At 37.6% G+C, this 70148-nt stretch overlaps 5 protein-coding genes, 1 long non-coding RNA gene, 1 other non-coding gene and 3 pseudogenes across 12 annotated transcripts; 7 read left to right on the top strand and 3 right to left on the bottom strand.

Moving 5' to 3' along the window:
• Positions 1-10485: 10485 nt before the first annotated feature.
• On the bottom strand, positions 10486-12095 carry LOC109128078 (uncharacterized). The gene is made up of 2 exons (XR_015575424.1): positions 11933-12095; positions 10486-10681 (listed from the first exon to the last, which is right to left on the bottom strand). It is a non-coding gene; the product is annotated as an uncharacterized LOC109128078 (long non-coding RNA).
• A 6508-nt stretch (positions 12096-18603) lies between these two features.
• Positions 18604-21551, top strand: LOC147930691 (uncharacterized; annotated as a pseudogene).
• Positions 21552-21670: 119 nt separating this feature from the next.
• On the top strand, positions 21671-25291 carry LOC147930690 (uncharacterized; annotated as a pseudogene).
• Positions 25292-28914: 3623 nt separating this feature from the next.
• Positions 28915-31679, top strand: LOC104732117 (cytochrome P450 708A2-like). Of its 5 annotated transcripts, XM_087477956.1 has the most exons (9): positions 29186-29202; positions 29315-29415; positions 29535-29630; positions 29743-29892; positions 29999-30337; positions 30453-30635; positions 30707-30834; positions 30956-31091; positions 31305-31679. In XM_087477956.1, exons 2-8 carry the CDS (start codon positions 29407-29409, stop codon positions 31074-31076), a joined length of 1026 nt encoding a protein of 341 aa, XP_087334082.1. In that variant the 5' UTR covers positions 29186-29202; positions 29315-29406; the 3' UTR covers positions 31077-31091; positions 31305-31679. The 5 variants fall into 5 exon arrangements, 3 of the variants coding, with proteins under 3 accessions (XP_019089408.2, XP_087334081.1, XP_087334082.1); XR_015574167.1 differs by having other exon boundaries at positions 28915-29202; positions 29315-29630; positions 30714-30834; XM_019233863.2 differs by having other exon boundaries at positions 28915-29202; positions 29315-29630.
• A 1605-nt stretch (positions 31680-33284) lies between these two features.
• LOC147930689 (small nucleolar RNA R71) lies at positions 33285-33391 on the bottom strand. The gene has a single exon (XR_015576894.1). It is a non-coding gene; the product is annotated as a small nucleolar RNA R71 (small nucleolar RNA).
• A 5626-nt stretch (positions 33392-39017) lies between these two features.
• LOC104733631 (cytochrome P450 705A5-like) lies at positions 39018-40792 on the top strand. Its single transcript, XM_010453201.3, has 2 exons — positions 39018-39988; positions 40072-40792. Exons 1-2 carry the CDS (start codon positions 39065-39067, stop codon positions 40699-40701), a joined length of 1554 nt encoding a protein of 517 aa, XP_010451503.2. The 5' UTR covers positions 39018-39064; the 3' UTR covers positions 40702-40792.
• A 4848-nt stretch (positions 40793-45640) lies between these two features.
• LOC147930688 (uncharacterized) lies at positions 45641-46345 on the top strand. Its single transcript, XM_087476986.1, has one exon. It carries the CDS (start codon positions 45641-45643, stop codon positions 46343-46345), a length of 705 nt encoding a protein of 234 aa, XP_087333112.1.
• Positions 46346-50770: 4425 nt separating this feature from the next.
• LOC104733630 (uncharacterized) lies at positions 50771-52067 on the top strand (annotated as a pseudogene). The gene is made up of 4 exons (XR_015573858.1): positions 50771-50948; positions 51042-51163; positions 51269-51372; positions 51458-52067. The product of XR_015573858.1 is annotated as an uncharacterized LOC104733630 (transcript).
• Positions 52068-53491: 1424 nt separating this feature from the next.
• LOC104732116 (cytochrome P450 705A22-like) lies at positions 53492-55383 on the top strand. Its single transcript, XM_010451646.2, has 2 exons — positions 53492-54439; positions 54523-55383. Exons 1-2 carry the CDS (start codon positions 53522-53524, stop codon positions 55156-55158), a joined length of 1554 nt encoding a protein of 517 aa, XP_010449948.2. The 5' UTR covers positions 53492-53521; the 3' UTR covers positions 55159-55383.
• Positions 55384-57735: 2352 nt separating this feature from the next.
• On the bottom strand, positions 57736-58590 carry LOC147930687 (uncharacterized). The gene is made up of 2 exons (XM_087476985.1): positions 58279-58590; positions 57736-58119 (listed from the first exon to the last, which is right to left on the bottom strand). The coding sequence occupies exons 1-2, from the start codon at positions 58588-58590 to the stop codon at positions 57736-57738; spliced, it is 696 nt and encodes a 231-aa protein (XP_087333111.1).
• Positions 58591-70148: the final 11558 nt, after the last annotated feature.

Raw genomic sequence — 70148 nt, 5'->3', positions numbered from 1 at the left:
ATGCCGAGCAGCGATTTCCCTCGATCAGAAACTCCGAATCTCGCCTCCAAGCTTCTCCAATCCGCTCCTTGCACTCCCAGAAGCCAAACCCAGCCCAGACAGCAACGAAATAACATAGAGAACTCAAAGAAACAACCACATAAGCACCAAATCACATAGAATCTAGAGATCTTAGCTTAGATAAGCCATGGTCATGCACTCACCTCTTCCAAGAAGATTCTGACCAACAAGAACGAATTCCCTCACTCCTAGCAAGCTTCTAACACCTCCCCAGCCTTAGATCTCCCAAGAACAGCAAGGAATCTCTCAATCTCTTCCCAAAAGCTCAAGAACACTCTCTCTTTGTTTTTCTCTCAAAAACGGCGACTAACTCCAAATAACACGACCCTAGGTCGTTTTCTACCTCTAAAAACTCGATTTAGGGATTCCCTAAACCAACCACGCAAACCGGACAATTAAAATTGAACCGACCAAACCGGCCACAACTGGTGTCGATCGACACTCCCCCTGTGGTGTCGATCGACACCCTTACCAAAATACCAAAAATTGGTTTGCGGGTGTTACAATTCTCCCCCACGAATCTAGATTCGTTCTCAAATCTCGAACAACCATCAGCCAAGGACTCCCGTGCAACCGTCTCCACGGCCCGCACTCCTCCGACCGATCTACATAAGGTCACCTCTAGGCGATAGACTCACGCTCCAGGCGTCATTTGCTCTTGACTTTTTGGACTTCCCTTTACTCATAGGCCTAAACCTTGAGTTTTTATTGGCTCCTCATCAGACCTAAGTCTGCATGCCAAACGATATAAGGAAAAATCCAAACTCGTCTCTCGGGTTGCCACCCTACAGCGCGCCCTCGGATCGTCATCCGGAGTCGATATACCAACCATACTCCCGAGCCACAAAGTCTCTGAAAATGGCAGTACTAGGAGATCCTAAGTCCCCCAAGAGTCGCGAGCAAACAATTCTGAGCACGTCTGAGTCCTATCCCTATCCAGGTTCCCTTCCCGTGGCTCGCGTAAAACATCTCAATGTCTTACCAACCACATATTCCCACACCGGGATACCCCATGACCGCACAAGGATCATATATACGCCACAAGGGCCGCCACAAAGGCCAACAAAATTGTCCTCACGAAGACCGCCACCAAGGCCAAACAAAATGTCCTAAAAAGGACCGCCACCAAGGCCACTCGTCTCCAAAGTACCGTCACAAAGACCGTCTGTCCCAAAGAACCGTCACAAAGACCATCTGTCCCGAAGGACCGTCACAAAGACCATCTGTCCCGAAGGACCGTCACAAAGACCATCTGTCCCGAAGGACCGTCACAAAGATCATATGTCCCGAAGGACCGTCACAAAGACACTCTGGCTAAACAGCCCGCCAAAAAGGCCAACAAATGGCTAAAAGCCCGCCACAAAGGCCACACAATTGGCTAAAAGCCCGCCACAAAGGTCATACAATGTCTAACAATACCGCCACACACAGGCACTCTGACTCAAAAGTCCGCCACAAAGGCACAAAAGCCCCTCCCAAGGCTTCCCACCGCTAATATGGACAAAATTCTGACTCCCGCAAAACTTTCAATATTTAACACTTTCCATTTTTGGAAACTCCTCTTCACAACCCTGCCTCACGGAAACTTTGTACCCCAAACACCACCTCATCTTGTTACTGAGTCGCACAACCAACCACCCCAAGCGACCGAGTAACAAGAGAGATGGCCTGGAATACTCCATTCCCGCTCCAGCCACGGATTACAGATGGGACCAGACTAAACAAGCTCAAGTCGCGGCTTGCTTCTCATACCACTTCTTGAACCTTGCCTTCATCTTTGCCTCAGGCTCCCAAGTCTGTTCCTCAACCCCATCACAGTCCCACAGGACTCTCATCAAAGGAATCTTCTTCTTCCGAAGTTCCTTGATCCTCCTCTCGAGAACCCTCACTGGTCTCGCCTCCAAAGTCATGTTAGGCTGAAGATCCTCAGGAATCTTAGCCAACACCTCCTCTCCCTCACGGAGACACTTCCGCAACATAGACACATGGAAAACCTTATGGAAAGCACGCATCACCTCAGGTAACTCCAATCTATATGCCACTGGTCCAACCCGCTCAATCACCCTGAATGGACCCATATACCTCGGACTCAACTTAGTCTCTGACAATGACCTGTTCGGACCCCGCAACATGGCCATCTTGAGGTATACTCTGTCTCCCACCTGAAACTCAAGATCTCTCCTCCTCCTATCTGCATAACTCCTCTGCCTATCCTGAGCCTCCTTCATGTTCAGCTTGAGAACCCGAATCTTCTCCGAGGTCTCCTGAACAAAACTAGCACCAAACATGTTCCTCTCCCCCACCTGAGTCCAGCATAATGGTGTACGACATGGCCTCCCATACAAAGCCTCATAAGGAGCCATCTTAATACTCGCCTGATAGCTGTTGTTGTAAGCAAACTCTACCAGGTTCAGGTGATCTGCCCAATGGCCACCCCAATCCAACACACACATCCTCAGCAAATCCTCCAGCGTCTGGATTGTCCTCTCTGACTGTCCATCAGTCTGGGGATGATAAGCTGTACTCATATGCACCTTAGTGCCCATCTCTGCCTGAAACGCCTTCCAGAACACCGAAGTGAACTTGGAATCCCTATCAGACACAATGCTCGCTGGCACCCCATGCAACCTGACTATCTCCCTCACATACTTCTTAGCCAAGACCGCTGCTCCATCAGTCTTCTTAATGGCCAGAAAATGTGCTGACTTGGTCAACCGGTCCACAATGACCCAAATAGCATCAAAGGTCCGTGGCACTGGCAATCCCACCACAAAATCCATAGTGATCATATCCCACTTCCACTCAGGAATGGGTAAACTCTTCAGTAACCCGCCAGGAACCTGATGCTCAGCCTTCACTAGCTGACACACATCACACCTCGAAACCCAACTAGCTACATCCTTCTTCATCCCGACCCAATGATAGTACCTCTTGAGATCACGGTACATCTTAGTCGCTCCTGGATGAATGGACAACTTGCTCGCATGAGCCTCTCTCAGAATCTCCTGTCTCAACTCCTCATCCTTGGGCACACAAACCCGACCGTGCACCAAGATAGTACCATTATCTGAGACCTGATACTCTGAATCCACATCCTTAGAGGCATTCACCAGCCCCAAATCCTTCTCCTGAGCCAACCGCACTCTACTCAGAAGATCTACTCTATCTACTGCTTCCAAACCCAACGGTTCCTGTGAAACAGCACATAAGCTCAACGCACTGATCTCCCCTACCAGAGACTCCATCTCCTGCTCCTGAGCCGAAGCTACCCTCTTCCGACTCAGAGCATCTGCAACAGTGTTAGCCTTTCCAGGATGATAGGCTATCTCCAAATCATAATCTGCCACAAGCTCCATCCACCGCCTCTGTCTCAAATTCAGCTCAGGCTGAGTGAATATATACTTCAGGCTCTTATGATCTGTAAACACCTGTACCTTTGCACCATAAAGATAAGACCTCCAAATCTTTAGGGCAAAAACTACCGCACTCATCTCCAAATCATGAGTAGGATAGTTGCCTTCATGCACCCGCAACTGCCGCGAAGCATAAGCAATCACCTTCCCATGCTGCATCAGAACACAACCCAACCCAACTCTAGATGCATCTGTATAAACCACATAGGGTTCTCCCTGCTCAGGCAAAGCCAACACTAGCGCAGTAGTCAACATCTCCTTCAGGCTTGCAAAGCCTTCCTCACACTCTTCTGACCAGACAAAAGGAACATCCTTCCCTGTCAACTTAGTCATAGGACGTGCTCTGCTTGCAAACCCCTGCACAAATCTCCTGTAGTACCCTGCCAATCCAAGGAAACTCCTGATCTCTGTGGCATTCTGCGGTCTAGGCCAATCTCTGATAGCCTGAATCTTCTCTGGATCTACAGAAACCCCCTCTGCAGAAACAATGTGACCCAGAAAGCCCATCTCACGCTGCCAAAAACTACACTTGCTCAACTTGGCAAACAACTTCTGCTCCCGCAGCTTCTCCATAACTGCCCTCAAATGCACTGCATGCTCCTCAGGACTCTTAGAATAGACCAGGATATCGTCGATGAAAATGATGACAGATACATCTAGAAACTCCTGAAACACACTGTTAATCAATCTCATAAACGCTGCTGGCGCGTTAGTCAATCCGAAGGGCATCACCACAAACTCATAGTGCCCATATCTCGTCCTGAAAGCAGTCTTCCTCACATCTGCCTCATCTATCGGTATCTGATGATAACCCGACGCCAGATCTACCTTGGAGAACCAAGTAGCACCCCTCAACTGATCCAACAACTCATCGATCCTAGGAAGAGGATACTTGTTCTTCACAGTGACCCGGTTCAAACCCCGATAATCAATACACAACCTGAAACTCCCATCCTTCTTCTTCACAAACAACACCGGCGCTCCCCACGGTGATACACTAGGACGGATGAATCCCTTACTCAACAAATCTTCTAGCTGCTTCTTCAGCTCTGCCATCTCTGCTGGAGCCATTCTGTAAGGAGCCTTGGATAACGGTGTCGTCCCCGGTTCCAGTTCAATGGTAAAGGGATCCGACCGAGATGGTGGTAATCCCTGCAAAGACTGAAACACATCCTCAAACTCTTCCACTACTGGAATACCGCTAACCGTAGACTTCCCCACTGACTCTGGCATAGATATAGTAACCAGATAAGCCTCACGGCCCTTCTCGATCATCTTCCCAGCCTGAATGGCTGAGATCACGAGACTCCCCGAAGTCGGTCTAATACCCTGAAAAACCAACTTCCCTCCTGAACGCTCAAACTCCACTCTACCCTGATGGCAATCCAAATGCACCCTATGCCGATGCAACCAATCCATCCCGAGAATAACATCATACAGCTCCACTGGACTGATAAGCAAATCTGCTGGCCACGACTCTCCTGCGATCTGAATATCAATTTCTCTAGCTCGTCCAATCACTCTCAGGAACTCGCCTCCCGCAACTCTGACAACTCCTGCACGCTCTCCAGGATCCCCGCTGATCCCCGCACACTCTGCACACTCTGGAGTAATGAAGCTATGCGAAGCTCCAGAATCAAACATAACATGGGACTTAAACCCGCCCACCAACAAGGTCCCTACACAAACCTCATGTGTTGAGAACCTAACACTTTATCACAGGAAATATATACAATCTGAACCTACAAAAATTCACAAAGTTTAAGTACCAGAGAATATACCTGTGATTGCCCCGGCACTGGTTCCACCAGTCTCAGCTGTCGTGTAAACCCGAGGCCCCTGCTCAATCCGTGCCACCTGCTGACCACCAGGCTGTACCTGCTGACCACCAGGCTGCACCTGCTGCAACGCTGCCACGGCTGCCGGCTGCAACTTGGGACAAAAAGGCCTGCTGTGCCCTGTCTCCCTACAGTGATAACATACCCGAGGTCCTGTCGACGGAACACTCCTCTTGGGACAACTAGCAACCCTGTGATCTCTGCTCCCACAACTGAAGCAACCTGCACCACTCGGCTTCTGCGTAGCCTCCCACTTCCTCTTGGTTCCCTGAGCATGCCTACCGCCCCTGCTAGAACCACCCTGCTGCTGAGCCTTACTAGGCTGAACTGCTGGAGTAACCGACACTGACTGTGCCCGGATATCCTCCTCAATCTCTGCTGCAGTCTCAACCAGCTCTGCACGCGTAGCATAGTACCTCCCTCTACAATGAACTCTCAAATCATCCCGTAGAGCTCTCATGAACCTCCTGACCTGAGCCTCCTCAGACTCCATGGCCCGACCCCCATAACATAGAAGTCGACTGAACTCCAAGTCCAGCTCCCGCACTGACCGCGTCCCCTGAGATATCTGAAGGAACTGCACCTCCAACCGGTCCAATGCCTCCCTAGGAAAATACTTGCGGTTGAACTCCAAGACGAAGTCAGCCCAAGTCATCTCCCTCTGCACCCTCCTAGCAACCACGGATCTCCACCACAACTCAGCATCACCACCCAAAAAGTAGACCCCTATGTCCACCCAAAACTCCACAGGACATCTCAGAGTATGGAAGTTACGTTCCACACTCATCCTCCAAGCATCCGCAGCTGTAGGATCTGTACCACCCAAAAACCTCTCAGTGAACAGACCCTTCATCTCCTTGAGCATAGCCAAATAACGTCCATGCTCTCCCACATCCGCAACCACTTGCTGCCGCTCCTCCGCCACCACTGGTGGCACTACCTGAGCCCGAGCCGGTACCACTGGTGGTAACCGCTCTAACACATGTGCTAGCAAAGCCGCAATGTCAACACCAGGGACTCCACCCACTGGGACCCCCACACCCGGGACCCTAGCATCACCGGCCACTGGAGCATCAATACCGCCCCCTCCTGCCACACTCACGGAATCCCCCGGAACATCCTGCGACTCGCCAACACCCTCAGCTGTCACACTCTGGTCCTCGGTCTCACTAACCACTGGGACTCTACCCCTACCACGACCGCGTCCGCGACCACGTCCGCGTCCACGACCTCGACCAGTCACAGCATCCTCTCTAACCATCTGCACTACCATGAACAGAAGGCTAAGCAAACAATTTCTATTATAACACAGAAACATAAACTCACCGTGGAATCACACACTCGGCTCGAAGAGGATGTTCTAGGACTTCATGCCACACACAATTGACTAACTCACATAATCAATCAAGACATGCATTCCCAAACATCTACAACAGAAACCTAATGAACCCAAACCTAGAACCGTAAGGGCTCTGATACCAAAATGAAATGACCGACCCTTTTTTTTTTTTAATAAATAAATAATAAATAATAATAAAATTAAATAACTACAACTAGTGGTCCCATACCCACTAGCCACCTAACCACATTCACAATCCAACAGCGGAACCACATACCAATAAATATCCAATAAAACAATAACCAATAACCAAATAAGTAATATCCAGCATTAATCCCAAACAGCAAAAATCAAACAACCCGCAATCCTAACAATGCTCTAAGACTCAATTCTAGCAACCTAACAATGCCAGATAACCATACAATCAAGTCCCTAGAACGTCCTCCTCTTCATTGCCTTTGATTCCACGATCACACTTTGCCTTTACCTGCACCACAAACACAAATTGAGATGCATGAGTATTTGATAAACACTCAGTGAGGCAATCCTCCCATCTACTGGGCTATACACACAAACAATAAGATCTCTACATGCCACAAACAACAATCAATAAAACAAACCAGGCAATATACATAGCATGCAACGTCCATCGTAACTGAACAAGGGGTGTCGACCGACACCAGATGGTGTCGATCGACACTGACTATCTGGTGTCGACCGACACCAAACTGGTGTCGACCGACACCCTGCCCAACACTCCCGAAAACCCTAGTTTGCGTCGACCGACACCTCCACATGGCATCGTTCGACACTCGCTAAAGTCCCGAGCCGTCCTCGCGTTGGTGTCGACCGACACCCCAACTGGTGTCGACCGACACCGATGCCGAGCAGCGATTTCCCTCGATCAGAAACTCCGAATCTCGCCTCCAAGCTTCTCCAATCCGCTCCTTGCACTCCCAGAAGCCAAACCCAGCCCAGACAGCAACGAAATAACATAGAGAACTCAAAGAAACAACCACATAAGCACCAAATCACATAGAATCTAGAGATCTTAGCTTAGATAAGCCATGGTCATGCACTCACCTCTTCCAAGAAGATTCTGACCAACAAGAACGAATTCCCTCACTCCTAGCAAGCTTCTAACACCTCCCCAGCCTTAGATCTCCCAAGAACAGCAAGGAATCTCTCAATCTCTTCCCAAAAGCTCAAGAACACTCTCTCTTTGTTTTTCTCTCAAAAACGGCGACTAACTCCAAATAACACGACCCTAGGTCGTTTTCTACCTCTAAAAACTCGATTTAGGGATTCCCTAAACCAACCACGCAAACCGGACAATTAAAATTGAACCGACCAAACCGGCCACAACTGGTGTCGATCGACACTCCCCCTGTGGTGTCGATCGACACCCTTACCAAAATACCAAAAATTGGTTTGCGGGTGTTACACTTCTTGTGAACTCTGTGAGGTTCCTTGCTTGTTTTTGAGAGATCTGTGCTGGGGGCTGGAGATCTAAGGCTAAGGACGTGGAAGGAGCTTGTTGTGGTGTTTTTCTGGTCGTGGGTTGGTCGATTTTCTCTATTTGGCAAAGGTGAGTGCATGACAATGGCTTATCTAAACAAAGATTTCTATTTCTATGACTTGTGTATTGTGTGATTGTTTCCTTTGAGTTCCTTGTGAGTTTTCGTGGCTCTTATGGCTGGTTTATGCTTCTGAGGATGCGTGGATAGAATGGGAGAAGTTTGGAGGCAAGATTCGGAATTTCTGTTTGAAGGGCTGGTGTCGGTCGACACCAACGCGAGGACGGCTCGAGGACTTTGGCGAGTGTCGGTCGACACTGCTAGGGTTTCATGGGTGTCGAGCAGGGTGGCGGTCGACACCAGTTGTGGTGTCGGTCGACACCTTTCTGCAGCAGCGGTTTATGTCATGATGCTTTGTGTATTGTCTGGTTTGTTTAATTGTTTGTTGATTGCGGCATGAGATATTTTATTGCTTGTGTGTATAGCCCAATAAATGGAAGGATTGCCTCACTAAGTATATCTGGTAATACTTACGCCTCTCTTTTGTGTTGTGCCGAAGGTAAATGCAAAGTGTGATCGTGGAATCAAGGTTATGAGAGGAGGATGTTCTAGAGGCTTAGTTGTTTGCTCTGTCTCTTTGATAGGATGCTAGAGCGGAACTTAGTGGTCTAGAATGGTTGTTAGGATTAGGATTACTGGTTTTATGACTTGTTCTGTTTTGGATTATTGCTGGAATTGGTTTCATGTTATTCATTATTCGTTATTAGTTTATTGGATTGGTTCATGTGTTATCTGCTGTTGTTAATGATTGGGGGATTAGGTTGTTAGTGAGTATGAGATTATTAGATATTAGGATATATAAATAAAAAAACGGGTTGGGTTGTTTCAATTATTATTATTATTATTATTATTATTTTTTGACAACAAAAATCAGCTCATATTATTATTATTATTATTATTATTATTATTATTATTATTATTATTACTATTATTATTATTATTAGTATTATTATTATTAGTTCAAAATTTCTTCAAATAAATGCAAGTCAATACCGCAATCTCAAAAGTCATCCGCAGTTTAATTCTCAGACATGTATAAAAGGTTTTTTTTTATTTTTGCATAAAACTCTTTGAAAAATACCAGATGCGAAAATATGATAATTTTCAAATGTGTCTCAAATTGAGATTCATTTAAGTCATGTGACCCATGTCAATAACAGCTTAGGGATCTGAATCTTGCCCGGGGTGCCTTTTGATTGAGGAAATACCTCCGCCGGCATCGACAAACATTGGTGAAATGGGAGCTTTGCAGGTGATGTATAATCTTTAATCTTGTGATAATCTAACGAAATAGATGGTTTCTTTGTTCATGATTCTTCTCAGTTTGTTTGTTGATTCAAAATCGAAAACCAACTCGAATACTTCTTTGCCGAACACTTTTTCCATACTTCTTGTTTTTTTTTTTTTTTTGCTTCATATTGAATTAGTTTTTGGTTTCAGGTCTCTATTTGTAATTCCAAAAACTAGTGATTTTAAATTTTTAATCCGTTAGTTTTGTATCCTTTAATGTTTGAATATCAACCTAAATGAATAGATTATTTAAAAGCCCCAAGACAATCTATTTTAACACAAATGAATTTGTCTTTCACTATCAAATGGTTTATGGGTCCACCTGTACGGTCTTTCTCATTCGAACTCGGTTTAAAAAAATCGTGACACTCGCCTAGTAGATATTGATTTATAGATTAGACTTATCGATATCAACGTCCCACATTGTTTATGTAACGCCCAAGAACCAAAACTGTGAAGTTTTGGTATGGGTCGACCACATTGGTTGATTTGGTGATTAATTCCTTGCTTTGTTTTCTGTTTTTCTTGATCCTTGTGGCCTTGTATGGTTGTTGTGGGAGACATGGTGGAGTTGGTGGCCTTGGGAGCCGAGATCTTTCGAGGAGAGTCGACTAGAATCAATGATAGGGCATTGGTGATAGTTTGCGAGTTGTCGAACGAGAGTGTCGGTCGACACCAGGTAGATATTGGTTAACATTAGTGGTGTCCGTTGACACTGGTGGTGTCGGGTGCGAGTATCGGTCGACACCAGTTCTCATGCGGTTGATGTGTTATTTTGGTTGCCTGATTTGCTTGTATTGTTTGTGTTTGTCTTTGGCTTGTGTGTATAGCTCAGTAGATAGGAGGATCGTCTCACTGAGTATTTGTGATAATACTCACGCATCTTAATTGTTTTTTGTGGTGCAGGTAAAGACAATGTGTGATTGACCCGGACAAGGCTGGAACTAAACGAAACCACACAACTTAAATAAAAAAAATAACTTTTAACTATATTTACTTCGTAAAATAAGTTCATAAAACATTAATACGAAAATGGCGCTAGACACCTAAGGCCAAAATACAACAATTTATATTTTACAAAAACGAATTGCAAAGGCAATGCAACTCTACACCGGCTGGCCTAACGTCCTGCGCTCCCCCTAAGGCTTTCCCCACTAAGGTTACCTGCAACACAAATATGGAGTCTTGAGTGCTAACACTCAGTGAGTTCGGAAACAAGAAACCAAACCCAACCCAACCCCAGCCCCAACCCCAGCAAGCAACACACATCATGAAAGCAAAGCAAATATGAAAGCCTAAGCTAACAACATGCAATGCTAAGCTATCAACATGCAAGATAAAGCTATCAACATGCAAGCCTAAGCACAACAACTACATGCAGCACTCAAATGCAACATGCAAGTCAAATGCAAGAAAAACAAGCAAGATAATATGCGAGTTAGTCAAGCAATCTCCTAGTATACTATCAAAGTATACGCATGCGGAAGCTGAAAACTTCTTCTTCATCTTCAAGGGCCCTTCACTTCTTCACTTCGTTACTTCCCCCATGCCCGTGAACACCTATACTCACAGCCACAAAGGCACGCGAGCATAGAACATCACATGCGATGCCCTCTCAACAGGCTCTCTCGCCTACACCATCGTGTAGTACTCGGCCATAGGCTGCAATCCCGTCTCTCTGAGTCTTCGTAATCCGCACCGATTACGGCCTTGGGGAAGTCTTCTCCTGCACAACCTCAACACACAACCAAACAAACCTTCAAAGCACACAAGCTACATGCAAGCTACAAACAACAACATACAATGCACACAAGCAATCATGTACAACACACAAGCAACAAAGAAACTAGAATGAAAATCTAGAGACTAAGTGTTAAAATCTAACATGCAATGCACACAAGCAAACATGCAAAAAACTACCACTAACATGCAACATGCGACATCAAAGAATCTAGAAAAATATCTAGAGACTACTTGAGTTCTGATGGTTTTGCTCATGCAAACCGTGCACTAGATGGATGTCTTTAATTCCCCATCTAGTCCGGTAAAAGAGAATGAACTCACACAACAACACTAACATGCGACACCAACCAACAACATGCAAGTCTAACAATATAGAGAAATATCTAGAGACTAAGAGCTAAACATGCAATGCAATCAAGCAACATGCACAAACAAACAAGCAACGAAGAAACTAGAATGAAAATCTAGAGACTAAGTGCTAGACACAACCTCACACCCACATGCAAGGATGGAAAGAAAACGAGACTTAACTTCCTAGAAATTAATCTAGAAGAAAAGAAACGAATCTACCCCAAAACCCAACAATAATGCAAAGATTTAAACCATAAATCCTAAACAAAAACCAACAAAACCCCACCTAACATGTGCTATATCAAATGCATCGAAACTCACCTGGACTTGGCTTGAAAGAATCGATCTAACAGCTTCTAGTCCTAGCTTGAGACGCGGAAGAGAAAAGCTTCAAAGGAAGAGCACCTTCTCCCTAGCTCTCTCTAACTCTCTAACTCTCTCTAACTTCTTATTTTCTTAAGGAGAGAGAGACAAAAACGAAAATGGCTTCACAAGGGTTCTAAGGGGGTCTATTTATAGTGGAATGGTGTGAGCTTTGGGCGGAAAATCCAGCCAATGCATGGCAAACACTTCTCTTCTCTTCTCCACTCCTTTAGGCACACACTTGGGTCATTTGTGAGCCACAAATATTGCATGATCCACACTTGTCCAATGGAATTTTCTTTGTCTCCCACCAACTCTTGCATGAATCCTTATTGGCCACTTTTTAGAAAGTAGAAATGATTATGCATCCCACTTCTAGCTTTTGTAGAGATGCCATAGAATATTCCACTTATATTTTCCCACTAACTTGCATGCTTCCTCATTGGTCAATTTTGATAAAACAAAATTTCCTTAATTTCTGGAATTTTGTCGGATCGGCTGGTCGTCGGTCATCTCTCGGTGACACTCGATCCGTCTCGGCACTCTCGACAACTCTCTCGGACATTCTTGGCAACTCTCGGACATCCTCGGCAACTCTCGGACATCCTCGGCAATTCTCGGCAACTATCGGACATCCTTGGCAATCCTCGGCAACTCTCGGACATCCTCGGCAATCCTCGGCAATCCTCGGCAATTATCGGACTACTCTCGGACGCCTTGGTCGGCTCTCGGATAACTCTCTCGATCCTCTCCGGACTTCTCCCGATCCTCTCGGACATTACCCAGACGCCTCGGTACGTCTCCTCGAACACTACCGGTCACTTTGGTCTGCTCTTGGGCACTGCTCGGACGTCTCGGACCGTACTCTTCGGACACCTCCGTCCCTTCCGGTACTCTCGGTACTTCCTGCGTTCGCATTTTTCCGCGTAACCTGACGACTCCCGATCAGTCTTACGGTCTTCGCCGTACATCCGGTCACTCCATCTTGGCTCGGCCATCTTCCGGTTTACGAATTTTTCCTTGGACTTTCCTTCAGTAATCTTTCTGCTCTCCTTGCTGGCTTCCTTTCTTAGTCCTTTGGCCTTGAGTTTTTATTTTGAAATTTACCTCATGGTGAGGGTCATTACATGGACTCCTCTCACGTACAGACATAAACTCTAATGGATTGGATGGACGAAGGAACTCTCGGACGGACTGTCGGTTTTATAGATTGGACGGACGTTTTGCGATGACGAATGATTGGAACTCAAACTGGCCAAGGCTTCCATGGAAGGATTGGTGAGAATGGCTGAGATTCTAGTAAGTAACTCGGCCTAGAATCTCTAGATTAGATGGAAGCGAAGCGGATGGAAACGTCTTGATAAGTAATTCGATCCGATCTGAATGCAATAGAGATGACCGAATCAAAGCAGTGAACTCATGAGTATCACGAGCCATTCTATGGCTCGTGATACTGACTAGAAGAGGCAAGCGAAAGCTTGAGCCTTCTAGGGTTTTCAAACTCTAGCCTAAGCTATTTGAGTGACGAATGAGCAAGACAAGAAGGAAAAGGATAAACTTAGTTTATTCAATCAAGTCTAAAGATTACAATGAGGTTATTTTCCTTTAAATAGGCTGAGTACAAAGGGAGACACTAACACGCGGACTAATACACGGCCACACACGTAGCCCTTATTACAACGGTCAGAAAGAGAAGAAGGTTCAAGAATAAATAGGGAAGGAAGGAAGATAGGATCGCCACATCATTTGTTTGGACGTGGTGATGCATTAGGATTCCTTGCCTCATTAGAATCTCTTTGGTAAATCCAATGGGACAAATCGGAAGTAGGAAAAAGTGTACAAAATCCTCCTAACGACTTTGGTGTCTTCATCCTTGGGTAAGGATGAAGACGGTCTTGATTGCATCGTCGGACATCATCGGCTGACGGCTTGAGGTGGGGTCGGGGTCTTAGACGAACTGTTGGACAAAGAGGTTGCACTTGTTCCTCACATTCCTTGCTGCACTCTTTCTCCGTGTGTTCACCCCAGGCATGATCCTTGGAACTTGAATTTGCGTCCATGATCCGTATCTTGGTATGGTTGCGCCCGTGTCCAAGATTGCATCCATGTCCAAAGTCATGTCCGGTGTTTGGTTCAGCTGTCCTTGCTCCATTACTCCTTCTCCTTGATGTTGTTGTTGCTTACTTCATGCTTGGGATATGAGTAAAGCAAAGAGAGGGAGAGACATAAGCTTGGCATGGTGGGAAGGAGAGTAGGGAGAAAGCAGAATCGTTAGGGTTTTGGAGGAAACGGTTATGACATAGTGAATCATACTAATAGGAGATATCTACTGTTTATAATAACATTTTTTCTCATATTTGAACTGGGACCAACCGGGATTGTAATTGTTATATTGGTCTCGTCTGTTAAGTGATCTATACAAGATTTTGTGGGAAGCTCCATGAAGACTAGGGCTAGCTTTTCATCGGAGGGACTTGAAAGGTAATGGACGTTGCTGGGCTGTTGTACACTCGAGGAGAGTCTCTCCTGTTGTAATTATTGTTCAAATTACCTTGTTACGGTGAGTGTGTGACCATGAACTTATCTTCATGAAGATCGAGGGGGTTGATCGGAGAACATGCCCCAAAACCCAGAACCTATAGCTCGAGTTTCAAAAAATGAGACTATTGTTGATTGTATTTTGCTTCTAGATTCTAAGTTTATAACTAGAGCTTGCTTTTGAATATTTGATGTAGATGGCGTATTATGATAATCTAACAGGGACAGACCACAATGATCTGATGGAGGTTGAAACACCTAATTCTGATAAGACTGGCAATAAAAAGGGAAAGAAGGTGAACGAGGTAGTAAGGCAAGAAAGAAAGAAAGGTTGTATGTTTGGCAACATTTCACCAGAGTAGAAAACAAGTGTAGGTTCAATTACTGTGGGAGAGAGTTGGGTTGTGCAACCAAGTCTGGAACCTCTATTCTGAGGAAACATGTTGAAAAGACATGCAAGGTGTATAAGGTATGTCCAATTGCTAATAAAGATAATGTTTAATATGTTTTAACTCCTTATGGTGATGGTAGTAATGTTAGAGTGAGTAAGGTAAATGAGGCATTGTTTAGAGAAGCTACTAATGAAATGTTGGTTCTAGTTGAGTTACCTTTGTCTTTTGTAGAGTGCTTAGCTTGGAGACATTTCTGCTCTAAATTTCAGCCGTATAAACCTCATTCTAGGAAAACAGCTACAAGAGACATTGTGGAGAATTATGTGAAAAAGAAGGCAGCAATGAAAAAGATTCTTGAGCACAACAAACAAAAGTTTCTCCCACTGTTGGAGCTAGTTACATGGTAATAACAGCTCATTTTATTGATGCTATGTGGAGGCTCAAGAAGATGATTATAGAATTTAAGAATGTTTATGATCATAAGAGTCTAACAATTAGTAATTAATTATCTTTTAGAATGTTTGGAAGGGTGGAGCATACATATAATATTTTGCATCACTATTGATAACACTACAGCTAACACTTCAGCTATGACTAAGTTCAAGAAAGCAATGATGCAGAATAATGGAAGTGATGTATTGATACCAAAAGGTGAATATTTGCATTTGAGATGTGCTGCTCACATATTCAATCTGGTTATGAAGGAAGCATTGCATGATATAGATAGCAGTGTAGAGGTTGTTTGCAGTGGAATCCATTATATGAGGTCTTCAACAAATAGACTCAAGGCCTTTGATTTTCGTGTGGAAACAGAAAAATTATAAGGGGGAGCCTGCCTTTAGATGTGAAAGACAAGATGGAATTCTACATATCTCATGTTAGAAGAAGCTCTAAAGTTCAGAGTAGCATTTGAGAAGATGGAGGCTGAAAATAAACCATATAATGACTATTTTTTGGAAAAAAGTGGATGGACATATAAGAGGTGGGCCAGCTTTGAAAGCTGATTTGGATTAAGTTGAGAGGTTTGTTCATATTCTTGGCATCTTTTATAAGTCCACATTGGTTCTTTCAGCTTCTACAACCGTTGGTGTTCATAAACTCTATAATGAGATAGTCTATATTATGAGAAATATTACCATTATTGGCACAATAGGAGATGATGATGACATGCATAAGAAAGCGGCATCCATGTTAACAAAGTTGGAGAAGTATTGGAATCCATTTGGTGATAAGGTTGAAATGAACAAACTTGTGATAGTAACAAGAAAATGAAATTTGCGAAGCTATGTTTTGACAGGCTTTATGGTAAAGGTAGTGTAGAGCAAGGGCAGACCCACGTTACTGTAAAGCGGGGCAGTTGCCACTGTCAAAATATTAGAAGCTAGAGCTATTTATTATAATTTTAATTTATGCCCCTGCTAAAAATATATTCAATGCCCCTGTTACATTATATTTTTATACTCACATTTGACTTTTGTGTTAGTAAAGCACTAAAGCCCAATTCTTCGTAATAATATTTATAAGCTTATTTAGTTGGCAAAGATGTATTACAAACTCATTTCTTTTTATTACATTAGAAACTAAAAATTAAACGTGAGACATGCATGACTCTTCAACTTCCTTTCTCTCCGTTAAACGCAAAATATCATATCAGATAATTTTCTTCTATGTTATTGTTTTATTTATTACTTGGATCAACCTTGTAGAAATAAAATGAAATTTTAATAAAATTGATGTTAATTGGTTTTTTATTTTTATGTCAGTTTTTTTTTTTTTTCTAGCTCGTCTGGTAAAAAGTTGGTATTATTTACAGTATGTTTATAAAACATGGTTTTTAAATATTTTATTTAGTTTTATAGTTTAAAATTGTTGCCACCGGTAAAATTATTTTCTAGATCCGCCACTGGTGTGGAGTCTACTCATACATCTGATTCAATAAATAATATCTTGAAAGATTTGTATGATGAGTATAACAGACCCAGTTTGTTGAAGAAAAATAGAGATGGGTCATCTTCTCAGTCACCATCACAATCATGGTATGTGGCTCAAGATCAGTTTGATGCTGATATGAGTGAAAATGGGCTCTTGTTGGATATGAGGATATAGCTAAGATTTTTGATTATATTGTGAAAGAAACAGGATTCATAAGTCTTCTAATGAGTTGGATATGTATTTGAAAGAGGATGTGGAGACTCCAAATCTTCTAAAAGGTTCAGAGTATGATTATCATGATGGAAGGTTAACAGTGGGAAGTATCCAGTTCTATAAATGATAGCTAAGGACATACTTGCAATGCAAGTGTCTTCAGTAGCATTAGAATCTGCTTTTAGTACTAGTGGTAGAGTTTTGGATCCAAGCAAAAGTTGTTTGACAAATTACATGATTGAAGTGTTCATGTGTACTGAAAAATGGCTAAAATGTGAGATTCATATCAATGACAAAGGAGTCTCAACCATTCAACAAATTCTTTCTGAAATTGATTTGCAAGATGATCTTATGAGATGTACTTTCTTTCATTCTTTTCAGTTTTAATCTCTTAATTATGTCTGATTTACAAACTAGAAATTTTGATACTTTGATTGATTTCTAATATTATGTTCTTTGATTTTCTACAGAATTTGAACCTGATTTCAACATTTAAGGTCACCAATGTGGTAATTAAGTTTATCTTATTTGTTATACGATATTAGTATTACTTTGACCTAATGTTGTTTTATTTTTCTAATTTTATTAGGTCCTACTCCTACAGATTGTATGAGATATCACAAGATTTAAAGTTACAACAAAGCCGTAGTAATTCATGAATGTGTAATGTGTTCTCAGTTTCTAGTTTTCAAGTTCCAATTTCCAACTAGGCTTTCAGTTTCAGTCTTTCAGATTTGGATATATTCTCTTACTCTTTTTGTTTTTGGTTAAGAAACTTGTATCTTTCTTGGTTCTGTGACATGGAAACACTACAACAAATATCGGTATTGATAGCAGATTATAATAGCACAATTTCTGTAACTGCTATTAAAAGTGAAATGAGAGTTTGTCAAATAGACTTATAGCATTACACTAATGCTATGCCTAAAAATCAATAAGCGGGAACTAAAAACACCTGATTCCGCCAACACTTAGGAAAAAAATTACATTTTGGCGGTCTCAATAATAAAACCTTTACATATCATAGCACAAAAAAAAGACAAAATAAAGAAGGCAAACAAAAAAAAGACAAAACCTTCGAGTTCTCCGTCGACTCGTTTGCTCGTCATCTCCGTCGAGTTCATCTTCTTCAAAGACGGCCATCTCCGTCGATTTTTCTTCTCCATCTCTCGCCATCTCCGCCGACTCTATTGCTCGCCATCTCGATTCGATCTGTCTCATTCTCTTAATTCGCATCAGCTCTCCTCATATATGATTTTCAGGTGAGTTGAAAGTGAGTTTATAGTAGCTATACACAGCAGTATGTTTCGTTGGTTGTTGTAATTATAGGTGTGTGTCTTATTAATAGGTTTGGGTTCTCAGATATCGGGGGAAGAATACAATCACTATAGAGGTTAGACACATCTATCGATTTCTTGGCCTTTTGTATCGATTTCTTGTTAATAGGTGTGTCTCTGTGATTGATTGTCGAAAATATATTTAACTTGTGTTCATTGTTGCTTGTATCCTATATCGTTTGAACTGTGTCAAGGGAAACTAGGATTTTTAAGAAAAATGTTGGACAAGGCATGGGTGCATTTATGAAGGTAATTATAATTGCTAAAAGTGTTTTGTTTATGCATTTGGACTAGTGTTGTAATACTTATGTCTTTTTCTATACTTTTCTCTTACATGAACTCAAGGGTTGATTCTGCATATGAGAGTGGTGCTCGATGTTTTGTTGAACCTGTTAGTGCCAAATTAGCAATTAATGGAAAGATAATTTTTCCGTGCACCGGATGCCGCAATTTAGAGCGCCATACATGCAACGAGGTTGTGTCTCATTTAGTTATAAATGGAATGGATGAGGCTTACAAGAGACGTACTGATTGGTTTCACCATGGAGATTCTGTTGGTTTAGTAGAAGGTCAAGATAGAGCGTGGAATGCTGAGATTCTGGGTTTATACGAAGCTGCTAAATGGTCTGATGAAGATTTAGCTTGTAAGGGTTCAGATTAATGTGAGGTTGCTGAGGGAGAGGATAGGCAAGAAGATGAGTTTTTAGCAAAACTTGCAGAAGCTGAAATGCCATTGTATCCCACATGTGTGAATCATAGCAAGCTATCAGCTACAGTTACACTGTTTCGGTTTAAAACTCAGAATTGATGGTCAGACAAGAGGTTCGATGATTTAATGGAAACTTTACCAAAAATGTTACCTAAAGACAATGTACTGCACAAATCAACCTATGACGTAAAGAAGTTTCTGATATATTTTGATATGGGATATCAAAAAATTCATGCTTGTGTGAACGACTGCTGTCTGTTCAGAAAGAAGCTCAAGAAGGTTGATACTTGTCTAAAATGCAAGTCTTCGAGATGGAAGACCAACATGCACACAGGGGAAGTCAAGAAGGGTGTTCCACATAAGGTTTTGAGGTACTTTCCAAGAATTCCTCGTCTGAAAAGGATGTTCAGATCATAGAAAGTGGCTGCGGATTTGAGATGGCATTTCAATAACAAGAGCAGTGACGGGAAATTACGCCATCCAGTAGACTCAGTGACATGGAAGTCAATGAATGACAAGTATTCTTCTTTCGCAGCTGAGCAGAGGAACGTGCGACATGGGCTCTTTACTGATGGGTTTAACCCCTTAAACATGAAGAACAACCGATACAGTAGTTGGCATGTCTTGCTCGTTAGTTATAATGTGGCTCCTGACTTATGTATGAAGGAGGAAAATATCATGCTTAGTTTGTTGATTCCTGGACCGCACCAACCTGGTAATAGTATAGATGTTTACTTAGAACCTCTTATAGAAGATTTAAATCGTTTGTGGTCTAAAGGCGAGGTGACTGACGATGCATTTAGTAAAACAACTTTTACGTTGAGGGCGATGCTGCTTTGGACCATAAGTGATTTCCCAGCTTATGGAAATCTTGTTGGTTGTAAAGTAAAGGGTAAGATGGGTTGTCCTATATGTGGGAAGCACACAGATAGTTTGTGGCTGAGTCATAGTAGGAAGTTTGTATATATGTGCCACCGGAAAAGTTTGTCTCTGTCACATAGATTTTGAGGAAAGAAGAGTTGGTTTGACGGTAAAGCAGAGCATGGAATAAAGGGAAGGATACTCACGAGTAGAAATATTTCCTTACTACTAAGAAACTACAAGAATGATTTTGGTAACAGAAAAGAGAATGGAAAGAAGAGATCTAGAGCTGCTTGTGACATACCATCTGATAACGAAGATGAATACAGTGAATCTGATGCTGAAGAAGAAGACTTAGCAGAAAAAAGATAAAGAGGAGTTAACTAGATGGAAGAAAAGATCAATATTCTTCACATTGCCTTATTGGGAGGTATGTATAGTACTTATAGAATTTCCATTGTCATCACTTGTATATAACTTTCAACTGATTACTCTATTTTATGCTTTGTCTTGACAAGGAGCTCCCGGTAAGACATAAAATAGACGTGATGCATGTGGAGAGAAACGTGGCTGCAAGCTTGATTGCCACATTGTTACATTGTGGCAATTCAAAGGATGGATTAAAAGCTAGGAAGGACCTCGAAACTCTTGGTATCAGGAAAGATTTGCATCCAAAAGATCACGGTAAAAGGACACTACTTCCCGCAGGTCCTTGGTCTTTGTCAAAGTCAGAAAAGAAAATATTCTGTAAGCGGCTCTTTGATTTTAAAGGTCCGGATGGCTATTGCTCTAACATATCTACTTGTGTATCATGAGACGAGTGTAAAGTGATGGGACTCAAATCTCATGATTACCACGTCTTGGTGCAACAACTGGACCTAGTGCAACAGCAATGTGTAGATCTAGTGCAAGGAACACAGCACAAGTGGTAGATGTTGTATCATACTATGGCAGAATAGTTGATATAATCTTGTTAGACTACAATGTCTTCTACATCCCAATATTTCGGTGTCAGTGGGCTGTTAAAGGTAACGGTGTTAAGGTAGAAGATGGCTTTACGCTGGTTAATATGAATCAGAGCCAAGTGTCATTTGCGAAGGACCCATTCATTTTAGCCTCTCAAGCGAGACAAATATGTTATTCAAGGGAGAATGATGAATCTAGTTGGTATGTAGTTTTGAAAAGTCCATCTAGAAGATACAGTGATGAGAATGTGGAAGATGGGTATGCAGATGTTGGACCATTACCTTCGGATATTGATATGACTCTAGAAGACGTAGCAGATGAGGCTCAAAATGCCAGAGATGATTGTGAAGGAATTTTTGTGTGATCGCGTTCATTTGAGTCTATATTTGATTGGTTTCGCATGACTGTTATATTTTTTGTTTTTGGATACTTGGTCTGTCTTTGAGTCTATATTTGAGTTTCCCTCTTATTTTTACAGACGTATCAGATGGGTAAGGGGAAAAAGGGTGGAAGGAAAAGGAAGATCAACGTACAAGAAGAAGAACCTGAATTCGTTGGCACCATCTATCCACATGACACGCAGCCTCAAGACACACAGGTTGATGAACCACAACTGGATCATAGTCTGATAGATAGCCATATGGTTGGTGAAGCTGCTAAGGACGTTACAGAACAAGGAGCCGATAAAGAGTCAGCTGCTGTCTCTGAGGATGCTACATCGTCAGTTCCGCCCCAGACTAAAAAACACAGAGGACCAACAAAGATGAAAGATATTGCCAAGTATCCTAATACACGAATAAGAGTAGAGTTCACTGAATTTGGAGAACCATGTGGAGAAGGATCAATTAAGTTGTCTTCCTACTTAGGTCCCTTGGTAAGAGAACATGTTCCTGTTGTGATAGATGATTGGAGGAAAATTGGTGAGGAGCTGAAGACAGTTCTATGGAAATCTGTTCAGGTATTTTAATTTCAAGTCACAATCACAATTAATTTGCTCTAAGTACTCTTATCTTATCTTTTTTCTTTTTTACTTTATTGTAGATACGGTTTGAACTAGATGGAGAATATGAGAAAGCGGCTGTTTTGAAGCAAATGGGATGTTTATGGAGGGCCTCTAAGTCACGTTTGGTTAATCAGATTAGGAAAGGGGAAAAGGGCCATTTCCGACCTGTACAATGTCAAAAGTGCCAATTTATACCTATACAAACGATCGGTGTCAATTTCTACCTATACTCTATAAAATTCAAATTTCATACCCAATTTTATAAAATAGTGCCAATTTCAAAGTCAATATAAAAAAATATTACTCAACAGCTGACTCAGATGACACGTGTTTGAGGAGGTGGCATCGAGCATTGAAAACGACATCGTTTTGATCAACGCTTTAACCAACTGATCCCACAAAGTTATTCGAAACATTAAGGAACTTTTATGTTTATAGCTATATATTTGTGCGATAATCTCTACTTCATCTTCCTTTTTTTTCTTCGCATCTTCAATGGCTGCTGTGTTCTCCATCTAAATCCGCCTCCGTTGGCCCAGTCGCTGAGTGTTTCCGTTTATTGTGGTTTTCCAAGATTTGATTTTTACTTTTTGATTCTTTTAAACTTTGGAGATTCTCTGTTCCTCTCTGATCATCATCATCATCATAAATAGGGTTTCTGTTTTCCAGTCAATTTTGAATGAGGATGCCAAAATTATCAAAACTAGAGAAGTTAGAAAAATTTGATATGTTCGTCTCTCTTAGCAAGCAGAGATCGGTTCAAATACTATGGAGAAGGAAATCAAAGAACCATGGCGGAGCAGCCATCGACAATGCCAACAAAGAAAGGAAGTGGAGGAAGGAGGGAGATTGGTCAATATAGTTATAAACATAATCTTTCCATATTATTTCGAATAAGTTTTGTGGGATCAATTGGTTAAAGCTTTGTTTAAAACTCTGATAGGCCAGGGTTCGATTCTACGTTGTTACATTTTTCTTTTAAACGAAACTAAAGCATCAAAATGATGTTGTTTTTGATGCTCGATGCCACCTCCTCAAACACGTGTCATCTGAGTCAGCTCTTGACTAATATTTGTTGATGTTGACTTTGAAATTGGCACTATTTTATAAAATTGGGTATGAAATTTGAATTTTATAGAGTATAGGTAGAAATTGACACCGAACGTTTGTATAGGTATAAATTGGCACTTTTGACATTGTACAGGTTGGAAATGGCCCTTTTCCCATTAGGAAAGCTCCGAACAACGTAGAAAGAATGAAGCTGCGACTAGACAATATTCTTACGGTAGAGTGGAGGAAGTTTTTCAAAGAGAAGACTAGTCTAGAGTTTAAGGTACTAACTTGTACTTAATTTATCTTCCACATAGAGTGCGCTAATACTTTTATATAGGCTGTTAGTGATTCATACAAGGAAAGAAGACGTAAGCAGATTTCTCACACATGTAGTCGTAAAGGAATGGTTCGATTGGCCGAAGATTTAGTAAGTGTCATTCAGTGATTATCAATATATTTTGGCCACCAGTTTTGACAATGGTTTCTTAATATCACTGAATGTGTGTTATAATTACGCAGAGAAAAGAGAGCACATATGAAGTGACTAGACTGAATGTGTGGGTCAAGTCACGAACTAAAAAGGATGGGACAGCAGTGAACACGGATACTGCTGCAAAGATTGTAAGTCATTTATTTTATGATCCTCTCTTCTATGTTTTTCATTATAATTTACCTCTATCAACATAAGTCCGACATTTAATAGGAAATGGCAAATGAGTTCGTTTTTTCTAATGCTCCATCATCATCATCATCAAACCCAAAAGAAGACACTCTTGCTCAGATATTGGGACCTGATAATCCTGGACGCCTGAGGGCAATGGGTAGAGGAATGAGTATGACCAAACTCCAGATGAAAAGCAAGTATGTGACTCAAATGCAACAGACCCAAATTCAGTTGCAGCAGCAGGTCAATGAATTACAAGATGCTCTTGCGAAACTGAATAGTCATGTAAGTCTGGAAATCCATATCATTAGATTAATGGTCTAAGAAAATGGTAACTAATTACATTCCTTCTCATTTTCCAGCGTCAATTTTTGGAAGTTGGTGAACATTCAGCGCCAAGAGGAAGTGTTAATATATAATGAGATTTGCTGAGGTTGTTCACTGAATGGTTAACAGATTCTAACTATTATTTACCTTTGTAGAGTGTAAACCAAATACCGCAGCCTAAGTGCATTCTGTATGATTGGTCTGGCTCTAAATTTAAAGTAGCCGAGGGTTGTATTCTGTATTTTGATCACATGGACTTCATCAACAATGTACCATTGGGCCCTAATTCAGTGAAGGTGTTGGTTGAGACGGCTTTTCAAGAAGATGCATTTCTTTGGAGACCTGCGGCAAATATGTTTAGTATTGGTCAAGCTGTAGGAGAAACTATTGCGTGGCCTCAGGATTGTGTTGATGCTATTGAGCAGGAGTTAGGACCAGAAGACATTCCGCCTAAGGTAATGTTTTCTTAATCTGATTGATTGTACTTAGGATTTGATCTCTACGTTTTATGTTCTTAAATCTAGTAATATTTTCTATATTGGAATAATTATGTTTAACAGAGCCCATATATAACTTCCATGAACAAGTGCAAACTTCTACATTGGCTATCAAATGATGATAAACATGTTGCTGAAGGACGTTGGCAGACTCGTGATCCCAAAGCTTTGGTGAATGGCCTTCCACTTGGGCCAAATGCCATTAAAGTTTTTGTCGATGCAGTTAATGAACCTGAGACATTTCTTTGGCGGCCAACAGAAGAACTCTCAAATATTCATGACTCTTTGAAGTCGTTTGTAGCATGGCCATTCAACAGAGTTTTAATCGAAGATTTAAGTACAGAGGCACCAGCTACATCATCTCCTCGCACGCAGTCACAAGGACTCACTCCAGCAGCTCCTGTGAAGAGTTCAAAACCACTTACACAATCTCCTTCAAGTTCATCTCAGCAGGTAAATTTCAATGTTTTTGTTACTTATAAAATATGTTATGATCGTTAGCACTGATGCCTTTGGTAAACCTTGCATATTATTTATACTATGCAGCACACTTCTCTGAAACGGATTGTCAAGGAGGATCAGAAGTGCAGACTGCTGGACATTACTGGTCAGAATAGGGTTGTTGCAGAAGGACGCTGGTCTTCAAACAACCCAGAGCAGTTAGTGCATTTTGTTCCATTGGGTCATAATGCAGTTCGTTTGTGGATTGATGTAATCAAGGTGCCTGATGCGAAGGTTTGGAGGCCTAATTCTGCTATTGAGTGTATGGAGGATGCTATTGGTACCACTATAGCATGACCTGAAGAAAATGTTGTCATCATTTGATGTCGAGTAAGAACCGTACAATTTTCTACTTTTGTTGTTGTGGCAAATGCATGAGACTTGTGTTCTTTGTTTGGGATTTATGGAATTGGATCGTATGCTCATTGTGTATCATAAAAATGTTTGATATTTTCTATTCTAGAATAAAATTTCAGCTTTATCACATGTTACTTTCAAATTGTAACTTCATTTGAATATGCTTTATAAAAAACGGTTAATAGTAATCAGAAACCAAACATAATTGATCGTTATAGCAGGCATATGAAGTCATTGTATACTCACTTAGTAGCACATAATAAAAGCTACAACTCAAATACAAATAGCTCAACACCGATGCTAAGATAACTAATCAAATGGCATTAACATAGAGCTACTAAAAATTAAATCATAGCAAGAAAAGATAGCTATGTTTACCGTACATATAGCAGGCATAAATTACTATTATATACTTAAATATAGCACGATATATGTGTTATTAAACATTGTAATATAGCATTTTATATATGCTATTAAAGGATACCCTACGATAGCACCAGCCCAGAAACGCTATTGTATATAGCCCCTCTATTATAGCGTCTCATTTAATAGCATTATGAAAACGCTATAATAACCATATCATAGCGTTAATCGTATGCTATCAATACCCATATTTGTTGTAGTGAAATGTTTTTTTGTCTTCTCTATCTTTATCTTTCAAGTATTTGGACTTTTTGGATGTGTATTTTGTAGGTTTGAATGTGTTGACAACTTGATATAGTTATTTTTTCGTATATATTAGTGCATTTCAGGTATTTTTTATACTTTTAGGACATTCCGGTAAAATAATACCCGAACCATTTGAAACCCATTTTTTGGTGTTTTATAGGTTGGTTTTGAAATTTCATATCCGAACTGACCATAAACTAACAGGACCCGAAACAAAACCAAATCGGAAATTTTTATTTACCCTATTGCATCCTAAATCCCTAAACAAAAATCTCGAACCTGAACCGAGTACTCGAATGCCCAGAGCTAGATGTGATGTATGACTTATGTTAAGTTGCTAGACGTGGAATTGTTCGAATGATTATTAGGTTGCTGATTATTTGCTTCTTGATAATTTTTGAATTATGGCATTGTTGGTTTATTGCTAATTGTTTATTGCTTATTGAATCTATGGCTACTTTTGATGGTTTATCGGTTTAATGCATGCTGGTTTAATCGCTTGAATTGATCACTAATTATAGAGTTATTAATTAAGGCCCTCATTGGTACCAAACTTTTAAGACTTTTACAAAAATTAAAGCCTTGACAGCCATTTATTTGCCAATCATACTTTTTTGACTTTAATTTTTTCTAAAGCTTTGTAAGTCACTTATTTTTTTCCTTCCTTGTTTTCTCAAAACTTTTAAAACGTGAAAACTAGGCTTTAAAATTAAAAAAATATAAAACTTTATTTTTTTCTCCCCCATTATACTTAAAAGCTCTCCAAAATTTTATATATAAATTTTACATAAATTATTTTTACACATTAATTATTCTTATTTTTTTCTTCTTCTTTTAAGATCCATTTTAATAATAATTATTTTTATTTTCATAATCATCATTTTAATATTTTAATAATAAAAGTAACAGCTTCAGTTTTAAAAGTATTTGCTACCAATCAAATTTAACAGTTAAAGTTTCTACAGTCAAAACATATACAGCCAAATTCTCTACAGCTAAAATTTTTAAGTGAAAGTCTTTATAGCCATAAGTAACAGCCGTTACTAGTCGGGGCCTAATTGATTTTTTTTTAAACGTGTTTGGTCGTTTTAGGTTAAAATGATCACATATCCAAATAAGCATGACACTTGACTTATCATGTGTCCAAAATTAAAAGAATTGTTCGGTTTAATCCGGTTCTTTTGTAGAACAAATAATTTTCTTGAATATAAACAATTATTTGAAATTTTAAATACTTAATATTCTACAAGGTTTCAAATATTATATATATGTCAATGCTATAAACAAGTTTAAAAAATTATTGACAATTAAAATTTATGAATTTTTTAAATATGAATGATATTCAAACTTTATGTAAGTCTTACAAATATTTAAAACATTAATAGTATTTAAAGCATATAATTTTTCTAGATATCAAAAAAATTTCCGCCAAAAAATTTTCCGACATATTTTCCCGCCAAAATTTTTTTTGTCAAAACAATTTTGATAAAAAATTTCGACAAAAAACAATTCCCGCCAAAAATTAATTAGAAAAAGGGGGGGTCATATAAAAAAAATTACAAGGTTTTTAAAAGGATTCTACTTATAAAAGCCTTATAAACATCTTGTAAACGCTTTTACAAGATTTTTAAAAAAATAGTTTTACAAGGTTTTAAAAGGTTTTTAAAAGGTTTTCAAAAGGTTTTTAAACACATTTTTAACGCTTTTAAATGCTTTTACAAGGTTTTAAAAGCGTTTACATGGTTTTTAAAAGATTTTTAAACACAAGGCTTTTATAAGGTTTTTAAAAGGTTTGCAAAAAGTTTTTAAAAGGCTTTTAAACACCTTGTAAACGCTTTTATAAGGTTTTTAAAAAATTTTACAAGGTTTTTAAAAGGTGTTTAAACACCTTGTAAACACTTTTACAAAGTTTTTAAAAGCGTTTACAATATTTATATATGGTATAAATTTTAAATTTTTTGGCGGAAATTTTTTTAAATTTTGGCGGGAAAAAATTTTTTTACGGGGAAATTTTTTTGATTTTTGTGACTGTACATTCTTGTTGTCATTCAAGTAAAAGGTAATTTAGTCATTTTGTACATAAAGAGGGATAGTTTTAAAAATGGTCAACATAGAAGAGTATTTTTAAAAAGGGACATTGAAAAGGGAATATTTTTGAAAATGTCCCATGATTCTTCTTGTTTTTTGAGTTTAACACATTGTAAGTTTATTCGACCATGTCAGAAGTTTGGCAAATAAACATCAATGTCCTAAAAAAAAAATATTCAAATGGGAAATAGGGGTATCCCATCTAAATCTCTTACCCAATAACTTCTAATAAAAATTATCAAACAAGTAATTATTTTAAAGAAAATGGTTATGGGACAAAAAAAATTTGTCACAGATTAGAGACGCGATCACCGTTCCAAAATATATACGTCAAGGTTTATATTCATGAAATAACCCAAACTAAACCAAATCCAACTTCAATGGAACACCCCTAATCAAATTGTAAGAAATGTTTTGATTTAGTTTAGAAAAAATTGATATGTAACATCACTTCACATGATGATAAAATTCATGAAAAAACCTTTGCTAAAATAGGGATGCATGCCATGTGTCAATCTTTTAGTTTTTCTTGTTAAAAAGAAACTTTGAAATTAAATGTACCTGTTAAATAAATTTTAATACATATAATCTTAAATCTAATGAAAATCTAGTGAAAATATATGATGTAACTGTTTATGAGAGAAAAATACACTTTTTGATATAAAAAATAACTAAATTTAATAAAAATGAATAATGGTGTATTTAGAGCTAAGAGAAAAAACACATCTAACAAAATAAAAGTATCACATGTCATTAAAAAAACCTTTGATTAATATTTAATAAGATAACTCACTTATATAAATAGCATTAATGAGTCCATGAATAGAGCACCAATATAAAGAGAGTACCTCCCTCGTATCTTATACCAGACAAACATCTTCACTCATTGTTGAGAGAAGAAAAGAAGTTAACATGGTAGAATTTTATGAGTTATTGGCTCTGGTAGTTTCACTCATTGTGGTCACGTTATTTCATTGGATCTATCAGTGGAGAAATCCGAAAACCAATGGAAAACTACCACCAGGATCCATGGGTTTTCCGATCATTGGAGACACTTTTGAGTTCATGAAGCCTCATGACGTTCTTCAATTTCCGACATTCATCAAGGAAAGAGTTCTCAGGTTCTTTGCCAATTCTCTAGCATGCATCACTTGTATGTAAACTTAGGAATATATATTTTAATTACTCCACCTAAGTTACGTCAACTTTTCCTTGATATATTTTTTGGAAAAGATATGGACCAGTTTTTCGGACAAGCTTATTTGGAAGCAAAGCTATAATCTCGTTGGATTTTGAACTGAACCTGGAAATAGCAAAGGCAAATCATGTTCCAGGTATCACGAAGAGCATATCACGACTATTTGGGAAAAACAACTTGTTTATTCAGAGCAAGCAGTCCCATAAACATGTCCGGAACTTGACATTTCAATTGTTGGGTCCAAAATATTTAAAGCTAAAGATGGTACAAGACGTCGATGTTTTGGCTCGCACATACATGGAGGAAGGAGCCAGGAACGGCTGTCTCGACGTCAAGGAAACATCAAGCAAGGTGAAAAAAAAAGTCTATTTTTTTCTTAATGTCTGTAACTCGTGGCATGATTCTGTTTTACCGGATTACTTAATGGATCATCTAATTAAACACATATCATCGAATTTCACAGATCTTAATTGAATGTCTTGCAAAGAAAGTTATGGGTGAAATGGAACCAGAGGCAGCAAAAGAACTTGCACTATGTTGGAGATATTTTCCAAGGGATTGGTTTCAATTTTCTTGGAACATTCCTGGGACTGGTGTCTATCGAATGATGAAGGTATGTGTTTTTCCAAGGGAGTGGTTTCAACTCTCTTGGAACGTTCCTATGATTGTGCATATAATTTGAGGGAAGATAATCGTTCCTATGATGTGTTTCTTCACAGGCAAGAAAGCGTATGATGAAGTTAATAAAGGAAACAGTATTAAAGAAGAGAGCATCAGGAGAGGAGTTTGGGGAGTTTTTCAAGATTATCTTCGGAGAAATGGAAGGCGGAGCGGAAAAAATGAGCGTCGAGAATGCGATTGAATACATATATACTTTCTTTTTGATTGCTAATGAGACAACACCAGGGATCCTTGCGGCTACAATTAAACTCATAAGCGATCACCCTAATGTCATGCAAGAGTTGCAAAGAGAGCATGATAGAATTGTCCAAGGTAAGCCCGAGAAGGAGGCTGGCTTAACATGGGAAGACTACAAATCAATGACGTTCACCCAAATGGTGAGTGTGTATCATCGTCATATATATAAATCCACTCATTGTTAATTAGTTGTAAGTTGTATCTCTATTAACCTTTATATATAGTAGGTCAGGCAAATGTTGTGTTTTATTTCAGGTGATATATGAGTCGCTTAGGATCACAAGCACAGCGCCTACAGTACTTAGAATGACTGATCATGATTTCCAAGTTGGTGATTATACAATTCCAGCTGGTTGGATCTTCATGGGCTATGCTAATGTCCATTTTAATCCGGAGAAGTATGATGACCCTCTAGCATTTGATCCATGGCGCTGGAAGGTGATTTAAACTTATATTATCCCACTAATCAAATTTATATAATTTTCAGCATATAATCATTAAATTTTCAGAGTGAAGACTTGGGCTCAATCCTCTCCAAATCGTACATTCCCTTTGGCGCTGGTTCTAGACTATGTGTAGGAGCTGAGTTCGCTAAGCTTCAGATGGCCATTTTTATACATCATTTGTTTAGATACAGGTTCATTTTTAACACCTGATGCACCATGTTTTAATTTATTTTTAACAACTCAAAGCTTTGTTACTTAATTAGATGCTTTGTTACTTAATTAGATGTTTTTCTATCTACCCATGGTTTAAAGGTGGTCAATGAAGAAAGAGACTACAGTACTTCGTAGGTTTATGCTTATGTTTCCATGTGGATCTGATGTTCAGTTCTCATATGATACCAAAGTGGATAACTCTGTTGGTTATCGGAGCTAGTGGTTATATGTTAAGGTTGTTGGTTCGAAACCCAGAATAAAACAAATATCATTTTATTTGTCATACTGTTCTCTGGTTGCTACAAATGGATAAAAACCATCTTTTAAGAGGCCAGTGGTCAATATATATGTTGATATATCATGGTTTTTGTGGTTTTTAACCATGATATATAAGGAGTCTTTTAGAGTCTTTTGATTTGTTTTCTAAGATGTTTTTGAGTCTTTACAGGTTTTCTAGGATTTTGCATGAAATGAGCAAAATAGAGCAACTAGAGATATTTTGGAGCAATTCATCAAGGAAGAGAAGTTGGAATCGGATCAAAGCATGAGCATCGATCGACACCAAGATTATGAGCATCGATCGACACCCTCTTCAGACGATGAAGAATCACAAAATTGGAAGTTTTACAATTCTGCCCTAAAGTCTTCCAAGATTGTAACACAAGTCCCTGACGTGTTTTAGGACTTATAAATAGTATTTTTAGGTTTTCCAAACCATGAAGTTGTATTCTATCAAGTTTTATTTTTCCTGCAACCCTAAGAGATTTTGAGAGCTTTTGGGAGAGAGATCTGAACTGCTTTGAGAGAAGAATTTCTTGAACTCCTTCTTACTCTTTTTAATCTCTATTGCTTATTATTCAGAATTATGTTTTGTTCTTCATTGAATATGTTTGAGTAGTTTGCTTGTTAGGTTTAGGGTTTTTCACAGGGATTTTATGAATTATTAGATATGTTTATTTAAGATTCTTTATCTATCTAGATCTTCATCTTAGGTTGTTCTTCATATTAATTCTTGATTGATCACCTGGAATTAATACTTTAGGAAAATAAATTGATATGAGAATATAATTGATTTTCTTGATAAAACCTTTTGATGAGCAAAATTATTCTTGCAAAGAGATTTGATTTAATAATTTTGTGAACAATCTAAACCTGATTTTATTGCCGATTTTTAACCTAGAATTTTACAAAGAGATTTGGATTTTCTGGTTTTAAATTTATATATTATTTGCAGTGAGAACTGATTTAATTTACAAAAGTGTTTAGAGTTCTAGATATGTTCTTAATTGTTTGAATCCTATTATGATTTAATAATTTGTAATTTCCTGAGAAATTCCCTAGACCTAGCTTTTTGATCCCCTGAATTTACAACAGTTTTTATTTATTACTTTGCATTGCTAATTCAATTTTTAATTTAATTTGTTTAGCATAATTATAAAACTCTATAATTTATTGTGTAGTCTTGAGTCCTTGTGGAATTCGACCCCTAAATACTGCAGTGATCTCTTAATTTGAGAGAGTAGCTCTAGGGTTTAATTTGAGCATATCAAATTTTGGCGCCGTTGCCAGGGACTCTTTTATCTACCATTAGATTTGAGTTTTAGATTTTGTTTAAATTTTTATTTTTATTTGAAACTTACACGCTTTTGTTTTCTTTTCTCTTGTGTGTTTCAGGTGTATGGCTAATAAGCCTAACACAAGGAGCAACAGGACTGGTCCAATTCTGAAACTTTCAAACCAAGAGTTGGGAAAACTTGAGCGTGAGAACCGAAAAGCAGCCAAATCTTTAAAGATGGTTAATCCAATCATTCTGATGCGAGATGAGGATGGTGCTTTGAGTGATCAAGAGGGCCACTTGCGCAATGAGCAGGGCCAAAAGATTGATGCTGAGGGCAATGTGATTGCTGAAATTGCTGTTGTCGACGAACCAGCTGATGGTGTCGATGGTGTCGATCGACACCAACAGGGTATCGATCGACACCCCCTTCCTGCAGACGGACATGGAGCTGCCAACCACGTACAGAACCCAGTTCGAAGACAGGATCAAAACCGGCACCTCATCCGGACCATTGCTGACTATAACCGGGCTGATCTTATGTATGAGAACCGGTCTGCTATTGTTCCTCCACCATTCCAGAGGAATGATTTTGAGCTGAAGCCTGCTTACTTTCAGCTAGTTGGGCAGAGACCTTTCTCAAACCTGCCCCATGAGAAGCCTCTGGACCATATTGAGCATTTTAAGGATCTTGTGACCAGTATCAAGGCTAATGGAGTGACTGAGGACTTCATATTCTGCAAGCTCTTCCCATATTCACTTGCAGGAGAGGCATCTCAGTGGTTGAAGCAGTTGTCAGCTGGATCTTTGACAAACTGGCATGATATCAAGGTGGCTTTCCTCAACCATTTCTATGATGATGCAATGTCAGATGAGCTGAGAGTCAAGATCTCTTCATTCAAGCAAAGGCATGATGAAGCTTTCAAGGTAGCTTGGGTGAGATTCAAAGCTTATCAGAGGGACTGTCCACACCATGGTTTTTCAAGGGTACAACTGTTGAGTATCTTCTTTAGAGGGTGTGACTGGAAGTATCAGTTAGCTTTGGATGCTGAAAGTCATGGGAACTTCAAGACAAGATTTCCAGAAGATGCTGAAGTTTTGATTGAGAATTTGGCTTCTAGCAATAGCACTAAAAGAGCTAATGCTGAAAGAAAGAGACTGCATGGAGATTTTGATGCAAATCAGCTTGCTTCTGTTAATGCCAAGCTTGATTCAGTGCATAATCTTCAAGCACTGAAGTCAGTCCAATTTGCTGCTGAAGTTGAGACATTTGAGCCAGAGCAAGAGAATGTCAACTATGTTTATGGAGCTGGGTATCAGGGACAAAGATTCGGTAATCAGAAAGGCAACATGCCTTACAATGGTGACAAGAAGCAGCAACAGAACAATGGCTATACAAGGACCTATGGGAACCCATCCTATCAGTCTCCACCTCCTAAGAATTCTTCAGAGAGTAGAATGGAAGCCATGCTTGAGCAGCTTTTGCAAGGACATGAGCAATTGACAGTGACATTCAATGGGAAGATTGACAATGTCTACACTGAGCTGAATGGAAAGATTGAAGCATTGAACATTCATGTCAAGAAGTTGGATAATCAGGTTATTCAGACTGCTGGGTCTATCAAACGGCAAGAGGGTTTTCTTCCTGGAAGAACTGAGTCAAACCCCAAGCATGCTTGTAATGCCATATCTGTGAGGGATGAAGATGCTGTTGAAATTGCTTCTGCAGAACAAGAAGAGAAATCGACCAAATTCTCGGGTTCAGATGATGGTGTCGATCGACACCACCTGGGTGTCGGTCGACACTCCTCTCAGACGAACCCAGAAACTGCAAAATCTCAGGTTCCAGCTGCTGAAAGGGTCTACAAGCCTAAGGTTCCTTTTCCCAAGCTAAGAAAGTCTAAGCAGGAGATGGAGAAAGCTAGATGCAAGGCAATGATGGACAAGGTGATGATTGAGATGCCATTGATTGATTCAGTGAAGCTTTCACCACCACTTAGGCGCTATGTCAAGAGAATGGTATCAAATGGTTTGAGCCCTGAGGAAGGAGCACTGCTTACTAAAGATGTCAGTGCAATTCTGTTAATCCAGCCTCCACAGAGGAAGAAAGAGAAGAAGCAGGAGGTGGTTGTCTCAAAGGAAGTGAGTGCAATCATTCAATGTAGGACTGTAGAGAAGTTACCAGATCCTGGAAGTTTTGTACTTGATTGCTCTATCTCCACAAGAAGGTTTTCTAACTCACTTTGTGACCTTGGCTCTAGCATCAACTTGATGCCACATTCTATTGCTGTGAGACTTGGGATGACAGAATTCAAGCCAACTCAGATTTCTCTTATCTTGGCTGATCGATCCCGAAGAATTCCTGAAGGTGTTTTAGAGGATATTCCAGTTAAGGTTGGCAAATTCATGATTCCCACTGACTTTGTGGTGCTGAAGTATGATCAAGAGCCTAATGATCCTCTCATCTTAGGAAGATCTTTCTTGGCTACAGCTGGTGCAATCATAGATGTGCAGAAAGGACACATAACACTGAATGTGGATGGTTTGAGTATGAGTTTTGAGATGGATAAACTGAGGAGAGCTCCTACCATTGATGGACAAACGTTTTCTGTTGAGAAGATTGCTCAGATAAGCTGCAGAGAAGCAAATTCACGAGCATCAGAAGCAGTGTCGATCGACACCCCTCCACGACCAAGACAGAACAACTCCAAGACTGATGCTCCAAGTCAGAAAGCTGTTCCCAGACAGAAGAGTCACCAATCCACACTCCAGAGTCCTCAGGTAAGGCCAAGGTATGCTTCTCTTTCTCCTAAACTTCCTCCTATCATCAACAAAAATTTCAAAGAGATAAAAACTGTTTTACAGTTAACCAAGCCACGAGATTATCGTAGAGCACTTGTTTCTTCTGTTGATGATTTTGCAGGACAGAAAAGATACCCTCCCATACCTAAATCCCGCCCTGGTCCTGTTCCTAACATCCTTGGCAGACCTCATGCACCTAAAGCTTATACACCACCTTGGATGAAGAGGACTTCAATGCCATGTTCTGATCCTCCGGATGCCTGAGCTCCAACACAGTCAAGCTAATGACTGAAAATAAGCGCTTAGTGGGAGGCAACCCACTGGTAGGTTTTTCTTTTTCTTTTGATTTTGATTTTTATTTATTTTTCTTTTTGCTTTCCTCTTACTTGATAACACTGGGGACAGTGTTGTTTAAGTCTGGGGGAGGTTAGTTACTAACTATGTTTTCTGTTTTTGAGTTTCAGTTGTGTCAGTCAAAACCATAAAGTTTGAGTCAAATTTTTCAAAAATTTTCTTTTTATCTTTGGGAATTATGATCTTGATTAATGATTTCTCGTATTTGGCTAACACTCTAATGATTATTTGTTTATGCTTGATCTCTGAACTGAAGCTTAGAAAGACTATGAGCCTTGTCAACAATCCTGAAAGCCCTTATTCAATGTATATATGATTGAGCTAACGTTGTCTCAATTTTTATTAGGATTTTAACCGGACTTAATCTCTTACTTTGGGGTTGGAAATCAGTGGACTAGACTTCTTCTTCAGGCCATACAAGACAGTGCAATTTTTCAAAGTATGTCTCCCCTCTCTCTTCCCTTTAGTGATTAAAAAAAAAAGAGAATAAAAGATGAGATGATTTTGATCAGTTTAGAGAGGTAGGTAAATTACCTGTGACCTTATTATTCTACTCTTGAGTCAAATGATCACACAAAGCTTGTAATCGAGGAGTAGGTAAATTACCGATGACCCCGGTATTCGCTTACACCTTTGAAAAAAAGGAAAAGAGAGAAAAGAAAAAAAAAATTGAAGTGAGAAAAGGGAGAGGAAAGGAGATGTAAGAAGAATGTCTTGGCCTGAAGAGAATCCATATGCCACTGATGAATACACCCAAGGTAAGAACTCACCTGTACTTGCTTTAATTTATAAAAGATGAGATGACAATGGAGATTTCAGAGATTCCAGAGGATTGTGGGATTTGAGTAAGGAATGTTGATGCTTATCATGGTTGAGTATAAGAAGTAAGTTCTTGAGTCAGGTAAATGAAGAGTGTGAATAAGAATAATCTGCAATTGAGTGAGTTCCCTGTTTTCAAACCTCTTTCACAGGTCTAAGTTTCTGTTTTGCTTTAGGGCAATCAAAGGCTAAGTCTGAGGGAGTTGATATATCATGGTTTTTGTGGTTTTTAACCATGATATAAGGAGTCTTTTAGAGTCTTTTGATTTGTTTTCTAGGATGTTTTTGAGTCTTTACAGGTTTTCTAGGATTTTGGCATGAAAGGAGCAAAATGGAGTAATTAGAGATATTTTGGAGCAATTCATCAAGGAAGAGAAGTTGGAATCAGATCAAAGCATGAGCATCGATGGACACCAAGATTATGAGCATCGATCGACACCCTCTTCAGACGATGAAGAATCACAAAATTTGAAGTTTTACAATTCTGCCCTAAAGTCTTCCAAAATTGCAACACAAGTCCCTGACGTGTTTTAGGACTTATAAATAGTATTTTTAGGTTTTCCAAACCATGAAGTTGTATTCTATCAAGTTTTATTTTTCCTGCAACCCTGAGAGATTTTGAGAGCTTTTGGGAGAGAGATCTGAACTGCTTTGAGAGAAGAATTTCTTGAACTCCTACTTACTCTTTTTAATCTCTATTGCTTATTATTCAGAATTATGTTTTGTTCTTCATTGAATCTGTCTGAGTAATTTGCTTGTTAGGTTTACGATTTTTCACAGGGATTTTATGAATTATTAGATCTGTTTATTTAAGATTCTTTATCTATCTAGATATTCATCTTAGGTTGTTCTTCATATTAATTCTTCATTGATCACCTGGAATTAATACTTTAGGAAAATAAATTGATATGAGAATATAATTGATTTTCCTGATAATACCTTTTGATGAGCAAAATTATTCTTGCAAAGAGATTTGATTTAATAATTTTGTGAACAATCTAAACCTGATTTTATTGCCGATTTTTAACCTAGAATTTTACAAAGAGATTTGGATTTTCTGGTTTTAAATTTAAATATTATTTGCAGTGAGAACTGATTTAATTTACAAAAGTGTTTAGAATTCTAGATCTGTTCTTAATTGTTTGAATCTTATTAATTTCTTGATTTAATAATTTGTAATTTCCTGAGAAATTCCATAGACCTAGCTTTTTGATCCCCTGAATTTACAAAAGTTTTTATTTATTACTTAGCATTGCTAATTCAATTTTTAATTTAATTTGTTTAACATAATTATAAAACTCTATAATTTATTGTGTAGTCTTGAGTTCTTGTGGAATTTGACCCCTAAATACTGCAATGATATTTTTATTTGAGAGAATAGCTCTAGGGTTTAATTTGAGCATATCATATGTTTCCATTGAATAAATATTGTACGCTTAACACTTTGTATAACATGCGTGGTATCTAAAAAGTATAATATTTTCACATATTGTGTCGGCTTAATTTCTTGACAATTCTAAGTCATTGTAACGGATATCATAAACTGATTCATATTCGTTTTGATTATATCCATCAAGTAGAAATTACATCATAATTAAACGACGAAACAAATTCATCTTACATGAAAACGTGAAAGTTACCTACAAGAAGCATGTTCAAAAAAAATTCTCAAAAAAAAAAAAGAAAAAAAAAAAAAAAAAAGAAGCATGTTCAAACGTTATGACTTAGCCAACCGAGGCATTGACGTTCGTAAAAATGGTTTACTGATCTTTAACTTCTCCCTAACACTACAAGAAAATAGCTTAGAACTGACAGGCATATCTGTCAGAAAACCGTCAGAAACACCCATTACTGACCAAAAACCGACGGAAACTTCCATCGGATCTAGATTGTGTTTTGCCTTTAAAGAATCTGACTGAATCTTCCTAGGAACCTTTCTCGAATAATCTTATGCGTTTTGCAGAAAGACGTAAGTGTCATCATTACCTTTGATAACTTATCTAAACCATTGTTGAATACTCAAATCATATATGATCGGAAGCAATTATTAATACAGTAAACCTAATTCTAATCGTCTCTTTTGGATATGATAACATAAAGGAGGTAAGATTGAATTTGCTGATTTCTACATGCTACATGAAGAATGGGCAAAAGTCATAATGCAAGAATGAATTATAAGAAAACGAAGACGTACTTCACAGCAAGTTATTATTTGTTTATCGATAATCAAGTATCAAAAATTATTCTAATAACAAAATTCTCCAATTTTCTTTAAAATAACTAACTCATTGCTAAGTATTTTTAAACTGAAATCCATAAAAGAAAAGGCATATATACTGAAGAGTTCCAGCTCTACAAATACCTTAATCCGAATCCTTACGTTTAAAGCGATCATTACCCTAATATCTAAGTACTTCACATGCGCTTAATCTATATTAGAAGAATCTGACAATATTGATAGAAGTATTCTAGTTGTCACCTTGGGCGATGAATAATATTAATCAAAAGAGAAGACTTTTATCTAATAAAAAAAAAAAACGACTACAACTTGTAATTTTTTTTCACGTTCTTTCAAAGAGAAAGCATATCATATTTGCTACTAAAACAGAGCACGATAATACATTGATTCTTGACAAAAAGATTAGTCTGCTTCATTTGTCTCTGCACTTTGAGCAACCATGGCAGCACTAATCACACTTGACCTTCAAACAAGCTTCATCTTCATCTTCTTATGTCTCTTCTCACTTCTTTGTTACTCTCTCTTCTTCATGAAACCAAAGAACTCACGAGATGGCCGTGGTCTTCCTCCGAGCCCTCCTTCTCTTCCGATCATCGGTCATCTTCACCTCATTCTCATGTCCACTTTAACCCACAAGTCTTTTCAGAGACTCTCATCCAAGTACGGACCTCTTCTCCATCTCCACATCTTTCACGTCCCCATAGTCCTAGCCTCCTCGGCCTCAGTGGCCTACGATATCTTCAGGGACCAAGACGTGAATGTTTCCTTTCGGAGTTCCCCTCCGATTGAAGAGTCTCTCTTACTGGGATCGTATAGCTTCATCAGCGCTCCCTATGGAGATTACTGGAAATTCATGAGGAAGCTGATGGTTACAAAAATTCTTGGACCGCAGGCACTCGAACGTTCGCGAAGGTTCCGTGAAGATGAGCTTGATCGCTTTTACAAAGTTCTGGTTGACAAGGCAGTGAAGAATGAGACTGTTGAGATCGGTGAGGAAGCAGCGAAGTTCAATAACAACACCATCTGCAAGATGATCATGGGAAGGAGTTGTTCTGAGGAGAATGGTGAGGCGGAGAGAGTCAGAGGCTTGGTCACCGAGTCGATGGCCTTGACAAAGAAAATTTTCTTGGCCACCATATTTGCAAAACCGCTTAGGAAGCTTGGGATCTCACTGTTCAAAAAGGAGATTATGAGTGTTTCCCACAAGTTTGACGAGCTGCTGGAGAAGATTCTTGTGGAACACGAAGAGAAATTGGAGGAGCACCATCAAGGTACTGACATGATGGATGTGTTGTTGGAAGCTTATAGAGACGAGAACGCAGAGTATAAGATCACAAGAAACCATATTAAGTCCTTGTTTGTGGTAAATGTTCTTCTCTTTAGGTGGGTTGTTTTGTAAGCCAAATACCATTGGTTTTATTGACTAACAAATGTTTGTTACTATAGGATCTTTTCATTGCAGGTACTGACACCTCATCGACCACTATACAGTGGATCATGGCTGAGCTCATTAACCATCCCAAGATTCTTGAGAGACTAAGAGAAGAACTCGATTTTGTTGTAGGGAAAACAAGGTTGGTTCAAGAAACTGATCTACCAAACCTTCCTTACTTGCAAGCTATAATCAAAGAAGGGCTAAGATTGCATCCACCTGGGCCTCTCGTGCCAAGGACACTCCAAGAAACGTGTGAAATTAAAGGGTTTCACATACCAGAAAAGACAATAGTTATTGTTAATTCCTATGCTATAATGAGAGATCCTGATTTTTGGGAAGATCCTGAGGAGTTTAAACCAGAGAGATTTTTAGGTTTTTCAAGATCAGGGCAAGAGGACGAGAAGAGAGATAAATTCCTAAAATACATTCCTTTTGCCAGTGGAAGGAGAAGTTGTCCTGGAACAAATCTAGCTTATGTCTCTGTAGGAACCGCGATTGGAGTTATGGTGCAACGCTTTGATTGGAAAATAGAAGGAGAGAAAGTCAACATGAATGAGGCTGCTGGAACAATGGTGTTGACCATGGCTCAACCTCTTAAGTGCACTCCTGTTCCTCGAACCCTAACCCCATTACCTTCCTAGTTCTTTACTTTGAGATGTAAGCTGGTTTACTACTGTTTTTTTGTTTTTTTTTAACTAATCTCGTGATAAATCAAACATGTGATATGATTAAGTTTTAATTCCTAATCACTCATGCCACAAGTGCTAAACGATCTTAAACCATGGATAAAAACAAGTCTTCCTAATCACTCTTAAACCATGTTACGGAGAAAGCTGCATCATAAAATTATTTGTCGTAGGAACTATTCATCATAATCGTGTAAATTGCAGGTACTTGAATACCATCATTATAAGATAAAGATCAAATAACGAGCATGATGATGTAATTGATGACCAATACTGTAAAAAAACAAAAAAAAAAAAACACTTGAGAAATTTATCCAGGATAACCTCAATAACTATTATAACCCAATTAATTTTTTATTCCCTAGATAACTCACATTTTGTGTCCAGATTTTTTTTAATTCCAAATTTACTCTTAATAAAAATTTGGTTTTAAGAAAATAAAAAGTTGGTATTAATTTCTCTTTAAATTATTTTAAAATTACAATCAAATTAATTTTAAAAAAATCCCAAAACTATAAACAAATTGTTATTATGTTATTGATTTTTAATGTATATATACAAACTCGTACTGATCTTCTCTCCCATAACTTTACAAGAAGAAAGCTTATTTTTATTTCTCCATCTAAGATCCTTATCCTTTGTTTAATTTTCTTTTTAATTATCTTTTTTATTTTATTTTCTTCTGATTCTTAAAGCCAAAACAATTATTACTTATTCGCATTTATCTTTCGACTTAGTTCCAACATAATCTAACGGATCAAAAGGCTAATCGGCGTAAGAATTTTTCGGTAAAAGATTGTTCAATAGAGTCGGTGATCGTTGAAAAAGACTGGCAAACCAACTCGTCAAAATTATTTAGAAGTTTGCCAAATCTTCTGAATTTACTTTATATATCTGTCAAATATAATTTACAAGTCAAAAACAAATTTATAGGTCTACCAAAAATGAGCCAAATGTTAGTAGACTAAATATAAACCCAAATGTTAGTAGACTAAATATAAGTCTGCTGGAAAAACAAAAAAAAAAATCTGCAGATTTTTTTCAGCTCTATCACTTTCAGCAGACCAAATGTAAGTCTCATGATTTAATTTAAGAAGTCTGCCAAAAATATGAATAATTTTTTATCATTATTCCGAGTGTTTGTAGACTAAATAAAAATCTAGTGGAAGAATCTAAGAAATCTGTTAAAAATATACAGATTTTATGCATGTTTATCAATTTCAGCAAACTAAATATAAGTCTGATGCTTAAATTTTAGAAGTCTACCGAAAATATGCAGATTTTTGGTGAGTCTGCCAAATATTCGCAGACTAGTTATCAGTCTGGTGGAAGAACCTAAGAAATCTGTTAAAATTACGCAAACTTTATGCATGTCTATCAATTTCAGCAAACTAAATGTAAGTCTGATGCTTAAATTTAAAAAGTCTGCCAAAAATCTGCAGATTTTTTGTTAGTCTGCCAAATATTCGCAGACTAATTATAAGTCTTGTGGAAGAACCTAAGAAATCTGTTAAAATTACGCAGACTTTATGCATGTCTATCAATTTCAGAAGACTAAATGTAAGTCTGATGCTTAAATTTTAAAAGTCCACCGAAAATATGCAGATTTTTTGTTAGTCTGCCAAATATTCGCAGATTAATTATAAGTCTGCAGGAAAAACTTAAGAAATCTGTTAAAATTACGCAGGCTTTATGCATGTTTATCAATTTCAGTAGACAAAATGTAAGTCTGATGCTTAAATTTTAGAAGTCTGTCGAAAATATGCAGATTTTTTGTTAGTCTGCCAAATATTCGTAGACTAATTATAAGTCTGCTGGAAGAACCTAAGAAATCTGTTAAAATTACGCAGACTTTATGCATGTCTATCTATTTCAGCAGACCAAATGTAAGTTTGATGATTTTATTTTAGAAGTCTGCCGAACATACGCAGATATTTGGTTAGTCTGCAAAATGTTCGAGACTAAATATACTTAATATTTTTGAAGTTAAAGTGGATATAGCCATTGTCGATGGGTTGAATATGTGTGACTATTAATTTTTCAAATTTTAAACTATTCTTTTTCTTTTTAATAATTTTCTTTTCCATTTAATTTGTTTATTAAAGGATTTTCATTTAAAGTTTTTTAAAAATAGTTTAATTTAATATTTCATTTTCTAAATTTCATTAAATAATAATTATGAATATTTAATATTTTAAAGAATGATTTTTAAAATATTTATTAGTTATGTAGTTAAGAAAGAAAATGAATAATATGTAGAATGGTAATATCGTAAAAATGTGTGCTGAAATTTTTTAGAAATCTTGATAGGTTACTTTGGTGATTTCTAATAAATTCTAGGTTATGGTAGGAAATCTCCCAAAAAAATTTCACAAACATTTGCAATGAAAATATGTAACAACATTTCTTATCAAACACAATTTAAGTTGTAAAACAATACTGATCCATTGAAGCGGAGAAAGTATTGAATCCTCTATATATTCAACTAGATTATATTTTTCTTTTAGTTTTGCTATTCTTCTTGACATCTCGACAGTAAATTAGAAAAATATTACCTTTTAAAATCACTAGGTGCTTCCCCACGCAACGCGTGGGTTGTGGTGTAGTTGGCACTTTCTTGTTTTTTTGGTCTATTTCTTTTTCTCTTTTGTATTATTTCGTTTTAATTAGGCATAAATGGGCTTCGCAGTCACTTGTATTAATACACTATATGTTTATATCATTTCGTTTATATGTGTACAATTGTTGCGTTTATTTTTTATGAATTATGAGGATGTTGTTTCTTGCTTTTGAAGATCCAATCTTATCATTGACTGATATTGTTCCAAATACATTTATTGTATTTTAGATTTCTGATTAACTGCTTATGTAAACCCTTCATATGTTGATGTTGCAATAATAAGTTATTTTTTAAAAGTAATTATTTTCCGTGTAAGTGATTATGTTTGTATGTCCATGTTTTGGTCTAATATCAATAAGATCGTTTATGTTTTTCTTTAGTTGGCTTTGAAACCAATTTTGAGTTAAGCAAATAATGGGTCGAATTATGGTGTTAATAAGTAATATAGATTCTTATGTATATATATTGTATATATGTGACTATAAGTTTAGCTAACTAAAAAATTCTTTGATATTTAAATATAATATTGAACATATATATATATATATATATATTATTTGTGGGAGGAATGTGTGGAATTATTGGATAGAAGTTATTTTTGACCTCTTATGCCTTTAAAGTGATTAATGCATAATTTATTTTATTTTCAGTTATAATTTTATTTTAATGTGTGAGTTAAATGTTTTGGGTTTATTGGGTCTTAAATATTGTTTAAAGCAATTAGAAAGCAAAAAAAAAAAAATAGAAAACATTAAATAAAAATCAACCATAAGGAGAGACCAAAGCCTTACTTTTATATATATGATATATTGCTTTAAACTTTGAAATGAGAAATATATTATAAACAATAATTTTACGTGAGAAATATATTAATTTAGCCAACCAAAATATGAATATAAGTTTAGCCAACCAAAATAATTAAAAAATATTAAAATTTAACCAAAAATAATTTCTCTTGAAAGATAATAAGTTAGTAGGAGGAATGAATTAATGTACAATTATTGGATAGGAGTTACATTTGAGTTAAATGGAGTTACATGTCTTTAATTATAAATAAATATTTTAATTTTTTATAACCTAAAATAAAAGTTATACCAAGTGGCTGAATCAAAATTCACATGATTTGGTTGTTTGTTGATATAAACTCAACACTTACACATAATAATTCAAAATAAAAATATTACTTTTTAAGTGACAAACTAAATTAATTTTCTTATAAAGTTATATGAATTCTTCAATCTCAATAATTTTAAAAATCCCAAGGATAACTTATATTTTTTTTGGTTTTTATTCATCAATTTAATTTTATAGTGCTAGATTTCATACTAATGGTTTCATCTTTAGAGAATTTAGTGAAATGATATTTTTAAAATTATATTTTATTTTTATATTTAAGTTCCAGTTGAATATGATTTGTTTTTTGGATCATTTTTTATTTTGATTAAAGACACAAAAAACTAATTGTTTAATTATGTTCTTTTTGTTTTCAAAAACCTCAAATCATAAAAATATATATATATATATATTAATCTCTGCAAATTTATCAATTGGATCACAAAACAAAATAGTCTTTATAAATGGATAAATGGATAATTATATTGATCTTTAAATATTATATTGATCTTTATAAATTATTAAAAATGATACATGAATATGTGAGATAACCAGGGACATAATAAATAATTACATATGGATCATTTCAACTTTATGATCTTATTGTGTGGTGAATATTGTAAGGAAGTATGAAAATAATGACTTATAAGTGTTAATATAAAATAGAAAATGGTGATAAACATTTTTAAAGATTAAAATAAATATATAAGAAATACATATCATACAAACTCTAAAACTAAGCTTTTACAATGATATTTGATTTGATTTTTTATAACCCATACAACAACAATAACAAAAAAAATACAAAACAAAACAAAACAAAAAAGAGATTTGAGAGTAGTGGAAGAAGATGAGAGAATGAAAGAGTGATAGACTAAGAGAATAAGATAATGAGTATTTATAGGAAGAGAAATGATGAAAAATTACATTTAGAAAAATGAGAGTTACAATTCTAATTTATTGTTTTGTTTTAATACAATTGATTAATTGATTTATTGGCGGCGGGGTATCGCGTGTGATTTGGGCTGCTCCCGGTGTGGTGCGGAGGAGGAAACCGTCAATCATGTTCTGTTTCTTTGTCCACCAGCACGTCAGGTGTGGGCCCTATCTCAGATACCGGTAGGCTCACATTGTTTTCCGGTGGGCTCTGTTTACGCTAATATGGATCATTTCTTGGACCCTAAAAGCCAGGGATCCCATGTGTCTGCCTACCCGTGGATTCTTTGGTATTTATGGAAAGCGCGTAATGCAAAGGTTTTTGAAAATATTACGGAAAGACCGGAGGAGGTGATTCGGATAGCTGAAGGAGAGGCTTTATCCTGGCAGCAGGCTCAGGAGGAGGGTGATGATGCGGATTCGATTGGCCAGCCATTGGTTGTTGAGCCTAGTTTTCGGAGGACACCCTTTTCTCTTCCAATGGTTTTTACAGGCGTTCGTTGTTTTGTCGATGGCTCTTGGAAGTCAGGTGACCGTTTTGCAGGAGCTGGCTGGGTTTGTACCAAGCCGCAGGATCCGATGCCAAGTATGGGAGCTACTAACTTTCGAAGGAGTCTCTCCCCCCTACACGCTGAAGTCGAGGCTTTCATTTGGGCAATGCGCTGCATGATCGGACATGATTACCATGACGTGGCGTTTTACTCAGACTGCGCTGACTTGGTGAAGATGGTGTCTTCACCAAAAGACTGGCCGGCGTTCTCCACTTATCTTGAGGACATCACGATGGACAGGGAGGAATTTTCTTCTTTTTCCTTATCTTTTATTCCTAGGACTGCAAATGTAAAAGCGGATCTCTTGGCACGCTGTGCGCGCACATCTCCGCATAATGTTCTGTATGTAAACAATTTCCCTCCGCATTGGCTCATCTGAGCTAATCTTTTGTTGACAAAAAAAAAAAAGATTAATTCAACTTAGTGGAGAAATAAAGTTAATACATAATTTATAGGGGAACAATACTTGGGTTCACCCCTAGGGGTGAACCTCTCCACTCACCCCCTTATAAAATAAGAAAATAAAATCTGTATATATTATTATAAAATTAAAAATCTTAAACCGCTCTTTAATAAACCCAAACCGACATATATAAAATCTAAATCCTAACCATCTCATTTGTGAACCCAAACCGATATATAATTTCGTTCTACTTGTAAAATCTAAACTCTAACCATCTCATTTGTGAACCCAAACCGACATATAATTTCGTTTGAATTGTGAAATCTAAACCCTAACATCTCATTTGTGAACCCAAACCGACATATAATTTTGTTCTACTTGTAAAATCTAAACCCTAACCATCTCATTTGTGAACCCAAACCGACATATAAGTTCGTTTGAATTGTGAAATCTAAACCCTAACATCTCATTTGTGAACCCAAACCGACATATAATTTTGTTCTACTTGTAAAATCTAAACCCTAACCATCTCATTTGTGAACCCAAACCGACATATAATTTCGTTACAATTGTAAAATCTAAACCCTAACCAGCTCATTTGTAAATCCAAACCGACATATAATTACGTTTGAATTGTAAAATCTAAACTCTAACCACTTCATTTGTAAACCCAAACCAATAAATAATTTTATTCTAATTTTAAAAATCTAAACCAAGCCAATATTTATCTTTCCTTAATTAAAAGTATGCAGAATTTGTTTCCTTATTTAGTTTGCTTTTTAATTTAGTTTTGATTTATTTTTTAAATAAAATATTAGATGGAAGATTCTGATTGGCTGAGAGAAGAGGGGGTGAATGGAAAAGTTCACCCCTAGGGGTGAACCTAAGTATTTTACTTTATAGGGAGAAGCTATAAAGATTTCAGTTTTATATTATGTGAGTTAAATGTGAAATTAATTGTTTTTAAATTTGTGTTTTAATATAATTTTTTTTTGTTAAAATTGCATTGCCAAGTGGACCAATAAGGAGAGACTGAAACTCTATACATTATTAAAAATGATACATGAATATGTGAGATAACCAGAGACATAATAGATAATTACATATGGATCATTTCAACTTTATGATCTTATTGTGTGGTGAATATTCTAAGGAAGTATGAAAATAATGACTTATAAGATGTTAATATAAAATAGAAAATGGAGATAAACATTTTAAAAGATTAAAATAAATATATAAGATATACATATCATACAAACTCTAAAACTAAGCTTTTACAATGATATTTGATTTGATTTTTTATAACCCATACAATAACAATAACAAAACAAAATAAAACAAAAAAGAGATTTAAGAGTAGTGGAAGAAGATGAGAGAATGAAAGAGTGATAGACTAAGGGGGGTGTATTGAAACCATGATTTTGGAAGATTTGATGGGATTTAGAAAATTTGGAATTTTGAAAGATTTTAGGGAAGTTGGTATGATTTATTGTAAAATTCTTTCAAATCCCACATAAAACCATGAGATTTGGATTTCTCTATTTTTAACTAAACAAATCCCACCTAAATCCTCCAAAATCTCAAAAATCATTAAAATCCAAATCCACAAACTATTTTGAATAACATTGGATTTTAAAGTAGATTTTTAAATCATCAGTTCAATAACAGTGGATTTTAATAGACTTTTTTAAATACATGATTGAATAACATAGGATTTGTAAGTTTCACACAAATCACTTAAAATGTCAAGTTGAATACACCCCCCTAAGAGAATAAGATAATGAGTATTTATAGGAAGAGAAATGATGAAAAATTATATTTAGAAAAATGAGAGTTACAATTCTAATTTATTGTTTTGTTTTGATACAATTGATTAATTCAACTTAGTGGAGAAATAAAGTTAATGCATAATTTATAGGGAGAAGCTATAAAGATTTTAGTTTTATATTATATGAGTTAAATGTGAAAATTAAGTGTTTTTAAATTTGTGTTTTAATATAAATTTTTTTTGTTAAAATTGCATTGCCAAGTGGACCAATAAGGAGAGACTAAAACTCTACTTTTATATATATGATATTGCTTTAAACTTTGAAATGAGAAATATATTATAAACAATAATTTTACATGAGAAATATATTAATTTAGCCAACCAAAATATGAATATAAGTTTAGCCAACCAAAATAAATAAAAAATATTAAAATTTAACCAAAAATAATTTCTCTTGAAAGATAATAAGTTAGTAGGAGGAATGAATTAATGTACAATTATTGGATAGGAGTTACATTTGAGTTAAATGGAGTTACATGTCTTTAATTATAAATAAATATTTTAATTTTTTATAACCTAAAATAAAAGGAATACCAAGTGGCTGAATCAAAATTCACATGATTTGGTTGTTTGTTGATATAAACTCAACACTTACACATAATATTTCAAAATAAAAAATATTACTTTTTAAGTGACAAACTAAATTAGTTTTCTTATAAAATTATATGAATTCTTCAATCTCAATAAATTTTAAAATCCCAAGGATAACTTATATTTTTTTTTGGTTTTTTCTCATCAATTTAATTTATAGTGCTAGATTTCATACTAATGGTTTCATCTTTAGAGAATTTAGTGAAATGATATTTTTAAAATTATATTTTATTTTTATATTTAAGTTCTAGTTGAATATGTTTTGTTTTTTGGATCATTTTTAATTTTGATTAAAGACACAAAAAAACCAATTGTTTAATTATGTTCTTTTTGTTTTCAAAAACCTCAAATCATAAAAAAAATATATATATTATATTGATATCTGCAGATTTAACAATTGGATCACAAAACAAAATAGTCTTTATAAATGGATAAATGGATAATTATATTGATATTTAAATATTGTATTGATCTTTATAAATTATTTAAAATGATACATGAATGTGTGAGATAACCAGAGACATAATAGATAATTACATATGGATCATTTCAACTTTATGATCTTATTGTGTGGTGAATATTGAAGTATGAAAATAATGACTTATAAGATGTTAATATAAAATAGAAAATGGAGATAAACATTTTAAAAGATTAAAATAAATATATAAGATATACATATCATACAAACTCTAAAACTAAGCTTTTACAATGATATTTGATTTGATTTTTTATAACCCATACAACAACAATAACAAAAAAAAATACAAAACAAAACAAAACAAAACAAAAAAGAGATTTGAGAGTAGTGGAAGAAGATGAGAGAATGAATGAGTGATAGACTAAGAGAATAAGATAATGAGTATTTATAGGAAGAGAAATGATGAAAAATTATATTTAGAAAAATGAGAGTTACAATTCTAATTTATTGTTTTGTTTTAATACAATTGATTAATACAACTTAGTGGAGAAATAAAGTTAATGCATAATTTATAGGGAGAAGCTATAAAGATTTCAGTTTTATATTATGTGAGTTAAATGTGAAAATTAATTGTTTTAAATTTGTGTTTTAATATAATTTTTTTTTGTTAAAATTGCATTGCCAAGTGGACCAATAAGGAGAGACTGAAACTCTACTTTTATATATATGATTTTAATTATTTTCAGTTTTAACTTAAATTATTTTAGTGGTGGGATTTCAGCTCAATTATGCCCAATTGACACACTTGTGAGATGTGAATATAAAGTGTGTAAAAAATAAAAGTATGAACTTGTGACTTTTGTCATTATCATATTAGAAATATATATATATATATATATGTTATGAAGAAACTTTTTATAAACCGCTTGCATATTATTATAATGTTAAAAACAAAATCTGCTTTTTTTACGGAAATTTATATATAGATTTTTATGTTTAAATCTTTATGTGATTATTAATATCTATCTTCAACTGTATAATATTTATAAATAACAATTTGTTTAATAAGATACAGTATATATTAATTAATTTGTTCCTTTTTATCTGATTTAGGATAGAGACTGATCAGTTTTTTGTTTTAACCAAATATTTTGGATATAGTCTACAATATCTTCCCAATGATTTACAAAAGAGATAAAATATTTCATTGAAGAATGGAGGGTTTTTTTTCCAACGAAACAAAATATAGTAGAACACATAATGATGATTTCATATTTTCGACGATTGAAAAACTTGAAATCTTGATTGAAAAAACAACATTATTGGACGATTGAATTGCCGTAGCTAAATGGAATATGAAATGCTTTTTGTATTCCCTTTTACTTTAGTTAAGTTACTGATGTATCTCTTAATAAAACAAACGTGAAATGCATTTGGATTTCCAATTCCATATTGGAAAAGAATAAACGGGGTTTTCCAGATTTAATACATGGTAAATAAAAAGACTAAATGGATATAATTATTATCAATTTAAAAGGATAATATTGATAGATTTTTGGCTATATATATTCACATCTCATTATTAGTCCCTTACTTACATAACTTACAAATATCTGTTCACCTTCCTACGGTAGAAAGCAAATACTAATGTTTGCCATGAAAACAAAATCAGAGTTGGGTTGCTTTAGTAACGTCTTTGGCGTTTCTTCTCGTTCTTCAAGATGGCGAAAAGCTTCCAAGTGGTAAGAAACTTGATTTACTTGCCTTACACGGTTATGATTTGTTTTGTTTTTTTGTTCGAGTTTTCAATTTTTCTGTCTTGTTTGCACTTGCAGTAAACAACATATTCAGAACCTGATATGTTCTGTCGAATTACATCGGAAGCGAAGAGAGTGCATGGTCAGACAATCTCGCTCAGCTCCTTCCCAATGGCCGCTTTTCAGAAGCTCTACCAAAGGTATCTGAAATTAATCTCAATCACCATCTTAATTCTTCTTGATTGATTATAATATCTATCACCATGTTAATTTTTTTTTTCCGGTTTTGCATATTGAAACCCTAGGCGAAGCAATTCTATGAAGATGAGGGAAGGTTGTTGGCCTATGATCAGGTCGAATACTTCTGCAAATCCATCTTGCAGAGTATATCTATTTTAAGTCATCAAAGGTAATTTGTTCTTGATATATAACTTGTGACATACGTTAAACCTTAGCGGTTCAAAAACCCTAATATACTTATGTTTCTCTCCCAGCGATGTTCATATGTTACCGGACGTAACTAAAGAAGCAATGGCCGGACTGATATTTGCTGCATCAAGAATCGGGGAGCTTAACGAGCTTCAGTACATAAGGATCATGTTCGTCGAGAGGTTTGGGCGTGAGTTTGACAAAGACTGTGTAGATTTGCGCCGAGGAAACATCGTGTGTTCGGAGATAGTCAAAATTCTAGACACCAAGATGCCGCAAGATGAAATTACAGACATTGTAATGGAACTTTCCCAAAAGTACCATTCAAACATCAGTATTTCTGCGAATTCAATAAGTGATTGTTTAGCTTCAAGTAATGACCTTGGCATTGGCAATTCTGATGCGGAGAAGATGAAAAGCATTGTTAGGAGAAAGTTGCTGCATCCAAATCTTGGAGAGAGTGAAAGAAGAGATCGATCATTCATGAGATAAAAAAGTTTGATTGGGATTGAGATTGAGATTGAGATTGAGATTGAGATTGAGATTGAGATTGAGATTGAGATTGAGATTGAGATTGAGATTGAGATTGAGATTGTTGTTTTGTTTATATTGTATGAGAGTGTTAACACATTTTTTTTTTAACATTTTGTGTTTTTTTTTTTTGATAACATTTTTTTTACTCATCAGTTTCTCATAATTTTAAAAGGTTTTCAAAACATATTATAAAACAAAACCCAACTAGTGCTATATAATATTCAGACATAGTAAATATTTTAACAAGTTAAGAAAATATATATACTGTACTATAAATTATTTATAAATCATATAACGTTAAATTACTAGTGCAAAGTCTTTGAGTCTTATTACTTGTATGTGTTACTATTACAGTATTATACTATGGTTTTTGAGAGTCAATGCATAAATTAGAGCAGCATTAATTGCCCCATGTATTTCATTAGTTTAATGACTTTCGCCTTGACCATATTTCGTTAGTTTATTTTATTTTGCTTAGATTCTTTTGACTCTCATAACAATTGCCTAAACTAGAGCAACATTAACTATCCCACGTTTTTCATTTTGTCTGCTCCACTTTGGTGATCACATTTGATCCGTTTGTTAAGTAATATGCTTACTTTGTTGAATGTGTTTAATCTTTTTTGTATCGAAATAATTAGTTCTTAGAAAGAAAAAAAAGTTTCAAATTAAATTTGTTTTAGAGTTCAAAATTTATTAGTTTTTATATTTGATAATCATTTAATTTGTAGTCTGTAATTTGTTTTATAATTGAATGAATCGTATTTAAAGAAAATAAACAATACAATAACCCCCAATTTCCCTATCTTTTGCTACAAAAGAGACAAAGTGCGTAACACTGAAGACATCGGCTGCATGCATGTGAGGAGGTAAACGAAGGCAGTAAGCATTTGCTGTTATTTTTTTAACTAATTCCAGAGGACCAACCTTCTATGCCATGAACGTGGTGTAAGAGTTAGCTGGAAAATATTAGTTCGTGAGGACTCCTTATATACCGATAACAATACCGGAAGTCCAGAGAACCAATACGTCTCTCCCTATGTTCCAATCCGAAGCGGTGATTTTGAAACTATGACGGACGAATAACTGTGTGCAATCAATACTTAATATATATATATTGGTTGTGCTTGATGAGTCAGGTATATGCATGTGCATGTCGTAAGAGGTAATTATGTTGATTGAATTTTGTTAAAGTCTTGGAATTTCCCTTTTATTGTTGAAGAGTTAACTGAGATAATATAAGTTTTGAAAGTGACTGAGATGATGGTAGATATATATGTCGAAATAATTAATAGATATGTTCATATTTGGATTTATACTCTCAACGTCCATTTGGACATGAACAGTTCTTCATATCCGCTTGATAAGATCAAGTGAACACATCTTACCACTTGACTATTAGTATTCTCAAACTCCGATCCAAACTATATTGATATTATAGATTTTATCACAAGCGTCAGTTATGCCACGTTCTTCCAGACATGGCTTTTTTTCTTTGTAATAAACAATGCATGGTTGGTCATCTTGATACATTATATTAACGTACGGCTTCTTCATCAAGTTTCGTCAGCTTCTTAACTTAATTTGGAGAAACAATGGCAGCAATCATCTTTGACTTCCAAAACTTCTGTATCTTCATCCTTGCATGCCTCTTCATAGTCCTCTTTCACTCGCTCTTCTTCAAGAAACCAAAAGACTCACGAAGCTTTGTTCTGCCTCCGAGCCCTCCTTCTCTTCCAATCATCGGTCATCTTCACCTTCTCCTCTCTGCCCTCACTCACAAGTCTCTTCAGAAACTCTCCTCCAAGTATGGACCTCTCCTCCTTATCCGCATTTTCTATGTACCCATCATTATTGTCTCCTCTGCCCCAATGGCCTACGAAATCTTCAAGGTCCATGACGTAAACGTCTCCTCTCGCGGTATCATTGCGATTGATGAGTCTCTCATGTTTGGGGCTTCTGGCATCTTGAACGCTCCACACGGAGAGTACTGGAAGTTCATAAAGAAGCTCATGGCAACAAAGCTATTCCGACCGCAAGTGTTGGAGCGTTCACGAGGTGTTCGTGTTGAAGAGCTACAACGGTTTTACAAAAGCATTCTCGATAAGGCGACAAAGAATGAGAGCGTTGACATTGGTAAGGAAGCCATGAAGCTCATGAACAACACCTTGTGTAAACTGATCATGGGAAGGAGTTTTTCAGAGGACGACGGTGAGTCAGAGAGAGTCAGGGGCTTGGTTGATGAAACGTATGCCTTGTCGGAGAAGATATTTTTGGCAGCTATATTGCGCAGACCGCTTGCGAAGCTTGGGATTTCACTATTCAAGAAGGAGATAATGGCTGTTTCCAACAAATTCGATGAGCTGCTAGAGAGGATGCTTCAGGAACACAAGGAGAAACATGAAGAGCAGTATCAAGAAGGTATGGATATGATGGACGTGTTGTTGGCAGCTTATGGAGATGAAAACGCAGAGTATAAGATCACATGGAATCATATCAAGGGATTTTTTGTGGTAGATGTTCCTATCATTTTGTCAATTTAATTAGATAATCTAAAAAATATTTACATATAATGTTTTGAGTCTTCTCAATGCAGGAGTTTTTCATTGGAGGCACTGATACCTCGGTGCAAACAACACAGTGGGCAATGGCCGAGATGATCAACGATGCTAGAGTTCTTGAGAGACTGAGAGAAGAAATCATTTCCGTTGTAGGGGAAACAAGGTTGATCCAAGAAACAGATTTACCAAACCTTCCTTATTTGCAAGCAGTGGTTAAGGAAGTTCTAAGACTCCACCCACCATCTCCAGTCTTGATACGGACGTTCCAAGAAAAATCTGAGGTCAAAGGATATTACATACCGGAGAAGACAACACTCATTATCAACATCTACGCTGTCATGAGAGATTCTGCTTCTTGGGAGGATCCTGAAAGTTTTAAACCAGAGAGGTTTCTAGGTTCTACAAGATCAGAGCAAGAGGACGAGAAAGATCAAGAACTTAAGTACCTTCCTTTTGGAAGTGGAAGGAGAGGATGTCCTGGATCAAATCTTGGTTCTATATTTGTAGGAACTGCAATAGGAGTGATGGTGCAGTGCTTTGACTGGGAAATCAAAGAAGATAAGGTCAACATGGACGAGACTTTTGAAGGAATGACCCTAAAAATGGTTCATCCGCTTAAGTGCACTCCAGTTCTTAGAACCCAACCTTTTTCTTTTACTTCTAATCTCTAAATTTCTAGCTTTGATACTTAGGTTGGGAGCTTATAACAAGTCTACTTTCTTCTGTTCTATATGTTTGCATTTGTTATCTTCTATGTTGTCTCTATATTCAGTATCTTTGCTCCCGAACGTTGAATTACATTTGCTTTCTTTGTGTTTGTTATATCTGAAAATCTGAAAGTCATATGTAAGATCTCTAAGGCATCATCATTCTTCAGACTAAGCTTATCTAAGTTATTTGGATTTTCTTTTCGACAAAAAATCTTGCAAGTTATATTTCATTATTTCATCTCTAGTTCTTCAACCCATAACATCAAAATGCCAGAAAGCGTTGGTTTCATGTAAAAGAACTTTCCATAATGTGTATCGTTTTGCCTTTTATCATTGATCTCGGCTGTCTTGCAAAAAAAAATCAAGTTACTAGAGAATCAGAGGAAAGGTAGCTAGACACTGGAGAAGCAAACTTGAATGCTGTTATTTAAATACTTCCATTGGACCAACCTTCCTGAACCACTTGTGTATGGGGAATTCCTAGATGAAGACCAAGCTGAACTTAGATCTAAACTTGTTCGCAAGAAAAAGAAAGAGTTAAAGAACATAAAAGAGGTTTCAAGACGTGAAAACTCACATGTTCTATAAAACCCATAAGCCACTCAGAATACATCAATTTTGGATAAGACTTCGATATGTACTTCGCCTTAGTCGATCAAATGTGGTGACTTGCTGCTGTGTGGCTACCTTGACTACTACGGAAGAAGCACAAAGACCTGGTAATATGTTGGCTTCACCTTAGTAGCTTCATGCATAGGACAATCCCCGTGCCTTCATATATTTTATTGGACCTGATGTTCGAAATAATAGAATGTGTCCAAACAAATGGACTGGAGAGTCATGTTGACCAAGCTCGAGGGTTGTGTGGCCATGAAGAAGGATAGATAAAGACTCATGGGCATGTTAGATAATGTCGAGCAAGTTATGAGAATATAAATATTTTCTATTATGTGTATGAGCAAGAAGCTATATGATTAATGTAAATTATTGTTTTGAGTAATTGGGTGATTAAATATTGTGACAGCATGTGAGTAGGAATGATTTACCTCACTAGGTAAATTGTTTTTCATGCTTTCTTTGTGATGCATGTTAGGAGTTTATATGATTAGAGTAGTGATCATAAGACATAGAGATCATCGGAGGTTGTGTTTAATAAACGATATTCTATAACACTGGTATTAGATTTAAATAAAGTCTCGATTTTATTCATACACGGTTGTGTTTAGTTACTCTTTCCCAATACTTTTATCTGAATATATATAATGAAAACCAGCCTATTATTATTCTTGGATCGAGTTGTTTCAGAGTCCTCGCAGAGCATGCGTGTAATGTGTGAGAACCCAAAGAGTGAACATTTTTCTATAGAGAGGAGGGGATCAAACCCATGACCGACTTCTCCCTTCCCAACTTTTATTGGAACATTGATACTTCTATCAAGGCTTGTGAAGCTAAGTATCTCTCCTCCCTCGTCATATGATTTGTGCAACCACTGTCCACTAACCACACATCTTCTTTTGTGATTATCCGTGCATCTTCTGTTACACTAAATAACATATGATCTTCAATATCTAGAACTCACATGTGCCCGTTCATACTTCTTTGAACGACACTCTCGCCACAGTTGTAGCATTTCGACTTTTTACTCTGATCCATCTTTAATTTGTTTCACCCAGCAATTTGATTCTGTGTGGTATTCCATCTTACAATAACCACACCATTGTTTGCCGTTGTTGTCACGCCCCTTGCTTTTCCCAGTCTCTGGTCTAACAACAGCTTTTCTTTCTCGTGAGAAAGCATGAAACGGGCCTTCTGTCATTCTTTCACTGCGAGCCGACACATGAACGAAGTCAGATACTTCTTTTGCTTCATCACAGCCACAATGCTGTCAAATCTTTCAGGAAGAGAGATTAGGATTTTCTGAACAGTTTGATAATCGGTCTTCTCTTCTCCATAGACTGTTAATTGACAGACCGACGAAACTTGTGTTTCGACATTTACAACAACATATTTAAATAGACTTCAACAGACTTGAAAGTTAAGAGTCCTAACTCTTCTTTCTTGAGACTTAACAAATGTGACTCCAACACACACTCTTTCACTTGACATATGTAACTGCTTGTATAATTATTAAAACCAAACTCAATTACCGACTAACAGTCATACTAGAAAAAAAAGACGTATCACTTGGAGAAATGATGTGTTTTTTTAAATTAAAAATATGTTTTTGGGACAAATCACATGTAATCTTATGTTGTCCTAATCTGTCTCGAAATGAACCGAGACTAGTCCCTGCTGAAGAGCATACTCAATCGCCCATATTAGAGCCTCCCGTTCCGCATGAAGCACCGAAAGAAATTTCCTCGTGCATTTCGAACCAAACTTGATACCTGCACTATATAAAACGAAACCCACACCCGAGAATAGGTAGCTTTCTTCCGAAGACGCATCTATATTGCACTTTATCTCCCCCAGACACACCTCATCATCATCCGCAGCATCCCCATGGCTATCGTCCGACTCTTCATAAGCGTCCACGATCTAAGCCATCTTCCAAGCCAGGGCTTCCGAGGAGGCTAGCTCAAGAGTATCCAGAGGGGTAATATCTTTATCATTAAACATTTTCTCATTTCTCCCTTTCCATATGTACCACAGGATCCAGGGAAAAGCCTCCAGCTGATTCTCCCTCACTTCTTGTTCCTTTGCTCGCCATAGTAAGTGATCTAGATTTGCAAAGAGAGAAGAACACGGGAAAAGGCCCGGAGGGGTAGGAATGGAGCATAGAGCCCATACCTGTAATGCCGGAGGGCACTCGAAAAGTAAATGGTTGATCGACTCCTCTTCTCCGCATCTGGGACACAAACTGTCTGTCCCGCAATGTCTATCTGCTAACCTGCTATTCACTGCTAATGCTCCCGAGAGTGCCTGCCATAGAAAATGCTTGATCTTTCTTGATGTTTTAACCTTCCAAACCTGTTTCTTTAGCGTTTTGGTGCTTGTTTCTTAGGCTTCCTGGTTCGATTGTGTAGCAAGGGCATAGCCCGATCTGACCGAGTATTGGCCTCACTTGGTATAGCACCAGACATAATCATCCACCTTAAAGCTTTTGCTAGGCTGAATACTAGTTATAAGTGGAATATCAGATGGATCCACCAACTCATTCAGTGATTCCATTTTGCATGCCTTCGTCTCAAAGTCGATAAGATGGTTTACATACAAGTTTGGATCTCGAGTTACACCTCTGTCTTTCGCCGGTCTTGCTGGTATAGTAGGAATCCAGTTGTCAGACCAAACCCTAATATTAAAACCTGAACAAACGTTTTTTCTAAGGCCTTGAAGAAGTAAAGTCTTGGCTGCGATCATACTGCGCCATCCAAAAGATGGAGAGTTCGCCATTTTCGATTGATGTTAAATCTAGATCATTTTCATTTCTTTTTGTTTAATTCTTGTCATTTTCGATTGATATTAAATGGGTTTCTAAATTTATTGCCTCTTATTGCTCCACGATCCTCTTAATTACACCACATCTTCGTCTTAATTGTTTATCTTTAATGGGTCAACAATTCTCTCTATTACACTCCTTAAATAGTTATACGATCTTTCTTACACAAAATCATATATTCAAAATGATCTCCAGGATCTCCTTAAATGCTATGAAATCGTAACTCATCAATTCCCATATCAATTCCCATATAAACGAAATTAACACAAAATCATATATTCAAAAAACAATTTGCTCTACGATCCTCTTAATTACACCATATCTTCCTCTTAATTGTTTATCTTAATTGTTTCTCTTAATGGTTGATATGGGTCAACAATTCTCTTTATTACACCACGCGATCTCCTTAAACCTTAAGAAAACGTAAATCATTAATTTCCATATAAACGAAATCAACACTATAAATTATAAATTAATCTTATATTACTAAAATCCAAAATCGGCTCATTCTATATATGATTCAACTTTCCATATTCCATTCTAACCATCTTTAAACGCTAATAGCCTCCATTACCAATTATGAGTATTACTCCGTTGAAAGACCTTCAGCCAGGACGTGTTCCTCAAATCGTCTGTGGTCTTCTTCTACGTAAATGGCATGCAAAAGCTTTCCATCAAAAAGGCAAGATTATCAGCCTATATTTCTCCTACTTGATGAACAGGTATTCAACTTCCGTATATTTATATACATTCTTCCATCTTGTTTATTTATATTAGTAACAGCATAACCTCACCCCATCCCTACAACTCACACATTATTCCTATTCTCATGTTTCTCTTCTCTCCATATCATTTTCTTAATCTCCATTTCTATAGCCTGTAATGAAGGATGGGGTGCCTGAAGTACTTACAGAGTTAAATGGGAGGACATTCGAGTTTGAATTAAAAATAACCCGGTACAACTTCAAATCAAAGTATGAGACATTTACCGTGTCTCGAGTTATTAGTGAAGTCCAGCAACCACCCCCTCAGACATCAACCGGCTGTAATGAAGTTGATGACCATGACCAGCCCTCATAGACATCAGAGGAACATTCCACTGAAGGCCAACAACCAGCCACTGCAAACTGTAATGACATAAGTGGTCAAGCCTCACTACCAGAGCCATCAGAGAGACAAAGCAAGAAGGCCCGAACTGAACACACCATAATTAAATTTATTTAAAGATTATTGATTTCCAATTTTCTATAATTGTTTACCTCCGCTTCTGTTTTGTTGTTTCTTTAAGCTTCTATATGATTCCAGCATTTTCCACGCATCAAATACAACAATGTCAAACCAAGGCTCACCAACAGCCCTGTAAAAGAGGGTATCTCAGTCAGTTACAGGTTTCACAAAATGAGGACCTTTAAAGAAATTATCAGAACCGATTGTCATCTTCACCGTTTCACCTATTCTATTTCATCACGTTTGATAAAGCATTGCATTGTCGCATCTGTAGGTCTTGGCTATCAACACCGAAAAGAAAACAACGATTACTCGAAATTATCTTAATACTAATCAAAACATATGTGATCACAAACATTAGAAAGAATAAAAAAACAAACCTGTTTTAGGGGAACAGGGAATGTGAATTTCCCAGAGAGCTAAGGACTTTGAACAATGTCTTTGCACATATCTCTCCAAGACTTGCACACAGAAGCACAAGCAACCACATGTCTTCGAGCAGGCCACACACTTTCGCTCTCTTCAAGCCTTTTGATCAAATCTCGCAACGGCTCTGGAAAACAAAAGCAGAGTTTGATGGAAATTCTGAATGATAGTTAATAACAAAGCAATGACAGATAAAAAAATCTCATCAATTGACCAAAAGCAGGAACCACCAGAGCCAAAAGAAAACATAACAACCTTCAAAATTGAAAGACAGAAACTGATAATTCAAAATGAAGAATCTTCAAAAGAAGTACAAATAAACAAAAAAAAAAAAAAGCAAAAGAGAACACAATGGTCTCTGCTCCTAAGAACAAGTTTTGATTGATTAATATTGTCCCAATTTCCCCCCCCCCCAAATACTTGAGATCTGATTCCAAGTACAAACCTATTATTCTTCTTTGGATTTGCAACATCCGTGAACCGAAATCCCGGTTTGGGAGTTGCGTCGGTCGACGCATATTTTGCGTCAGTCGATGCAAGGTCAAGTTCCTGCATTTTGACTTAAGTCAAACACTGCGTTTTGGGTGAAAGAAAACCCTTAACAGGATTTTTGTCTCATTCGTGGGGTGGTGGCCGTTTTTGAGAGAGAACGAAAGAGAGAAAAAAATCTTGAGAAGATTTTGGGTGATTTGTGGCGTTTCTTGGGAGATCTGAGGCTTAGAACGTTGTAGGAGCTTCCTAGAGGCGTTTTCTTCTTGTGTTTAGGTTCAGATTCGTCTTGGCAAAGGTAAGTGCAAGACCATGGCTTATCTAAGCTAGAGAACTCTTTAATCTGCTTGTTGTGTGATGTTAGACTTGTCAGATTGTTGCTATGGAAGTTAGGAAGCTTTCTTGTGGCTTGGGATCGAGTTTTGTGGTTGTAGGAACAAAGATCCGGCGAGAAGCTTCGGAGGAAAATGATGCTCGACATTGCACCGGTCGATGCACTTTGTGCGTCAGTCGATGCAAATGCGAGGACGGCGAGTAAACTCTAGGGTTTTCGTGTTATGTCGAGCATGCGTCGGTCGATGCATTGGGAGCATCGGTCGATGCAAGTTAACCTTGCTTCGGTCGACGCAGATCTTGCGTAGGTCGACGCAACCTCCATATGGTATCGGTCGATGCATGTTGGTGTCGGTCGATGCAGAGTCCTGGTTTGTTATTGTTGATTGTTGATTGTTGTTTGATGGTTAGAGATGACTCTATTACTTGTGTGTATAGCCCAGTAGATGGGAGGATTGCCTTACTGAGTGTTTATAAAATACTCATGCATTGCAATATGTGTTTGTGGTGCAGGTAAAGGCAAGTGTGATCGTTGAATCAAGGCAATGAAGAGGAGGATGTTCTAGGGACTCGAGTGGATGTTGTCTGGCATTGTTAGGATTCTAGAGTTGAGTCATTAGAAACATTGCTAGGTTTCTGGTTTCATGTTTCCTGTTATTTGAGTATTGGATATTGTTGATGTTATAATTATTGGTTATGATATTGGTTATTATTGGATATTTATTGGTATTGTTATTCCGTTGTTGGTTGTGATTGTGGTTAGGTGGCTAGTGGGTATTGGACCACTAGTTGTAGTTTATTTATTATATTATATTTATATATTTATTATTAAAAAAAAAGGTCGGTCCTTTCAGTTTGGTATCAGAGCCCTTAAGGTTCTAGGTTTGGGTTCACTAGGTTTCTGTTGTGATGTTTGGAATTGCATGTCTTGATTGATTATTTGAGTTAGTCAATTGTGTGTGGCATGGAGTCTTAGAACATCCTCTTCGAGCCGACAGTGTGATTCCACGGTGAGTTTGTGTTTTCGTGTTTTTGTGTTATGTTAAGATTGCTTGTTAGCCTCTGTTCTTGGAAGTGTAGTGGTTAAAGGTGTGTGAGTTGTTGGTTGTGGACGGGGACGTGGTCGTGGTCATGTTCGGGTGGGTCCCGAAGCCAGCGAGTGTGGGGTCCAGAGTTCCACGAGGAGGTACGTCAGAGGGTCGCAAGCGTATCAGGAGGGACCAGAGAGGGTTAACCGGTGAGCGTGCCGGGGGTGCTGGGAACCCAGATGTGGGGTTGCAGCAGGTGTAGCCCAGGGTTGAGATGATCGCTTGGCGGATCTGTTGGCGTGCTGGTGGAGCGGTTACCAAGAGGGGTACCAGTGCAGGCTCTAGTTGTACCGCATGTGGCGGGGTGTAGCCGAGGGCTACGGATGTTGAGGAGTTTTCATCCTATGTTAAGAGGATGGAGCAGTTGTAGATGACCGGTATGAGATTATTCTCAAGAGGTATCGGGCCTAGAGAGGCGGATAGGTGGACGTATGCAGTTGGAGCAGATATTTTCTCTGTTTGGTGGGTAATCCAGTTGGATATTATAAGTTGAGTGGACAGGTGTAACATTGAAATGTTATACTCTGGCCACAGGAAGTACTTTTGGTCGGGAGATGTTTATAGTGGTTAAAGATTGTTACTCCAGAGGGGATGGTGATTCTCCGGAATACCGATAGCTTGAGGGGCTGGGGGCTCCGAGAGTGGCAGAGGGGATTATGTTCCCCTGAGGGGATGAGTAGTTCCCCTGATACCAAGATCTTAAGGATTGTGTTCCAAGAGTGAGACGGTATAACTCGAAGACGTTGGTCTGAGAGTGAGATCAGTAGGGCTCGAAGGGTGCGACCTAAGGGTGGTGGATTTGGGAGCAAGCAATACCTAGGACGTGAGTATAAACAACCCGATTGAATGTAGACCTCGAAAGATTGACAATGGTTAATCTCGGGTTTTAGATGTGTTGACCAATGGGTCAGGGTTTTATGAACCAGACCGGTTATGAATGTGTGGCTGTTTCGCCAGGATTGTGAGGCCGGTAGTGCTGGAGTCCCAGGAAGGGGAGTTACAGCAGGTCTGAGCCAGGAAAGGCATATTTGCCAGATTCATAAGTTCACGAGAAGCCTTCATGGCAGGATAATCTAATTCGTTGCAACGATGTTGGATTACGTTCATTGGAGATGGACAGGGTTGCAAGATTCAAGGTTTTTGTAAGCTTTCTGAGGGAGACAAGGCAAGAGGTTTGAGTTGGCGGCTTGCAAAGTATTTGACGCGGTGAATCGGAATGTGTGAACGTATGGTACTTGTTTGTTTTATTACGTTCGTATTGATGATTTGCTATGGAGAATTGCTAAGCGAAAAGCTAACTTTGTAATAAGCTATCTTGTGGAAGTTTTCCTAAGAATTAAGTTACTAGAGGTTCTTCGATGGACAAGAGATGTTGATATCCGAGTGGTGGTGAGTTGATGTCGGCTTACTTGATTTTTGTTTAGTAGAGCTGAAGACGAAGCTAGAGGATTTATTGAGCAGGGGACTCTTTTGTCTTATCACTTCACTGTGGGGAGCGTCGGTGTTCGTCAAGAAGAAGGACGAGGTTTGGGTATATGAGTTTGTGGCGATGTCGTTCGGGTTGACTAACGCGCCAGCAGCGTTTATGAGGTTGATGAACAACGTGTTTCAGGAGTTTCTGGACGTGTCTGTCATCATTTTCATCGATGCTATCCTGGTATTTTCTAAGAGTCCAGAAGAGCATGTAGTGCATTTGAGGGCAGTTCTGGAGAAGCTGCGGGAGCAAAAGTTGTTTACTAAGTTGAGCAAGTGCAGTTTTTGGCAGCGGGAGAGGGGCTTTCTAGGTCACATTGTATCTACTGAGAGAGTTTCTGTAGATCCAGAGAAGATTCAGGCTATCAAAGATTGGCCTAGACCGTAGAATGCCACAGAGATCATGAGCTTTCTTGGATTGGCAGGTTATTACACGAGAGTTGTGTAGGGTTTTGTAAGCAAGGCACGGCCGATGACTAAGTTGATAGGGAAGGATGTTCCTTTTGTTTGGTCACATGAGTGAGTGGAGGGTTTTGCAAGCCTGAAGGAGATGTTGACTACTACGCCAGTGTTGGCTTTTCCTGAGTAGGAGTTGGAGTCTCTGGTTGGAGAGATCAGTGCTTTGAGCTTGTGTGCTGTTTCACAGGAACCGTTGGGTTTGGAAGCAGTAGATAGAGCAGATCTTCTGAGTAGGGTGCGGTTGGCTCAGGAGAAGGATTTGGGGCTGGTGAATGCCTCAAAAGATGTGGATTCAGAGTATCAGGTCTCAGATAATGGTACTATCTTGGTGCACGGTCGGGTTTTTGTGCCCAAGGATGAGGAGTTGAGACAAGAGATCCTGAGAGAGGCTCATGCGAGCAGGTTTTCTATTCATCCAGGAGCGACTAACATGTACCATGATCTCAAGAGGTACTATCATTGGGTCGGGATGAAGAAGGATGTAGCTAGTTGGGTCTCGAGGTGCGATGTGTGTCAGCTAGTGAAGGCTGAGCCTCAGGTTCCTGGCGGTTTGCTGAAGAGTTTACCCATTCCTGAGTGGAAGTGGGATATGATTACTATGGATTTCGTGGTGGGTTTGCCAGTGTCTAGGACGTTTGATGCTATATGGGTCATTGTGGACCGGTTGACTAAGTCAGCACATTTTCTGGCCATTAAGAAGACTGATGGAGCAGCGGTCTTGGCTAAGAAGTATGTGAGAGAGATAGTCAGATTGCATGGGGTGCCAGCGAGCATTGTGTCTGACAGGGATTCTAAGTTCACTTCGGTGTTCTGGAAGGCATTTCAGGCAGAGATGGGCACTAAGGTGCATATGAGTACAGCTTATCATCCCCAGACATATGGACAATCTGAGAGGACGATCTAGACGCTGGAGGGTTTGCTGAGGATGTGTGTGTTGGATTGGGGTGGCCATTTGGCATATCACTTGAACCTGGTAGAGTTTTCTTACAACAACAGTTATCAGGGGAGTATTAAGATGGCTCATTATGAGGCTTTGTATGGGAGACCATGTCATACACCGTTATGCTGGACTTAGGTGGGGGAGAGGAGCATGTTCAGGGCAGATTTTGTTCAGGAGACCTTAGAGAAGATTCGGGTTCTCAAGCTGAACATGAGGGAGGCTCAGGATAGACAGAGGAGTTATGCTGATAGGAGGAGGAGAGATCTTGAGTTTCAGGTAGGAGACCGAGTGTACCTCAAGATGGCCATGTTGCAGGGTCCGAACAGGTCATTGACTGAGACTAAGTTGAGTCCGAGGTATATGGGTCCGTTCAGAGTGATTGAGCGGGTTGGACTAGTGGCATATCGACTGGAGTTACATGAGGTTATGTGTGCGTTCCATAAGGTTTTCCATGTGTCTATGTTGCGGAAGTGTCTCCGTGAGGGAGAACGGGTGTTGGCTAAGATTCCAGAGGATCTTCAGCCTAACATGACTTTGGAGGCGAGACTGGTGAGGGTTCTCGAGAGGAGGATTAAGGAACTTCGGAAGAAGAAAATTTCTTGGATGAGAGTCCTGTGGGACTGTGATGGTGTTGAGGAGCAGACTTGGGAGCCTGAGGCAAAGATGAAAGCAAGGTTCAAGAAGTGGTATGAGAAGCAAGCCGCAACTTGAGCTTGTTTAGCCTGGTTCCATCTGTAATCCGTGGTTGGAGTGGGAATGGAGTATTCCAGCCCATCTCTCTTGTTACTTGGTCGCTTAGGGTGGTTGGTTGTACGACTCAGTAACAAGATGATGTGGTGCTCGGGGTACAAAGTTTCCGTGAGGCAGGGTTTCTAGAGGAAAGTTTCCTGAAATAGAAGTTTCCAAAAATGGAAAGTGCTAAATATGGAAAGTTTTACGGGAGTTAGACTTTGTCCATTTTAGTGGTAGAGAGCCTTGGAGGGGCTTGTGTGGCCTTAGTGGCAGACTTTCGAGTCAGTGTGCCGTGTGTGGCAGTATTCTTTTGTTATTGTGTGGCCTTTGTGGCAGTACTCTTTTGTTATTGTGTGGCCTTTGTGGCAGGCTGTTTAGCCAGAGTGCATGTATAGGCGGTCCTTTAGGAAAGACGGTCCTTCCGGACTGATGGTCCTTCGGGACAGACGGTTCTTCCGGACTGATGGTCCTTCGGGACAAACGGTCCTTCTGGACTAATGGTCCTTCAGGACAGACGGTCCTTCGGGACAGATGGTCCTTCGGGACAAATGGCCATTGTGGCGGGCTGTTTAGCCAGAGTGCCTGTTTAGGCGGTCCTCTTTAGGATATTTGTTTGGCCTTGGTGGCGGTCCTCTTTAGGACATTTGTTTAGCCCTTGTGGCATGTATATGATCCTTGTGTGGTCATGGGGTATTCCAGTGAGGGGATATGTGGTTGGTAGGACATTGAGATGTTTTACGCGAGCCACGGGAAGGAAACCTGGATAGGGATAGGACTCAGACGCATTCAGAATCGTTTGCTCGCGACTCTTGGGGAACTTTGGTTCTCCTAGTACTACCATATTCAGAGACTTTGTGACTTGGGAGTATGGTTGGTATATCGACTTCGGACGATGGTCCGGAGGTGCGCTGTAGGGTGACGACCCGAGAGACGAGTTGGATTTTTCCTTATATATTATGGCATGCGGGTTTAGGCCCGATGAGGAGTCAACATTTGGCATGCAGACTTAGGTCTGATGAGGAGCCAATAAAACTCAAGGTTTATGCCTACGAGTAAAGGAAAGTCCAAAAGTCGAGAGCAAATGACGCCTGGAGCGCGAGTCTATCGCCTAGAGGTGACCTTCTGTAGAACGGTCGGAGGAGTGTGGGCCGTGGAGATGGTTGCACGGGAGTTCTTGGCTGATGGTTGTTCGAGATCCGAGGACGAATCTAGATTGGTGGGGGAGAATTGTAACATCCGTGAACCGAAATCCCGGTTTGGGAGTTGCGTTGGTCGACGCATATCTTGCGTCGGTCGATGCAAGGTCAAGTTCCTGCGTTTTGACTTAAGTCAAACGCTGCATTTTGGGTGAAAGAAAACCCTTAACACGATTTTTGTCTCATTTGTGGGGTGGTGGCCGTTTTTGAGAGAGAACGAAAGAGAGAAAGAGTTCTTGAGAAGATTTTGGGTGATTTGTGGCATTTCTTGGGAGATCTGAGGCTTAGAACGTTGTAGGAGCTTCCTAGAGGCGGTTTCTTCTTGTGTTTAGGTTCAGATTCCTCTTGGCAAAGGTAAGTGCAGGACCATGGCTTATCTAAGCTAGAGAACTCTTTAATCTGCTTGTTGTGTGATGTTAGACTTGTTAGATTTTTGCTATGGACGTTAGGAAGCTTTCTTGTGGCTTGGGATTGAGTTTTGTGGTTGTAGGAACGAAGATCCGGCGAGAAGCTTCGGAGAAAAACGATGCTCGGCATTGCACCGGTCGGTGCACTTTGTGCGTCGGTCGACGCAAATGCGAGGACGGTGCGTAAACTCTAGGGTTTTTGTGTTATGTCGAGCATGCCTCGGTCGATGGATTGGGAGCATCGGTCGATGCAAGTTAACCTTGCTTCGGTCGACGCAGATCTTGCGTCGGTCGACGCAACCTCCATTTGGTATTGGTCGATGCATGGTTGTGTCGGTCGATGCAGAGTCCTGGTTGTTATTGTTGATTGTTGATTGTTGATTGTTGTTTGATGGTTAGAGATGACTCTATTGCTTGTGTGTATAGCCCAGTAGATGGGAGGATTGCCTTACTGAGTGTTTATAAAATACTCATGCATTGCAATATGTGTTTGTGGTGCAGGTAAAGGCAAAGTGTAATCGTGGAATCAAGGCAATGAAGAGGAGGATGTTCTAGGGACTCGATTGGATATTGTCTGGCATTGCTAGGTTGCTAGAGTTGAGTCATTAGAAACATTGCTAGGTTGATGGTATCATGTTTCCTGTTATTTGAGTATTAGATATTGTTGATGTTATAATTATTGGTTATGATATTGGTTATTATAGGATATTTATTGGTATTGTTCCGCTGTTGGTTATGATTGTGGTTAGGTGGCTAGTGGATATCGGACCACCAGTTGTAGTTTATTTATTATATTATATTTATATATTTATTATTAAAAAAAAAAGTCGGTCCTTTCAGGATTCCAAGTATAAACATCTCCGAATCACAGCTTTAAAAGCAAATCAACCAAACTTACAAGAAACACACAAACCGAAAGATTGATAATTCCAAGGGAAACGGCCTCCATCAGCTGGAAACGTCAGTTCCTGATTGTTATCTTCACCGTCTCATTATCAAGATCTTCTCCAAAAAAATCTCCGATCCACAGCCTCCATCTTAACACTGTCTAAAATTGTCTTTATTGTCTCCAATCTCTACCAAATTCCTTCGACCCGTTTGATTTTCTGTCACAAATCCTTTGTCTAGAGAGTAGATTCTAGATGAAGAAGAAGATATACATATATATATATATGTATGTATAGTTTCAACTTACCAAACAAATAAAAAAAGAGGCACACGAAATTAGTTTTGGACTGTATTATAAGTGGCCAATAAAATAGTTTGGCTTTTACCAAAATTGGCCAACTCAAAAAACAAACCAATTATTCTATTGGACGTACCCAATGTTACATGTTAAAACAATCACATTTCATGGTTTTAAAATGGTATTTGAAATATGTAGTAAACCTTCTTGACAAAAAGTTATAAATATTTCTATTTTACTTATACAGATGGAATATATTTTCTTTTTTGAAAAATTATGTCAATATTAATTATTGTATTTTAATAGTCTATCAAAATGATGCATATCTAAAAATTGAAAACTTTTAAAAAGTTTTAACTATTTTTATGACATGTTATAAAGTATTTAATATTATTATAGTTTGAAAATATAAAACAATAATTGTTTAATAGATATGAGTTTTAGGAGAAGCATACATTATTATATTATCATATATTTTATATATGATAAAAAATAACATAATTATTGATTTATGATATTATTGGACCATATAATACATAGAATTCCAGGAAAACTATTATCTTATTATCATCATTTGCAAAAATTATTAATTTATTGGGTTTAATATTTTATAGAGTATTGATTTATAGTGGTTTAATTGTATTGTTATAGCATCTTCACATATTTTGATGTCAAATATTGGCAAATGAGGGGGAAAAAAACCAACACAATGTTTTATTATACTAGATATTCACCCGCGGTACACCGCGGGACTATATATATTTTTCGTTTAAAAATACAAAATAAAATTTCTTTATTATATTAACTATATATGTATATAATATATTTTGTATTTTTTAATGTACTATAGTTTCACATCAATACATTATGTAGTGTATAATTTCCATTGTCTACATATAGTGGTTTATTATATACAAGTTAGAATATCCTTATTATTCATTAAATTTAATTTAGTCAACAAATATTTTTTTGTGATTTTTATTTTTCATTTACAATGTAGAGCTAATAGTATTACATAATATATTCTATTTTTACAATTATATGAGTATACTATAATTTGACTTTGTAATTTTGGTTGTTTTATCTCTATATCATTTAACACTTTTGTATTTATAGTTTTGCAAGTCAATTAAAATGGTGTTGTGTTTTTTTGCAAAGTTTGATTTATATCAATTGTTTCTTATTAGTATAGATCAAAAATCTATATATTAATATATAAGCTACTGAAAAACACTTCTGTAAAAAAGTAAATTTTTTTTTTAACAATTTGTGTTAGTTTGGGCCCCAAATTTTAAAAAAATTAAAGTTACTATCAACAGTTTAATCACTTGGCTTTCAAACAAATGAAAATAAGTTACTATCAACAGTTTTTTAGAGAATGGATTAATTAAATATAAAATATTTAATGCTAATGGGCGTTGGTTCGATATTTTTAGAAATTTGAATTGGAGAAAATCTTCTTAAGTTAGATTCCAAATTTGATATTATTTAAAATAAAAAATAATTGTAAAATTAATGTTAATGGCATGATTGTAAATAAGTTTCAACTCCAGGAT

Source organism: Camelina sativa, chromosome 12 (genome assembly GCF_030686135.1).
Source record: "Camelina sativa cultivar CO46 ecotype springtype chromosome 12, ASM3068613v1".
NCBI lineage: Eukaryota > Viridiplantae > Streptophyta > Magnoliopsida > Brassicales > Brassicaceae > Camelina > Camelina sativa.
Note: the sequence above shows the minus strand (reverse complement) of the source record. Positions and strands in the feature narration are given on the sequence as shown.

Excerpts from the sequence above, each read along its gene's own strand:
- LOC104732117 (XM_019233863.2), top strand. The coding sequence starts at position 28,994 with ATGGTAGAATTTTATGAGTTATTGGCTCTGGTAGTTTCACTCATTGTG. Across the intron at positions 29,203-29,314 it reads ATCAAGGAAAGAGTTCTCAG|ATATGGACCAGTTTTTCGGA; the intron begins GTTCTTTGCCAA and ends TTTTTGGAAAAG. Across the intron at positions 30,338-30,452 it reads CAATGACGTTCACCCAAATG|GTGATATATGAGTCGCTTAG; the intron begins GTGAGTGTGTAT and ends GTTTTATTTCAG.
- LOC104733631 (XM_010453201.3), top strand. The coding sequence starts at position 39,065 with ATGGCAGCACTAATCACACTTGACCTTCAAACAAGCTTCATCTTCATC. Across the intron at positions 39,989-40,071 it reads ATATTAAGTCCTTGTTTGTG|GATCTTTTCATTGCAGGTAC; the intron begins GTAAATGTTCTT and ends TTGTTACTATAG.
- LOC104732116 (XM_010451646.2), top strand. The coding sequence starts at position 53,522 with ATGGCAGCAATCATCTTTGACTTCCAAAACTTCTGTATCTTCATCCTT. Across the intron at positions 54,440-54,522 it reads ATATCAAGGGATTTTTTGTG|GAGTTTTTCATTGGAGGCAC; the intron begins GTAGATGTTCCT and ends TTCTCAATGCAG.
- LOC147930687 (XM_087476985.1), bottom strand. The coding sequence starts at position 58,590 with ATGGCGAACTCTCCATCTTTTGGATGGCGCAGTATGATCGCAGCCAAG. Across the intron at positions 58,120-58,278 it reads GCTTTAAGGTGGATGATTAT|GCACTCTCGGGAGCATTAGC; the intron begins GTCTGGTGCTAT and ends TTTCTATGGCAG.
- LOC147930688 (XM_087476986.1), top strand. The coding sequence starts at position 45,641 with ATGGATCATTTCTTGGACCCTAAAAGCCAGGGATCCCATGTGTCTGCC.